Consider the following 68111-nt stretch of genomic DNA (forward strand, 5'->3'; position numbering starts at 1 on the left):
TTGGTAACTGTTAAGTACAACCTAAGAGGTATTCCCGGAAGTGGTGGTGCTAATACGGGAGGATTTGCGAGATAGGCTTTGATCTTTTCAAAGGCTTTTTGACACTTGTCATCCCATATTACTGGTACATTTTTCTTAAGCTTTTTAAATATTGGTTCACATATCGTCGTCAATTTTGATATGAACCTAATTATGTATTGCAACCGGCCAATAAATCCTCGAATTTGCTTCTCGGTTTTGGGCGGTGGAATTGACATGATTGCTTTGATTTTGGTTAGGTCTATCTCTATTCATCTAGAGCTTATGACATAACCCAAAAGCTTGCCTGAAGTGACTCCAAAAGCACACTTAGATTGGTTCAACCTCATATTATATTTTCTTAGCCTTTCAAAAAATTTTCTTAAGGCTACTTGATGGCTTGGGCGGTCTTTTGATTTTACAATCATGTCGTCCACATATACTTCGACTTCTTTATGCATCATGTCATGAAGTAAGGCAGTCGCCGCACGTTGGTAAGTGGCACCCGCGTTTTTCAACCCGAATGGCATTACCGTGTAGCAGTAAGTGCCCCATGGTGTTATGAAGGTTGTTTTCTCCATGTCTTCTTCTGCCATGAGAATCTGATTATAACCTGCGTATCCATCCATGAACGAGAGAAGTGCGTGATTTGCTGTGTTATCCACCAGAATATCGATGTGTGGTAAAGGGAAGTCGTCTTTTGGACTTGCCTTATTTAGATCTCGATAGTCGACACACATTCTTACCCTTCCATCTTTTTTCGGAACTGGGACGACGTTGGCGACCCATTCGGGGTATTTAAATAACTTGATGAAACCTGCAGTTATTTGTTTTTGAACTTCTTCTTTTATTTTAAGAGCTACGACGGGTTTCATTCGACGTAAATTTTGTTTTACAGGTTGCATTCCCGGAATTAGTGGTATAGTGTGTTGAGCTATTTCTCTATTAATGCCTGGCATATCTACGTATGACTAAGCAAATACATCAATGAATTCTTTAAGTAAGTTAATTAAATCGGTTCTTTCTTGTTCATTAAGTGTTAGTCCGATTTTAACTTCTCTTTTATTGGTTGAATCATTTGAGATATCTACCGTCTCAGTTTCTTCAATTATCGGTGTTTTCTTTTCAAGTGTTTCCATTGCTTTAATAAGTTCTTTATCTTTTTCATTGTTAGTTAAGCAATGCTCGTCATCTTGGGTCAAAGAAGAACACAAGATGTAAGGAGAAGAAATTATATTATTATACTCTGAGATCATTACATCAAAGAGTGATATGTTCTCAGGGACTTGATCACTAACTATTCTAGGAGAAGAGATAGAAGGGGAAGGTGCTACTACTAAAGACCTAGATGACTCTATAGGGAGAGACTCTGACTCAGACGACTCTTCGAATATCGGTCCTTGCCCTGTCGTGATGGATATCTTTCTTCCACTTGGAGTAGTCACCTTGACGGTCTTGCGCCACCCTTGTAGCGATCCTTCTGCTTGAGTGATAAGCTTCGAAGGATCAAAGTTTTCACTTCGTAGGACTGTTTGAATGAGCGAGGAGTCATCCTCTTTGTATGTAGGCTCATCCTTTTCTCGCCCAAATAATAATCCCATGACGTTAAAGTCAAAGAATGGGGGTGCTTTCTCCTTATGGACAGGAGTTGGGATTTCATCTGTGAAATAACAATCTAAGAAAATTTCAAATCCCGGTTGCCTTATGCTGTTTACGACAAATGTTTCGGGAAATTCGTAGCATGGATAGTCCTCTCCTTCTTTTATGAATTGACCATTGAGTGTGAGAGGGTACTAATCCATTGGGATTGCTTTCTTTGGAATGCGAGCGTCCCTACGTGCCTTCGATTTTTCCTGGGCTCGCTTAAGATCTTTCTGAGTCGGTTCGAAACCAAGTCCGAAAGTATCTAATTTAGGGAGGCCCGGTGACTCCAACAGTTTTGCTATTCCCTTTTTCTTTCCTAGGGTCATCCAAGGAAAATATCCTTGTTTCTTTAGAATAGCATTCACGATCATGTTAGAATGGGGGTCGTGGCCGAGAGGGGTCCTTTCATCCTCCTGGATTAAGGAGACCTCTTCGTTAAAGCCCCATAAATCTTCATCATCCTTATCGTGCTCCACGTTAATTATTGGGTTTTCTATAGACTTGATTCTCATAGGTGAAGCATCGATGGTGATAGGAATTCCCCCAACTATGGCTTTTACTTGTTGGTAGAGAGATGAGGAGACGACCTTTAGGTCATGAAGCCAAGGGCGTCCCAACAATTAATTGAATGAAGCTTTGATATCTACTACTTAGAAAGTAGTAGCATGTTCTATCGCTCCCGCCGTTACATTCATGGTAATTTTACCAAGAGCTTGACGACGAGTGTTATCGTAGGCTCTTATTCCTTGCGTTGACGGAGTTAAGTTTTCATCCCTTATGCCCAGCATCCTCGCAGTTCTAAGTGGACAGACGTTAATGGCTGATCCATTGTCTACAAGAGTCATAGGGACGTTCATTCTCTTGCAAACTACTGTGAGGTTTAATGCCTTATAGTGTTTGTCACCTTCTGGGGGTAAATCCTTGTCAGAAAAGGTGATCAAATTGATGGGACTAGGTAGATCACTCGTGAGGAAGTTAGCCAACCCCTCAGGAGTGGTGTCAGAATCTATCCCTATTTTGTCTAAGGCATTCATTACAACCAACCTATGTTCTTGGGATGTCGCCAGAAGTTTCCATACGTTCATTTCAACTTTTGTCTTCTTGAACTGTTTGACGATATCATTATCTTCAATGATAGGCATGGGAACTTGCTGTGTGGTTGGCATGGGTTGTGTTGAAACAGGAGGTTGCATTCTCCCGGATCTCGTGAGGACGTCTATTGATGAATCCTCTTCAACCCAAAAGTCATCCATGGCATATGACACCGAAGGTGGAGGTCCTACTATGTCTTTTAAGTAGACGTCTTCTTCATCACTGTCCCAAACTCCATTAATACTTGCATCCTCTTCTTGTTGAACTTGGACTAGTTTCTTTTCATCAATCATTTTCTGAATTAAATCCTTGAATTTAAAACAGTTTTCGATAGTGTGACCTCCTAATTGATGATACTGACAGTAATATCTATCTGTCCTTTTCAATGATTCGAATGGTCTCGGTTCGAGAGGTTTGATCTCGCCACTCTCGGAGAGCATTTCGAACATTTATATATATGGGATCCCAATTGGAGTGTAGAGTCTATTACTCCTCTTGGGTTTTTTGGTGACTTGTAAAGGAAAACGTTTTGCCTCGTAAGTCGTTCCCGTGGGTGTGAACTCTCTCTTAGGTTCATTTTTCGGGAGTGGAACCTCGTCATATTTCTTCTGAAGTTCCTTTATAGCCTTGAGAGTTTCACGTAGCAAGTGCGATCCTTCCATCATAGACAGTGTGAGTGATTGTATGTCCTCTTTACTTGCTAGTTCTGGAAGGTTATCCATGGCGTCAAAAAAGATCTCCTCCTCTTCTTCGATGGCATGGATTTCTTTAACAGGTTTGATGAGAGACGAGGAGTCAACCTCGTTTTCCTAATCAGAGATAGTCAAGGAATGAGCGAGAGGCGCATTATCAATACATGGCTTCTTACTGGCAGGGGGCAATGGCATCTTGTTGTTGTCGATTAAGTCTTGGATAGCTTCTTTAAGCTTCCAACAGTTCTCGGTAAGATGGACCCTTGGTGATACTTGCAATGTGCATTGGGGTTCCAGTTAGCCGACCTCTTTTCGACTAGTGGGTTCCCAAATGGTCCTATAGGAGTTATAAGACCTTTTGCATTTAGTCGGTCAAATGCGGTGTCACAACTCATGCCAATAGGAGTAAACTTCCTCCTAAATGGTTTCTTTTGTCCTTGATTATTCATAGCAAGGACTTCAACTAGGTTAAAAGTGCTAACATTGTTTGAGTAGGGGGTTTTGGAAGAAGAAGGATTGTCGTTCTTCTTGCCTTTCCAGCCACTGTTAGAGTTATTGTTGGCAGCTTTCAACTTAGACAGGTCGTCTTCAATATTGATTCCAATGTCATAGACGGCCTTGAAGGTATGGAGATTATTTTGATACTTAAGATGCTTGGAGTATTTTTCTTGAAGGTTTTTGATGAATAACCTTACAGACTCTTTTTCACTCGGCACCTCAATCATCTTAGCTGAGGTTTCTCTCCATTTGTTAAAGAAGGAGGTGAAGCCTTCGTTCTCCTTCTGCTTGAGGATTTCAAGTTCCCTATGGCCAGTCTCAACTTGAATGTTGCATTTCTATCTATCAACGAAAGCGTTTTCTATGGACTCCCATGTGGAGGTTTTTTCATTTTCGAGAGAAAAGAACCATTGCTGGCTAACGGTCTCGAGAGATAGTGAGAACAGAGAGGGGAACACCTTCTTGTCGATACCCTTAATACTCATTATTGTTTCGAAGGCTCTTAAATGAAAATAAGGGTTATCGGTTTCTTTGAATTTCGGGATGTCGTTGGCATTGAACTTCTGCGGAAGAAGATCTTTGTCCACCAAGACCCCTTGTGAACTAATCCCTTTAAACTTGTAGTCGCTAGATAGCTTGCTTAGACTCTCTTGCATGAGGTCCATCTGTTGTTGGTTCACGGGATCATCGATCTTAAGGGTTAGGGTCTTCAGTGCTTCAATCACGGTAACCAGTTGGTTCCTAAGCTCATTGACTTCTTCTTGTGTTGCCATTACTGTCCTAGCTTTCCTCTTACGAGCAATGGGTTTGTCGACAAGTTGGACTTGTACGAAAAGATTGTCTTTGATTAACCGCCCTTCCTTTCTTGACCACTCGCTGTAATTTAAACCATTTTTGTTTTAATTATTTGACTCAAATCGACCTTGACTTTACGGTTTTAAAGAGGAAAGATAAAAAAATAGGTGCATATTTTGGAAAAAATAATGTATATATTTTTTAAGAACCAAGTATGGTATTTAAATTGGAGGATTAATATCCGACTTACCCCCCTAAATGACGGAAAAAACGCGCATACAAGACTTTTTTAGACATGGTCAAAGTATGTGTATTGGTGTGTGCGTTGAGTGTAAGTGACATGCTTGGACTTTTGTGTAAGACCATGGGAATTGGTGCCTAGACTTAATTAATGACTTAAGAAGGTAGTATTAACAGTAAAATTTAACCGAATTGATTAGCAAACTGGTTAATTAGACATAAAGTGATGACTCGATCAATAATCCGAACTGTCGTCAAAACGACAGGACTGGCGCCTCTCTTTGCAGTGTAGCGCCAGATGACATCATTGTCTCTAGGCGCCACACTCCAAAGAGTGGCGCTACAGTTCAAACTTTGGCGCCATTGCTAGAGCTTCGATCTGAGACTGTTTCCGGTATTATTAATCAACAGGGGTATGCCTAAAGTCGTACTAGGTCAATTCTGGTTAAAATATTAGACTTTATTTACTCAAATTAACTACTTAATTAATTAGGCAAAGTTCTTTTAGTCATTAATTTATTTAATCTTAGCACAAGTCAAACAAACGGTTAAGAAAAAACACATAGAGTATGCACAACAATAATGCACAATTAGTGAAGTAGGCACAATATGATGCAATGTGTTTCAACCTAACCATGGCTCTAGTTCTCTAAAGTTTGGGATATGGGTTAGTCAATAGAGGGTCCATGGTTAATTGTCCGGATGCACCGCGCGGAAGCCTAACCGTGAAGGGTTGGCGCGAGTGGATGGGACACCGCGAGTTTTAGAAAAAACTCGCTTCCATGGTTTGGTGAATTCAACATTCTTGGATGTACCCTTTATTGCTCAGAGCGTTCAATCAGGTAGATGGAGCATGAATTCCCAGGGGGTTATGTCCATATGTAGAACACATATGGGTTTCAAAAAAGTGAGAAAAACTCAATCAGGAAGTAAGATCGAGCGAACAATGCTAAAAACTGGTCGAAATTAGAACGCATATTTCTGGCTCGGTATTGGAAGAATTTGGCGCCAGCAAACAGAGGTTGGCGCCAGCTTTTGGCGACAGAGATGTCGTCTGGCGCTACAGTAAAAATTCTGTCGCTAACTTCTGTTCGCTGACGCTAATTCCTACATGCCTCGGCAGCTTTCTGTGCTCGATAAAATTTTCCAGTTTCGCGCAATGTTATTTCGGTCCTAGTTGTGAAAGATATTCCTCAAATTTCCTACGTGTAAAAATCCTATGTTTTAACTCATTACGGATGGTCATTCCAATGAGATCTTTTTTTTATGCATATGACAATAAAGTTAATCAAAATTACGCACATGAAATACTTAGAACTTTTCGTGTCTCATCCACTCATTCTAAATCATTGCCGAAATAAATTTCATGAATTAAAATAGAAATCCTCCCTAGTGGAGTCGCCAAAAACTGTAGGGAATATTTCAAGCATTATCCCTAGCGTGAACCCCACTGTGATCATACACTAAAGTACGGTGGCGTCCAAAGGGAAAGAAGATAGAGCAAAAGAGTCGCCAACAAGTTTTTTTAGGAACTTGTAAACCGTTCACGAGGTGAAGGTTACACCCCTTAACGATCCAAGAGATCGTATTCATGTGCGCTTTCTGACTAACATGCAATCAATAGGAATACCCTAAACCTGTTTATCTATGTTGGTTGAATATTAATGCACAAATAAAACTATTATTGACGATCACTTGGATTATAATCATAATTAACCCTTAACAAGATAATTAATTATCTTATTAAGCGTGATTACAAATTCCAATTCCCTTCAAACATGCATAAAAGGTGTGATCAAGCAATAACAATAATAATCAAATATAATAATAATAATTATAAATATTAATAATAATCAAAACAATTATAAAAATAATCATGAATCATGTTAAACAATAATTATATTAAGATCCTAGGCATGATACTAACAAGATTAATAACAAACCCTAGCATGTCACTAAACAATAAAAATCAAAGCTTTAACCCTAACATGATACTAACAATCATAAATATTAGGAAGAACATAGGAAGCATCATACCTTTAATCATACTTAGTATTAAAGTTACCCTAGACATGATACTAGGAATCAAAATAACAATCTAAGCATGATTTCTATATCATAACATCAATAAAAACCATTAAAGTACTTACTTGGATGCCTCGTACCTCTTTCTAATAACAAAATACACACGTTAGTAACTTCAAGGAAAATAATAATCAAAACAATTAAATTAAATAATTGAAAGAGAGATTTGGGACCAAACCCTCAGAAATTAAACCTTTCACGTCTAGGGCGAAGGCAACTTCGAATATGGCTAGGTATATCTAAGTCTTGCGAATGCGGAATTTTGTATTTGAGAAAAGACTAGTTTAGAAAAGAGAGAGAGAGAGAGTAATCAAGAGAATCTTGATGAGAGTTGGTGAATGAAAACGGATTTTTTGGGAGGCTATTTATAGAGAAAATCAGCCAAAAAGATAGAAAATCAAAACAGAGTTCTGACGCGTAAAACGAGGATAGCGCCAGACGCTGACATTAGCGCCAAGCGCTAACGCTAGCGCCAGGCGCCCAGCTTAGCGTTAGGCGCTAATGCTGGCGTTTGACGGTAACTAGAATATTGACGTGTTTTCTAAAATCAGATAGAAATTGCCTTATAGGAGGATAAAATCGTATTTTCCTCAAAAACATTCTTTTATTATGATAAAAACCTCTAAAAAGTCAACAAAAGTCAATTTATCAATGCTAATTGAATTAGGAATGAAAATAACCTTCTAGAAGAATCTAGAAGACTAAAACCATTACTAATTGCATTAGGAATGATAGATTCATATTAGGCCCTCCTCTAGATCATTGGGCCGCATATAAGGCTTAAATCGGGCCCAATTCGGTAATTTGGCCATAACTTCCTCAATATTCATCGGAATTGGGCTTATAATATATCGTTGGAAAGATCATTTCAAGCCCTATCCAACTACACCACTATTGGAACCATGTCATGGACCAATCAAACTGGATTGGCTGTTTTCTTAAAATAGGTTTTCAAAAACAGAGAGAAGAGAAAAGAAATTAAAACTATCCGCAACACTAAACTTTCCACTATTTCACTTCATTCGATTATGATTCGACGTGAAAGGTATTCATCACTGGGTTTGGTTTTGGGGAGACACAAATGGGTGTCTACAATAATGTATAAACCTGTTTTATTAATTTGGTTTAATATCATATTTATAGGGTAGTAGATTTAACAATTCTTTATTTTGAGATTTAATTTGATATCAGTTCCATTAATATGATGGTTGATATGCCCCTTTTATTTAGTATTTTACCTCTAACCCTTAGTCATAATTAGTAGTGTTTTTGGCTTTTTTGAGCCACTTTTATTACTAATTGGTGTTTTCTAGTGTTTTCGTAGTTTTGGTTGACTTTTGTAGGGATTTGCACTCTTGGAGCATTTTTCAGAGATATTATGGAGTGACTACGAGCATTGGAGGAGCACGACCAGTTCTTATAGCCCAGGGCCGCTTAGAGTCATCGAACCGGTGATTAAGGGCTTATCATTTGAGATTCCGAGGCATTTGAACCGAATATTCAAGACCCGAAGAAGAAATTCAGATTTGGCCGAAGAATCGTAGCCCAATCGAAGTCCATAGCTTTCCAAGTGTCCGGGCCCGGCCAATTAGGCTCCTGCCCAAAGGCGCGCCCCGCCGAGCGGGGAAGAGTAGTTTGCGCCTGAGCTCGCGCCCGGCCGGGCGCGAGAGAAGCTCATATTGAAGAAAAGGCGGGCCCAATCGGGCGGCCCTTTGCCCGATCGGGCGCGAGATTTTTAGAGTGCTGATTCGGCGATTCATCTTAGTTTTAATTAGGAGCAATTATTTTTAGTATAAATTCCATTTTAATGCTTTAGATTAGTACTTCTTATTTTAGACTTTCTCTCTCTACTTAGTTTTAGATTAGTTTCTTTCTCTACAACTTTGTTCTTAATTCAACTCCTTAATTCTGATTACTTTGGTAATGATTTCTTCTACTTCAATCTCAATTAACTACTTTATTTCTTTCATCATGTTTCCTTTAATTGCTTTGTTTAATGAAGTCTGAGTAGTTTCCTTTCTAGGGTTTGTGGGGATCCATAAATAATATGAAGGGGTAATTTATTGTTGTTGATTGTCAATTCCGGATTATTTTCCTATTGATTGATTTAATGCTCTGTGACTAGATTAGGCATAATCTTTTATGCATGAGTTTGACAATATTGATTCGAGATTCGAGAGATGAGAATTGATGTTTAGGTCTAGTTTTAATAGGTAGGTTAATTTATAAATGGTTAAGTCGAGATTCAAGAGATGAGATTTAATACCGGTAAATTAACTCTGTGATTGTAATACGTAGCGAAAGCTCTTTATTATCTGATTAATTGATACATTGATGATTGACTGTTATGTTTTACCTTGGAATATTGTTTATTGGTGAACCTATGCCCTAAGCTTTTATTTCATTGATTTTCCTCCTACTTTTATTCCTTCTCACTTTTACTCTTAGTAGTTTAGTTCTCCTTTATAATAACAAATTAGTAACCTAATAATTTAGATTGTTTTAATTAATTAGGAATAGGAAGACCAGTTTCCCTGTGGATTCGACCCTACTTCCCTATCTGCATTAATTTGAGGATTTAGGAATTACTTTTGATTAGGTGATACGACTTTAACCTGTCAAAATTTGGCGCCGTTGCCTGGGAAACGGTTTTATTTTTATTTCTGATTGTTTTCTGTAGTCTAGGTTATTTCTTCTTGTCTCAGAGAACGTTAGTTCTTTGAGGCAAGTCTCATATTTTCTTTTTAGTTCCTTTTTTATGCCCCAGGTGTTCCAGATCAGGTTATATCCCATTTGATCCTGAGATCAAACGATCTTTCCATAGACAAAAGAATCTTTACAGGCAAATCCTGGCGGATTCTGGTGATACCAATAATCGCCGAGACCCTCCAACTGATTCTAGTGATTAAGAGGTACTTCAGATCAAGAATCAGAGATGTTAATATCTAAGAAGCTCAGTGATTATTCGCACCCAACGCTTATAGATTTTCCACACCTTACTCCCATTCCGGCTCCTGATGGGGTACAATTCGAGATTAAACCCTAATTTATCATGATGATAGAAAGGAAGCAATTCAGTGTATCTAAGGGCAAAGACCCAAATCTTCATATTGCAGACTACTGTCAATATTGTAATACCATCAGGCAAGCTGGGATCACACAGGACCAAATTAGGGAGATTCTCTTTCCTTTCTCTTTTTGTGGAAAAGCAAAATTATGGTATAATGGATTAAATAGAACTGCACTTGGTATAACTAACTGGGAGACTCTTGTTCTAAATTTCTATAACAAATATTACCCTGTAGAGAGCACAACTTTACTAAGAAGTGCAATTCAAAACTTTGCCCAAGAGCCTGATGAGACTTTGTATGAGTCTTGGGAAAGATTCAAGGATTTGCAGAGGGAGTGTCCCCACCATAATTTAGCACAGTGGCAGATAATCCAAGTCTTTTACAATGGGATTGGAAATTCATCTAGAACAATACTGGATTCTGTAGCTAGTGGGAGGTTTATTAACCTTATTGTTGATGATGCAGGTCAAGTTATTGAAGATATGGCAATTCATAATTCCCAATATGGGAATCCCAGAGGCGTTGCTAACAAAGGGAAACATAGTGTCGACTCTGTATCCTTTTTACAAGCTTAATTAACCTCTATTTGCAAAAAATTAGATAATCTTAGTACTGCAAATATAGCTAATGTTTTTACAATTAATAATAATGCTAATGAGGCTTTCTGTAAAAATTGTGGAATTGTAGGTCATTGGGAGCAAGATTGCAGGAGTTCCGTGGAGCAAGTCAATGCTTTTCAAGCTTATAGGCAGAATGACCCATACTCCAACACCTATAATCCTGGGTTTCAGAACCATCCATATCTTTCTTATCGGAGCACCAATGTTCAAAATCCGCCAACTCCACAACAATCACAGGCGCCATAACAAACACATCAGAAATATTACCACCCCAATGCTGGCTAGAAGAACCAACCACAATAACCCTCCTCATCTTCCGACCCTGCTTTAGTAGAAATTAGAGCTATGCTGGCTAGTATACAAAAGCACATGGAGAGTAGAGATGCTCAAATTGATTCGATTATAGCACATAATAAAATTGTAGATAATCAAATTGCGCATATTTATTCTACTCTACAAGCCCGTCAGCAGGGAGCCCTGCCAGCAAAGCCAACCAGGCCTATGGATCAAGCTTTTGCAATTACTCGAAGGAGTGGTTCACACTATGAAGGGCCCCCTATGCCCAGAGATGATGAACCTATTTTAATGAATAATGCTAATCTTGATTCCATTAAACAAGACAATGTTGCTAATAGCCCTGCAGGGCTAAAGAGTAGTACTAATATTTCAGATAATACATTGCAGGGTACAACTCCAGGGAAGGTAGCAGCTTTAGATAAGAGCAGTAATGCTCCAAATCCAATTATCAAACATCCTTTTCCCAACCGTCACTTAAAAACAAATTTGGATAAGCAGTTTGGTAAGTTTCTGGAGATGGTTAAAGATTTGCAGGTAATAGTTCCCTTCACACAATTAATCACACAAATTCCTGCATATGTGTAGACACCCATTTGTGTCTCCCCAAAACCAAACCCAGTGATGAGTATCTTTCACATTGAATCATAATCGAATGAAGTGAAAGTGTGGAAAGTCTAGTGTTGCGGATAGTTTTAATTTCTTTTCTCTTCTCTCTGTTTTTGAAAACTTATTTTAAGAAAACAACCAATCCAGTTTGGTTGGTCCATGATATGGGTCCAATAGTAGTATAGTAGGATGGGGCTTGACAAGAGCTTTCCAACGATATATTATAAGCCCAATTCTGATTAATATTGAGGAAGTTACGGCCAATTTACTAAACTGGGCCCGTTTTGAGCCTTATATGCGGCCCAATGATCTAGGGGAGGGCCTAATATGGATTTATCATTCCTAATGCAATTAGGAATGGTTTTATTCTTCTAGATTCTTCTAGAAGGTTCTTTTCATTCCTAATTCAATTAGCATTGATAAATTGACTTTTGTTGACTTTTTAGAGTTTTAATTAAAATCAAAGAACATTTTTTGAGTGAAATACGATTTTATCCTCCTGTACGGCAATTTTTATCTGATTTTAAGAAAACGCGTGAATTTCCAGATCAGCGCCAAACGCCAGCTGTAGCGTCTGGCGCTAGCATTGGCGCCTGACGCCAATAGCCAGCGTTGGCGCTGATCAGGTTTTATCCGCGCCAGAACTCTGTTTTGATATTTTATCTTTTGGGCTGATTTTCTTTATAAATAACGTCGTAAAAACTCCATTTTGGATCATCAATTTTCATAAGTTTTCATCAATTCTAACCAGTTTTCACCTACAATCTATCAATTCTCATCTACAATCATCAATTCTCTCTCATTCTCTTCAATAATCATTTACCAATTCTCTCTCTCTCTCTCTCTCTCTTTATTTTCTAAACTAGCCTTTTACATACAAAATTCCGCATTTATTAGATCTACATACACCTAGCCATATTCGAAGTTGCCTTCGCCCTAGACGTGAAAGGTTTAATTTCTGAGGGTTTGGTCCCAAATCTCTCTTTCAATTATTTAATTTAATTGTTGATTATTATTTTCCTTGAAGTTACTAACGTGTGTATTTTGTTATTAGAAAGAGGTACGAGGCATCAAAGTAAGTATTTTAATGGTTTTAATTGATGTTATGGTGTAGAAATCATGTTTAGGTTGTTATTATAAATTCCTAGTATCATGTTTAGGGTAACTTTAATGCACAGTTTGATTAAAAGTATGATGCCTTTTATGTTCTTCCTAATATTTATGGTTGTTAGTATCATGTTAGGGCTATACATATGATTTTTATAGCTTAGTGACATGCTAGGGTTTGTTATTAATCTTGTTAGTATCATGCCTAGGATCTTGCTATTATTATTATGCTTTAATATGATTCATGATTATAATTATGATTAATTTGATTATTATTATGTTGCTTGATTTTATATTGTTATTGCTTGATCACGCCTTTTATGCATGTTTAAAGGAAATTTGTACTTGTAATCATGCTTATATAAGATAATTAATAATCTTGTTTAGGATTAATTTGATTATAAATTCAAGTGATCGCTAATAATAGTTTTATTTGTGCATTAATATTCAACCAACATAGATAAATAGGTTTAGGGTTTAACCAATTGTTTGCATGTTATTCAGAAAGCGCACATGAATACGATCAGAATAAAGTAAAGGCCTATTATTAGGGCAGGTTCAATCTCTTTTAGGTTGGATTTGTACCTTCATCCCCGAACCCTATTTGGTTCAAGACCTTATGGAGTTGACGATCTCTTGGATCGTTAAGGGGTGTAACCTTCACCTCGTGAACGGTTTACAAGTTCCTAAAACTCGTTGGCGACTCTTTTGCTCTATCTTCTTCCCTTTTGGATGTCACTGTACTTTAGTGTATGATCACAGTGGGGTTCAATCTAGGGGGTTTTTTTTATCAATTAAATTAAATTAAATCAAATTAAATTAAATCAATTAAATTAAATCAAATAACTTCATAACACTTACACTTGCACCCAAATCACATAAAGCTTTATCAATCATCAGATTACCAATATGACATGGAATAGAAAAACTACCCGGATCTTTTAGTTTAGGTGGAGATTTATTCTGTAATATAGCACTACTTTCTGCAGTAAAAGCAACTGTCTCTACCTCACTAATAGATCTTTTTCTAGTTAAAATTTCTTTCATAAATTTAGAATATGCAGGAACTTGAGTAATTAATTCTGTAAAAGGAACTATTACCTGCAAATTTTTCACAATCTCCAGAAACTTACCAAATTGCTTATCCAACTTACTCTTTAAATGTCTATTAGGGAATGGAAGTTTGATAGCTGGACCCTGCACATCTCCACTCTTATACTGGGGTTTACCCTACAAAGAATTATCAGAGTTATTAGTACTTCCCTGTAGCCCTGCAGGGCTAGTAACAACATCATTTGGTATAACAAAATCAGGATTAGCAATTTTTGTTATAACAGGTTCATCATCTTTGCGCATAGGAGGCCCATCATAGTGTGAACCACTCCTCAGGGTAATTGCATTCGCATATTATGTAGGTTGTACTGGCTGTGATGGTAGTGCTCCTTGCTGGCGAGTTTGCAGAGTAGAGGAAAGTTGCGCAATCTGAGTATCTATCATTCTATTATGTGTTATCAATGAGTCAATTTGCGCATCTCTACTCTGCATCTGCTTCTGCATAGTAGCTAACATCGTTTTGATTTCTGATAGGTCAGAATCAAATGTAGGAGTAGCAACCTGTTGTGTCTCTGATGTGGAGGTTGGTAGTACCTCTGCTGTGGTTGTTGTACCTGTGGTGGGGGGTTAGGCACATTCGTACTATTGTACGACATATTTTGGTTATTTTTCAACCCTGCATTCTAGGTGTTAGAGTATGGACTAATTTGCTTATATGCCTGAAAAGCATTAACCTTTTCAAGTGAACTCCTACAATTCTGCGCCCAATGACCTACAAGACCACAATTTTCACAAAATATTACAGGGTTAATACCAATAGCAGAAACATTAGCAACGAAAGATGAATTAGAATTATTAATATTGTCTAATTTCTGGCTAATAGATTGCAATTGTGCTTGCAAAAAGGATATAGAATCGACTTGATGTTTTCCCTTATTTGCAAATCCTCTGGGATTCCCATACTGGGAATTATGAATAGCCATCTCTTCGACAACATTGCTCGATATATTCACGTCCAAATTCATAAATCTTTCGTTAGCTGCAGAGTCCAAAATCATTCTTGAATTATATCCAAGCCCATTGTAGAAAGCTTGGATTATCTGCCACTGTTCTAGTTTATGATGGGGACATTCTCTCTGCAAATCCTTAAATCTTTCCCAAGCTTCATATAAAGATTCATCCGCTTCTTGGGAAAAATTTAGGATTGAACTCCTTAACAAAGCTGTCCTCTCTGCAGGGTAATATTTATTATAGAAATTCAAAACAAGAGTATCCCAATCAGTAATACCAAGTGCAGTTCTATTCAATCCATTATACCATAATTTAGTTTTACCACACAAAGAAAAAGGAAAAAGAATCTCCCTGATTTGGTTTTGTGTGACCCCAGCTTGCCTAATGGTGTTACAATATTGACAGAAATCTGCAATATGAAGATTTGGGTCTTCACCCTTAGCTCCGCTAAATTGCTTTCTTTCAATCATAGTAATAAATTGGGGTTTGATCTCGAATTGTACTCCCTCGAGATTTGGTGTAGGAGAAAGATGTGGAAAATCTGTCAGGGACGGCTGCGAATAATCGCTAAGCTTGCGAGGTGGAGGTGGTGGCGGTGGATTCATGCTTGATTCCTGATCTGTACTAAACAAACAAATATGAGAAACTATCTCAACGAACTTGCGTGCTCTGAGACGAGAGAAAAAAAAATAAAAATAAAAATAATAATCTAGACTACAAAAATAATCAGAAATAAAAATAAAACCGTTTCCCCGGCAACGGCGCCAAATTTTGACAGGCTAAAGTCGTAGTCACCTAATCAAAAGTAATTACCTAAGTCCTCTAACTAAAGTAGATAGGGAAGTAGGGTCGAATCCACAGGGAAACAAGTCTTTCGATTCCTAATTAATTATCATAATCTAAATTATTAAAGTAACCAAGAGTTGTTGTGATTAAAGATTATACTACGAAGAATATTAGTAAGGAAAATAAAGTAGGGAGAAAACAAATATTAAAAGGCCTAGGGCATAGGATCACCAATAAATAATATTTCAGGGTAAAACATAATAATCAATCATTAATGTATCAATTAATCAGATCATAAAGGGCTTTCGCTACGTATTATAATCACAGAGTTAATTTACCGGTATTAAATCTCATCTCTCGAATCTCGACTTAACCATTTATAAATTACCCTGCCTATTGAAACTAGGCCTAAATATCAATTCTCATCTCTCGAATCTCGAATCAATATTGCTAAACTCATACAAGTAAACCAGCGCTAATCTAGTTGCAGAGCATTAAATCAATCAATAGGAAATTAATCTAGCATTGACAATTAACAATAATAAATTACCCCTTCATATTATTTATGGATCCCCACAAACCCTAGAAAGAAAACTACTCGGACATAATTAAATCTAAAATAAATAAAGCGATTAAAGGATACATAATAATAATAACAAGAATGAAATAAACTCGTATTGAAAATAAATAACAAAATTAGAGTAAAGCGATAATAAATAAATAAATTAAAGTAGAACTATACTGTAGTAATGAAAATCTCACGGAAGTTGGAAGCAACATAAAGTAAAGTCAACTATCTCTAATATTCTAAGCTACTCCAATAAAAGCTGCGGAAGAAGTTCTAAAATATAAGCTAATGATTATCAAAACTAAAGAAAGCTGACAAAGTCTAAAAACTAATCTAAGAATTATATCCCCCCAAAAAATCTTAGAGCATTCCCATTAGTGAGGAGAATTTTGCTCATGAGCAAAATTCATGAGGAAAATTGCATAATTTGCTTTCCCACCAATGAGCATTACAAAATATGCTCATGAGCATATTGAAATTTGCTCATCCTATGAGCAAAACTGATAGTGAACAGTGATATAGTGGGGCCCACAGCAAGCACTAACGTCAATTTTTTTTTTTACTTTTCGCACCCTCAAAACGACGAGTTTTGGGGTTTGGTCTGAACAACCATCCTCCAAAACGCGTCGTTTTGAAGGCAGCAAAGCAAAAAAAAAATTGCAATTAACGGCTGACAGGGCGCGTCAGTCCAGCCAATAGGAAGCTGACACGCGTCCCTGTCAGCCTTGTCCTCCAATCAAAAAATTCAACTGTTTAGCAACGGTAATAAAATGAAAACGGTAATTTGACCGTTTTATAATTATTAAAAAAAAAATAAATTTGTCGTAAGATTACAATTTAATAGAGTATTAATCGTACGTTTAAAATCTAGGTTCGTTATTGGTTTGTAGTATTAAATGTATTCGTACGCTAATTAAATTTTATGTTGTATTACATTTATAATTAATTAGCGATTAAATTTCAATATTTTGAATGAATATTTAATAATTGTATTAAATTAAATAAAAGTATAATTGTAATTAGTACCCATAAATATTAATTTAACCAAAACATATTAAATATTAATAGGGTGATGTGTAAGAGAGAGAGATATTGGTGGGGTATGTGAAAAAGTAGGAGAGAGATTGATGAGCATTTTTTTTTTGCTCACTAGTGGGATAGATTTTGCTCACTAAAAATGCTCATGAGCAAATTTAGTTGGGAAGAGAGAGAAAGTGGGTAGAGAGAGAATGAGGAGAATTTTTTTTGCTCACTAGTGAGAATGCTCTAATATAGCCCAACAAACCGACATAGCAACATTCCAGCTTACTCGCCCGATCGGGCATTGGGTCGCCCGATCGGGCCCGCTTCCTTCACGCCCAGTAATTCTGATAGTGGGCCTTTTCTCCCTTGGGCTTATAACTGAACTTATATTGTATTGTGATTTGTTGGCCTCATAACTTAGCCCGCATACTAGCTTGGTTTGTAATAATAGCTTGTAAAACTTGGACACTTCTTTACCAATCAAGCCTTTAATTACCGAACTAAATTTATTTAGTACGGCCCTTAGCTCTAAATACTCGATCATAAAATACGATCATATTTCAATATCTTTGTAGTGGCTCAAAAATCTCGGGAATTGTCATAATTTTGCAAATTCCTACAAAATAATATCAACTCTACAAAACACTAGAAATCGTATATTAGTAATAAAAATAGCTCCGCAGAGCTCAAATAAGCACAAATATGACCGTGGGACGGGGAATAAAAATATATATAAAATAGACTTATCACCAACCTATTAAATCATACAAAATTTCTATGGAGGATTGAGCCCCCAAGGGAAGTCGTGTCTTGATGTCGGAGCCGGAGGCCCGATTATGAACAAGAACGAAGAAGAGGTTGTATATATAACTGAGGATGTAGTTCGTCACTACAGGATTGGCAAAAGGGAGAGAGAGAGTCCGTAAGCATGAGTGGCTCAACGGTTTATTCGGTTGATCAGCTTAATGCAATCAATAACTTTTTTTCCCAAATCTCAAACTTGGGAAAGGAGATGACATTAATTAAAGCCAAGCTAGAGAGTGCCTCTTCGATTGCACCAAGTCTTCCCTCCCACATAAAAGAGAAAGGTACACCTTCTAACTCTACTCCTCCTTCTACTTCGAGTAATATGCCAAGTGGTTGTGTCTTTTGTGATATTTGTAGGTCTTATGACAATGATTCTTCAAATTGTCTAAATGCTTTTGAGAAATGTGATGATGTTGAAAACAATGATTGTGAGCAAGTGAATTTTGTTTCTAATAATAACAATGGACAAAGATTTGATGGTCCAAGGAATTTTGGGAATAGGAATTCTCACCAACAAGGTAGTTTTGATAAGTACAACAATGGTGGTTATAGGAACCTAGGAAATAAAGGTTTTCAAGGTAGCTATAATAACCAAGGTTATAGTAATCAAAACCAAAGCCAAGGGTATGTAAATCAAGGCCAATCTCATGGCTTTGGTGGTCAACACAAAAATTTTGGTAACAATCAAAGCCGAGGTAATTGGAACAATCAAAATAGGCGAAATTTTAAAAACAACAACCAAAGGGGACCCCCACCCGGATTTGCTCTAAGACCTCAAGGAAATGGTGATAATTCTTATGCTCAACCTCCATCTTCCAAGACTACCTTAGAGGAGATCATTGAGAACCAAACCAAGATTTTGAACACCTACATGTCGGTGAGTGAAAAGAAGTTCAATGAGATGATGACACACAACAAGATGCTTGAAACCCAAATCACTCAACTAGCTAACACTTTGAAAGATTGTGCTAGCCCTTCTTCACTACCCTCTCAAGGAGTTGATACTAAGGAACCCGTTTATTCTATCACCACAAGGAGTGGAAAAGTGCTTGAAGAGAGAGTTTCTAGGAATAGTGAGGAGGATGAGAGGAACAATTATTGTGACTCAAGTGAGGAAAAAGAGAAAGATGTGTCAAAGAGTGTGACAAAAGGAGGAAGTTCGTGAGAAAAAGAAGAGTGTTGAGAGAGTGCAAGAGGAAGTGAGAAAACCCGACCTTCCATATCCCCAAAAGTTTATGAGGAACAAGTTAATTAGATGAACAATTCTGGAGATTTCTTGACATTTTGAAGGAGGTCCATATTTCTATCCCTCTCACCGAAGTTATAACCCAAATGCCTAGATATTCTAAATTCCTTAAAGATATTTTGAGTGGCAAGAGAGAGTGCAATGAGGTAGATTCGGTAGAGCTTAGTGAGTGTTGTAGTAGACATTGGTTTGAGCTTTGTCCTCAAGACCAAGGACGAAGAGGTAATAGACATTCCACATTGGTTTGAGCTTTGTCCTCAAGAGGAGGAGGATGGTTTCAAAGAAGTGGATGGTGTTAACCCGTCTACAAGAAGGAAGAAGGCTAAGAAAAAGGCAAGGGCTTCTAGGAAGAAGCGGATGAGATTGAAGTTGAAGAATGAAAAAGTTGTTTTTGAAGTTCAAGCAAACGAGGTTTCATCAAGAAACAATGAGGAGTTGCTACAAATTGAAGAGAAGTTTTTACCTTCCGCCAGAGTAAGGTGGTGTCCTTTGACCCTCCATGATTTGGAGGAAGGGTCGAGCTTAGGACCTTAAGCAAGCGCTTCCCGGGAGGCAACCCGAAGATTTCTAACCTTTCCTTTTGTTTTCTATTTTCTTAATTTTCTTTCTTTAATTTTCTTTTCTTTCACTTATTTTCTTTTGGAATTATAGGGTAATTTATGGATATGGATTAATTCAAATGAGCACGAGCATTGGATAGGAGTTTTTGCGGTTTTCGTTGTGATGTATGTTCAATTTTATCGAATTTTTGAGGCAACAAGGGTAAGAAATATTAGTGAGGTAAGATAGGGAAATTATGCTAAAGTTTGAAGAAAATTTGAACTTGGTGAGTTCATTGTGGTGCTACCATTATTTTAGGGGTGTTGAACCCACATTCTTCATGTTTATAAAATGATCATTACAATGGGTTCAAAAATCCCAGGATGATATTAAACGATAAGCCCACAGATGAACGCACCAAAGAAGCTAAAGACCAGGCTAGCTGATTGGCGCGGGGGCTCCAAGGGAGGGCGCGGGCGCGCAGCCTAGCCGCACGGGCGCGCACCCCTACAGGCCGAGACTTACTTTTTCTTCTTTTCCTCATTTCTTCTTCTTCCCTATCTCATTCAAACGCACACTCCTTTCGTATTACTCTTGAAACCGCTCAAACCCTTACCCTATTCATCTAATTTCATCAAAAATTAACAAATTTTCAATCAAAAATCATCAAATATTTCTACATGTTTATCCTTTCAAACAAAAACTACACTATTTTCATTTATTTCAAGCTTCAATATCTCTCATCCGTTGTTGAAGAAATTTGGGCTTTTTCGTTTGTGAGGGAATTGGTGGCCAAAGCTTGTTCAATCTTGCATCTTGTATGGTATAAACATCCTCTTTTACTCTTAAATGCATAATTATATCATATAATTGCAAGTATTGGATTGTTGATAGTTGTGAATAGTAGTAGTATGAATTTTGGTAATTTTGATGATTGATGTTGAATTTTGGTTGATTATATGTGTTGTTGTTGATTGTTATTGCCTCACATTGTGTTGTTTGATGTTTGTGTAGCTAAATTGATCATAATTGTTGAGAATTGTTGAGGTCGGATTTTTGGTAGTGCTAAATTGATATTATTGTGCATTGGTTCTTGGTTCCTTTGTGATTGGTGTATGGTTGGAATGCATTTGTTGACTTGAATTGGTGGTGATTGTATAACTTTGGGATTGTTTGATTTTGGTAGTGAGTTGTTGCTTGACGGTATTGGTTAAGGAGTTTGATTGAGGCATTCTAAATTGTTGGTTGGAGTTTCTTATGGTGATTGTGGTGTATTGTGATTGGATTGTTGAGTTACTATCTTGAGAATTCACCATGTCTAAACACATTAAAAACCTCCTAAAGAACCGAAAAACCAATGTAACCATTGAAGAACCCGCTCCTTCCCCCTCTACCTCACAACCTCGTCAACCTACCCTTATCCCCGAGCTACGCATCAATGACCCCATTCAAAAGGCTAGATACACCAAGCTTACAGAAAACCGTTCCCTTAAACCTTCCCGAAACTATTTCAACCCGGACATGATTAAGTTGGGCATTGATGAAGATTTAAGGGAATTGCTCAACAATCTCCGTTTGGGATCATTTGTGAGTCGGAGCTTCCGTACCTAAGTTCAACCAACTTTGGAATTCTTGGCCACGGTTGATCTTGTGGTGGCCGAGGGAGGTTACTGCCGTGTTCGGTTTCGGCTCTTCAACATTCAATTTGATCTATCTCTTGAAGAGTTCAATGCGGCTCTAGACTTCCATCCAAACTCAGATATTTTGGATCATGAGCTCTTTTTCAATGATGAATATGATCAAAATTCATGGTGGAACGACATTTCTGGGTGTGGTGACTTTGTGACCCGGTATGCCAAGATTAGTAAGGTTTACCTGCCATGTCTCCGGGTTATCCATCGGCTTTTGGGGTATTTGGTATTTCTGAAGCAAGAGTTGGGAAAAATGAGTCAGTTAGAACTTTGGATTCTTTGGGTGGCTACTCGTGAGGAGTACCGAGGTTGCCTAAATTTGGGATAAACTTTTGTCAAGTATTGCCAAGGACTGCAAGATAGGGATTCCGGCGAGATCCTTTGTTGGAGCATGGTCACAAGGCTAGTGACCAACCTTGAGCTCGGGCATTATTTGCCGTCTTGCACTCCGGTGGGGGATGTTGATTCTCTCTACCTCGATGTCCGGAAATTGAAGCAAATACAGTTCTTAGCAAAGAATGAGGACAACGAGGTGTTTGATTGGCTAAAGGGATAACGTGCATTGGTGCTATCTCCCTAACCCCTCCTTGACTTCTCTCCACCGCGAGAATGTGGAAAACATTTGGCATGTCTCCAAAAGCCACCGCCCTCCCTACTATGATGATGATGAGGATATGGATAAAGAAAAGGAAGAAGAGTCGCAACAACATCAACATCAACAACATCAACAACAACAACATCAACAACAACAACAACATCATCATCAACAACAACAACAACAACAAGAGCAACATCACCAATTTGCTAACTCCGACTTGAATGCCTTTACTGCTCAAATGAAGGGCATGCAAATCCGGTTGGAGGGCATGTATGATCAAGACTTTGAGGCCCTCTATTCTCATGTAAGAGGGATTTCGGAGATGTAGTAAGGTGTGTTTCTCCAACGTTAACATTTATATGATGCGGGTGTTAACCGGGGAGACATCACTCCCCCGGTTAACTACCCTTACTTTCCACCCCAATATGGTCCTGTACCATCTTTTGGGGGTGATGGGGTACCCACTTACCCATATTGTCAAGGACCCCCGGGGTCCAACACCGAGACTCGCTCATTCCCCGATGAGCACGGTAACTATGATTATTGTGTTCCCAGTGGGAGTGACTTTAGGGGTGATCCTAACTACCCCTATGTACACCCCGAGCACCCTCTACCGCTCGCCTAGCCCGAGAAATTCACTCCCCTTGTCCCTTGGCAACAAGATAACTGTAGGGGCATTATAGTTGGCCACCTTGTTACACCGGGGGATAGGATCCTTATGGTCCCCTATCTGGGTTTTCCTATGATGGGGATAACAATGATGGCCCCGGACCGAGTGGTAGTGGTAGCTAGTTCCCTCATTTTTGTGTCATTTGCCTCCATCCCTTGTCTTATATGTGCTTGCTTTGTTTGATGGGATGTTGAGATGTATCTATGATTAGCTTGGGGGAACTTTTCCTTTCCTTAGGGTTTTATCTCGGTAGTCAATTTATTGTTGTAGCTCACCTTGTTTCTTTCGCCTCTTTGTATGATGGTCTCTTTCTTGATTTCTCTTTGATGGTGTTTTCTCATTATTGGTCTTGTTGTTGTTGTGATGATGATGCTTGAGTTGCTCCCTAGAATCAAAACCCCTAATATCAAAATCCCATGAATCCAAACACTTGAATCCAAATTTTGTAGCTTAGTACTTTGTTGATTAGTTAGATGTTTAGTTGGTTCTTTAGTTCTTATTTTCTTATTTTTACTTTCTTGATAGTTTAGTTCCGCTTCTTTTTGCTTTTTATTTTCTTTCCTTTCGTTTTATTTTCTTTTCTTTTCTTTTGAAGTTACAAACCGTTTTCTTTGTCTATAGTTCTCTTTTCCATTTTTGTTCTCATACGGCTTTGATGATGATGCTTTGTTTCTTGGAGTTCATGAAGTGGTTGATTCTTCACCTTACTATTTTAGCATTGCTCGGAAGCCGGTGAGATCTTTCTTATTTTTCTTTATCTCTTTTATTTTCTTGGATGCATAGTTTAGGATTAGTTTTAGAAAAAGTTGAATGGTTCGAGGATGGATGCTTTTAACACCTAGAGTGTTTGGGATCATTGGCGATGTTGTCATTTGATTACTTGTTTATTGATTGGGAATTACATGCATGTTAGACTTGCATATTCGTTTTATTCTTTATTTTCCTTCTTTTCCTTTATCTATGTTTTTCTTTTTCTCCTTTCTTATCTTTTATTTTTCTTTCTTCTTGTTTTTGGTTTTTGGTATGTTTTAAGGCTTTATTTGTCACTTTTTGTTTTTCCTTTGAATTGGACTATATACAACCGATTTTTGCTTTTGAATGAATATCTTCCTAAATAGTATGGGTATGCACGGTTTGAGAATATGCTTGGTTGACTCTAGGATAGGTGTATGCTAAGGTAGCATGTTTTAGAACTAGGGGGATCATGAAACCGGATTCTACTTGTTTGTGGCATATGGGAAGTTGCTTCCTATGGTCGATTTGACACCTATAGTGAGTTTTTGCTACATCCATGTGAGGTTCATCATTTTTCAAGCCTTCTACATATTTTGCATGAACGGCATGGATCCTTGACTATTGCGGACCTAATCTTGAATCTTGACTCATAATTCTAAAACACGAGACCGAACCATCTAGGGATGACAAAGGCATCTTTTCGGGGTGGTAATTTTTCTTTTCTAGGTTAACTTTCTTCTTTTTAGTCCATTGGGTTTACATTTGCCTTCTTGCTAACCATTTGAGTCTTTTCCCATCTTTTCAAGCCACATCTGTATAACATTGAGCCTTTTGTTTCTTTTTGTTCCATTTTTGGTTTTTGTGAAGCAAATGGCCATGTTTTTGGAGTTTGTGGTATATAAGTATGGATTTTGGTTCCTTTTGTAAGCAAGCTTGTGTTTTGTATATTTCGTGAATAATGGCAAATGATTGGTGGAAAAAGCCGTCCTAAGTATAAAAATGGCAAGGACTTAATAAATGCAGAATTATAAAAGCCGTCCTAAGTTTAAGAGGCATGGACAATTGCTTTGAAAGAAATAAAAAAAAAAAGAATTGGAAATAAGAAAAATCAAAAATATTTTGATGTGATTCTTTTCCCATTTTCAAGCATTAAGGACAATGCTTCCTTTAAGCTTGTGGGAGAAGTGTTTATGCTCTTTGTATATATGATTGTGGTTATAGCTTTGAATAAGCTTGGGGGAGTTAGTTTGTTTTTGTTTGGCGATTGCTTGATTATGAGGAGAAGGTTTGATCACCCTTTGCTTTACTAATTAGGAATACTGCCAAATTCTAAAATTTTAAGCCTACCCTCACCCTTTTTGCCGTTACATTACAACCATTGGGAAAGACCTTTTGACCTAGAGGTTGAGTCAAATTTCGAGGGCATTATGAGTTAAAGCCTAAAGAAAGGGGATGCATAGTCAAGACGTCGTGTAGCTCAAAAATGTGTTCTTTTCCGGCTCCTTCGAGGAGCTATTGAGATGCTCATTAAAGGGAGATTTGAGACTACAGGGAGAACGCGGTAAGATTGAACGGGATGAAGGTGAATTGTTATAACTAGTTCTCTATGCTTAGCATACTCTATGTTTCAATCAACCTCAGATATCTTAAAACGTGCTTACCCCTATTTGCTTAAGAAATATGTTTATTCATTTCAAATGTGGTCATTTTGTAAAGTCCAATTCGTAAAGGTTTCAATTTTGTTTTTCTTTCTTTTAGTTTCCTTTTTGTGGTTTGCCTCACGTATGTTGGTGGAGAGTTATAGGTTAAGCTCTTAGGAAACCTTTACGAGACCTCACTCGTCCTCATAGGTGACTTTTAGGTTTAAAGGGCTTGTTGTAGCTAAAAATAACCGTGATTCCTACGTTAGTGAGTCTTAGTCGATATTCCCGTCTTATGTCTTTATTTTTCTTTTTGAATAAGTCTTTAATCCTTATTCTTTCTTGCTTTGTTTTGCTCGAGGACGAGCAAAAGTTTAGATTGGGGGAATTTGATGAGTGTCATTTATGGCACTCATATGGTTCTTTTTAGGGTGAATTTCATGCTATTCTATAGCTCTTTTACTTAGCTTTTCCTAATTTTACTCTTTATTTCTTTTAGTTTGCATTTTGTTAGTTGGATTTCTTTCTTTATGCATTTCTTGGTATATTTTGTTATTTTCTCTTTTATTTGTTTGTAATCCTTTATTTTTCAAGTTAAGGTCGTTATCCAAGCTTCCCGAGGCCTCTTCCCAAGTTTGGCATTGATTAGGATGTCTAATGTTCTCTATTTGAAGCTTAAGCATGGAGAAGTGCAAGTTCCTAAAGTCCTTAAGCCGTGCATTCAAGCCGTTGGGGCATGATTTCTCGTGTTGAACCCACAAACATGGAGTTTAGAAACTGCAAGGTCCCGTGTTTATTAAGAGCATTAAGTGGAACGCACGAGGAGCATCAGCAAGATAGTAAAGAGGGTTGCCCTGTTCCAAAGCGCGGGCGTGCGCGACTATAGCGTGGCTGTGCGACCTGGTGGTGCGGGCGCGCCTCTCTCGGGTGCGGGCGCGCCTGTCTGGGTCTCTATTCCGTACCCTGATTTGCGCAGCCGCGCTCTCCCTTATAGTTGGCCGCGCCTGTACGGGTTTATTTGGGGACGATCTAACTAATTTCTCTTAGTTAGTTTTACTATATATAGATTTTCTTTTTATTTTTAGAGAGAGTGGATTTTTTCAGTTTTTAGAGAAGAATTAGAATTAGAATTTTAGAAAGAGAAACTCTAGATTGTAGAGAGAGAAGTTCTTGATTGATGATTGAAGATTGGTAATTCTAGCATTTTCTCCATTGAATTGAAGCAAGTTTGTAAGGATTTCTTTTACTTTAATGCAATCTTTAGCTTATCATCTCAATTGTTTTGTTGATTGTTCATGTTTGAATTTAATTTGTGATTGAATTATTTTTATTGATATGATGATGATGAAAGTGTTGATTAGCTTAGTTTTGGTTTTGATTTCAATGGATTGCGAGTAGTTTTTTTTCTAGGGGAATGGTGAAGCATATATGAGTAATGGATTGATGCTAATTGGGGGAAATTGATGGAGTTGTTGTTGTGATTAAATTGGTTGATTGATTAAGTGCATGTGTGTGATTAATTGAAGAGTAGCTAACTTTGATTGTTACACTAGAATGCATTGTAAGCTCGCATTGATACGGAAAATTGATTTGTGGCTTGCTTTTGTCGATTGAGTAGGTTTGCAAGGTTCCTAGTTAGAGTCTCTCGTAGTTGACGCTAGCTTGACCTCTACGAGATTGGCCTACCTTACTCTCTTGATTGCTTAATTGATTTTCCCTTGCAACACTCGACTTAGTCATCTCCAATACCGATTAGCTATATCCATTCCGCGTATATGCGGATCCTAACCCTAGTTCTTGATAAATTTGATTTTGTTTTGATTGTTTGATTGTTTAGAATATACACACTTCACTTCATTGCTTCGAAATAGCTTAGCTTTAACATTAGCATTCACCTCCCGTTCCTAGTGGTTCGACCCTCGACTTTCCCTGTGCTAGGTATAAGGGTGTGTTGAGAGATTACAAATTTTGTTTTAACCGAGGGTAGATTAGTTTTCAACGACCTAGTCTCCACCTTAGATCAACATATCGAGGGACTTTAGACCAGTGATGACAAGATTGAGAGGACATCATCCCCTTTATTATTTTTAAACCGATCTCTTTTCATGACTTGACATCACCTAGAACACCTTTACTTGTAAAAGCGTTCTATAATTGCGAAGGATCAATCTAGATTCTTTAGCGTGTTAAGACTAAAAAATAACTTTTTTTATACCTTTATAGCTACTTGTTTCAAACACTTAGCGAATCAAGGATCACTTCGACATCCTTAACATTTCTAAAAGATTCTCTATTCTTTGAGAACTTTGAAGAATAAGCCTCGGATTTTCCTTGACTACTTTGATCCTCGTCTATTCTAGACTCGATCAAAGTGGGGGGGCTAACCTGTAGACATCTACTTTTGGCCTCCTGTCCTGACAGGAAGTGCAATGACGATAAATAAAACCATCTTCGTGTTGGATCAACGTGAAGAATAATTGTGAATAATTGATTTAATCACAAAAAACACAAAATGACTAGCCTCACCCAAAAAAAAATGCAATAAGGTCCAATTAACTAAGCCTGATCATTATTAGGCTTAAGCCCGAGCTTAAAACCTAAAAATGACGGATTTAGAGGCGCCTAGGTTAAAAATTAATGCTACCGCAGAAAATCCGCGCGCTTCTCAATGAGTTGCGCTGGTCTGGTGCGAGCAACTAATTTAGTTACGCGCGACACCCAGCGCAACTGCTAGTTATGGGCTTGCGGAAGATTCATAATTTCATGAAAATATAAAATCGAATCTTACCATAATACCGCGCGCAAGACATTTAGTTGTGCTTCCCATAGCAGCACAACAAATCACTTACTCTGGGATGCCACACGAAACTCATTCAGATGCACGCAACACCTGCTGTGGCAGAATGTTCAAAACCCTAAATGCACCCATTCCATATAAATAGAGGCTCAAACAGACAAAAATTAACCTAAAACTCTGGCAGAAACTTTGTGAACTTGTGTGCTACAAAACCCTTTTGTCCTAAATACTCACCCCCCCCCCCTCATACTTATTACTACGGTGGAGGTTCCCGAACAACAAAGAGTTTATAAGTGTTCTAAACGAAGATCTAGAAAAGAGAAGTGGTAAAATCCCGAGCACATAGATCAATCACCTTTATTTTATTGTTTAAAATAACTTTAATTAATTAATTAGAGTTGTTTGATCACTTTAAACGGACTTTTAATTAATCAATTCCACATATTTTCTTGCGTTAAATAAGAATAGAATTGAATAATTAATTGTTGATTGATCACTTAAGCCAAGGTGAATCGTGTTTATTTTTTTTCTATTCACGAATAATATTGATTAAATAAAGAATAACGACTTTGCAATGTAATTCCCACGTGATTGATCCGTGTAAATAAAATCAACTTAGTTTTAGGTATCACATTGCATATATTGTGTTGGTGATGAAGTTGTGAAAAGGAAAAGCTAGTAGAGGCACTACTAGGGCTAGGATAGCGATTCCCCTCTAAAGGGAACATTATCTTAGTACCCTCGCTCCCGAAATCATTTCTTGTTTATGTAGACCAATTTGGGCATGGGTAAACTTACGATTCGTGCTAATTGTCCCATGAACTCTACTAATTGGGAGAAAGTCATGAACGAGGTTTATAAGTTGTCCTAAAACTCATTGGCGACTCCTACTTGTTTCTTACAAAAATACGTGATGATAGGATCAATTCTAATTCAAGGTCCCCCAAACAGTCAGGAATTCAAATCCTAATACACCTTAGTATGTGTAAAGTCCTAGGCTTTTAAAGGGCCACGGGCATTTAAGGAGAAGGGTCCCCTACGATGGGGACACCCTCCTTACAGAAAGTATAGGTAAGCTATATTATGGTCATAAGTAAGCAGTCAAATACTAATTTACAAATATGTTTCACATTGTAAGGCATATCAACAACCATACATATTAAGATATGACAGTAAAAAAAGATTTAACACAACATACTAATAAATGCAAATAAGCAATAAGTCAAAAACTTTATAATATGAGAATACAACCATTAATGCACTTACCTTAGTAGTTGGATATCAGAGAGAATGATCAGCAAAGAATCTTAACTCTAAAATAGAATTCAAGTGTACGTTTTATATGAGGAAAGTAATCTTGAATAGAACAAGGGAAACATCAAAACTAGCTTATCTCTATAGCTGAAGCATTTTCATTAGCTAGAAAAGTAAAGCTGTGCAATGTTCACCGGATATAGTTCAAGTTTCTTATAGTTCAGGTTGTATAATGATACAAGTAACCCAGCTGTACGCTACTTTGTTGAGACATATGACTAATTTGACTTCTATATTGACATATTAAAATACAAAAGATTAAAAAAAATAAAAATAAATAAATAAAATAACAATTTTTTTAAAAAAATTATTGCTATTTTTTATTTTTTTTACAAAATTACGTGCATTACTTATTCAACTTCATTAGTTATTATAATGTACTATTTGTATTTTAATGTTATGAAGACACAGTAGTATATTAAAATAAGATGACTAAATATAATATTAATCTTTCAATTTAAATTCATCTATAATGAGCAAATACACAAAATATATACACATCATCTTAAGATGTGGCTTATCTAAATAGCCTGGCTACTCTGGCCATTGTAGAGATTTCTAAAATGTGTTACATTTCTCCAAAAGAACATCAAGCATCACAAGTTTAACCTCTGAAAGCCAATGTCCTAACAAAACACGACGCATTTACAAGTCAACCTTCAAAGTGGCTGCAAAATAATGATGAGTGTCATTTATGGCACTCAAAGGGTAATCTTTTAGGGTTATTTCTTTCCCTTTTTCATGCTTTCTTCTCTTATTTTTGTTCCTTTTTCTTTAGGTTTCTCTTTCTCCTCTTTACTTTATGGTTCTTGTGTTTTCCTCGTCGTGTTTTCCTTTTATTTGGCTCTTTTTCCTTTTATTTCCTTTCTTTGTTTGCTTGTGTAGGTATTTGGAGAATCACCTTTGCAAAGGAATCGAGTTGGGGACTTAATGATCAAGTAAGGAAGAAGCATTTGGCTAGAGAGGGCTTAGAGAGGCCTTAGAGAGGCCTCGGAGAGGTCTCCAAGGTATTTCCAGCAGGCCGCGGGCGCGGGTCAGTGGAGCCGCGGGCGCGGGCTTAAGAAGAGCAAATTGCAAGATTTTGGCAGGAGCTTCCCGCGGTTGCCCCGCGGTCTTTCCGCGAGCGCGGGAGGTTCTGGAGAGGCCTCGGAAGAGTTGGAGAGGGCCCGGCCCTCATATCAAGCATAATTGAATTTCTTTCCAGGGACTTCCCGCGGTTGCCCCGCGGTCTCTCCGCGGGCGCGGGAAATCTGGAGAGGGCGCTCCATCTCAGAGAGACCGCGGCCCCCTGATTGAGTTTTGGGAGCAAGGGATTAGCCGCGGGCGCGACATCTTTAGCCGCGGGCGCGGGTCTATCTTGCCGCGGGAGCGGGTGCTGCCCAGAAAGCCCGCGGAGGGTTCCGTACCCATTTCTCCGCGGCCGCGGATTCATCGAGAGAGACCACGGGATTTGCCGGTTTCTTCTTTACCTATAAATAGAATTGTAATTCCTTTTTGAGACCAACTTTTATTCTATTTTTTTCTGAAATAGTTTAGAGCTTAGTTTTCTCTCTCTTAGGTTGAGAGCTTCTCTCTCTAGATTAGGCTAGATTAGGAGTAGTTTTAGAGAGAGAAAGTGAGGAATTTCAATGGTGATTGAGAGATTGAAGATGCAAGTGTGACAATTGTGTTCAAGATCTTCTCTATTATCAATGAGCATTCCTAACTCTATCTCACCTTATTTCTTTGTTTAATTTCATATTTGTTTGGTTTAATTTTGATGTTTGATGCTTGATTAGTGTAATTGTTCTTGGTATTTTGTTGATTCTTGATTTCCATAGCTGTTAGTTGATAGATGATGATTCTTGAATAGTTGTTTGGCTAGGAATTGGGTGAAACTTGTATGATTGATTAATTGTGATTAATTTGGGGATTGTGTTGATTGATTGTTGAGATTAAAGTGATAAGTGAAGGTTTGCATGTGTGTAATTCAATTTGGCCTTGAGAATTATGTTAGATTGCATTGTAATTGCTAATGACATGAACAATTGATTTAGGAATTGCAATTATCAATTGGTTTTGATTGTGATTCTCTTAGTTTGTTATTCATAGTGAACCCTAGCTTAACAATTAGGAGATAGCTCTTTGATTCCTATTGATTGCTCTTATCATTTAGTCCTCACAACCTTTGATTGGCATGCTCTTCCCAAGTTGTTGCATTTGACATGATTACTTGTTGATCCCCGTTCCTAGTGTTTTATTTCCTTGGTTACTTGTTTTGTTAGTTGTTAGTATTCTCTCTTACCTTCGTCTTCGACCTAGCTTAGGCGCATAATTGAAAGTGCTTGAACATTACCGTTCCTTTGGGTTCGACCCTTGACTTGCCTCTATACTCGTATTTAGGTTTGTTAAGTGTTTATAAATTTAGTTTGACCGAGGGAAGATTAGATAACGACCTAGTTTTCCACTCGTCAAATAACAAAGTAAGATTAAGTCAATATAACACACAATATAGTAATAAACAAAGGATGCTGCTTCAATTTATACGTCTGAAAGCAGTGATGATAAACTTTAGTTTAACTAGAAGATGACATTTGAAATGATATTAGCTAGTCCCAACACATTATATGATACAATATTCTTTACACTTGATTCAGGAGCAGTAGTTGGTAGTCAAGGTGTATAGACTGTAACCGTATCAGATCTCTTGGAACGTTAAAGAGAAACATATAGTTGCCCATGATAGAAGAATGGGTGTGGAAGATATACTAATACTCAATTTAGTGTCTAACCTTGAGACTTTTTTACTATCACATCAAAGCTTAATTTCAGTGGGAATTGCTTACGTTTAAACTGAAAAGGATACTTAGAAGAAGCTGAAGGCATTAAGTTCACTCGAGGTACAAAGTATAATGTGCTTTTATAATGGCTTGATGATATCTCAGATATAATAGAATTAGGAAGGAATCGCCTACAAATAAGGCGAGTTCCATTGCACATGCCTTTAGAAGGTGCTAAATTGCGTAATATCTTCAACTCAAGTTTATGAGAACTCATTTCCCCCGGTGGTGTAATCAGTTTCGTGGGGTGAGGTAGATTGAACTGATGTATGCTATTCTTATATAAAATGTGTGAGTTTAAAGGTCTAACTGTTGCTTAGAAACCATGATAGAAGGCCTTTATATATGATGTATTTCATGTATTTAATTTGTACTATGACTACTGATTAAAATAAGTGAATTTTTGGCTTAAAATGTCGTATTTAAATATGAACTTTTATGTAAGCTTCTGGTTGGACTTAGTTTAGGGTATATAACCATGTTTAAAACCTTGTTTTGGCTCATATTATACTATATAATACTTGTGTCAAAGTGACGGTCAATGTGTGCAAGTCTGGTAAGTTTTAGAACAATATTCCAAAAATTGTGATTTTTAGAAGTATGTATTTATAATTTTTAAAAATTGGACAGCATGTATGTATGTTTATAGTGTGCATATTTCTGATTAAAAGACTTCTCATGGTGTTGGTAACATACTATTTAACCTATGCATATTGCGGTGTTTGATTTGATAATTCTTGAGTATAAGACCGTATATATCTGGCATCTCTGCTAATCATTGATAATTTTTGACTTAAAATTATATTATTTTATCGATTCTTATATTGATTGTAAGTTAGGAGCCATTGGGTTGTGGGATTCTAATGGTTAGAACATGTTAACTACTTGGCCGCGGGATTCAAGTAGTATAACATGGTTAATTTTTGTCGTCCGGGAGGTTTAGAGGTGTAAGACCATATTTGACTGGAGGTTCACCTAACAAATTTTAGGAAGTGGAATGTGGGCTTCCACTAGCGTTTGATCCTACTTTAGTCAAATTATTTTTTCTATGATATAAATATTAGGTTTTTTGTAGAAAATAACACCACAAATATCAAACTTTTATTATAACACCACATAACAACACAAAAACTTGATTTCACTACCAGTTAACGGATTCTTGGATGGAATCCGTTAGTGGGGCTCTCTTTGGAGACGTGTCAGTGCTATATTGGTTAAAAAAAACCTAAATCCTAACACAGCCATACTCCTCCACCGCCGGCAGCCCTGCCCTCCACCACCGGCAGCTCAACTCCCTCTACCGCTGCCGAAACCTACTACTTCACCGGTAGAACCACCCTAGCCAACTCTCCCTTTCTTCAAATTAACAAACCTGATCCTGCCTCTTTTCCCCCTCCCTGAAAACCACCACAGCAGCCACCTTCACCCCTAAAACAATTGAAATCGACAAACCCTAAAACCATAATTGCCAATAATTGAACCCAAACTACTCTCTTGAGTGCGCGAGGTGGTTATGTAGGTCGGTGCGGTGTGCGAGGTTGTTATATGGGACAGTGTGGTGCGGAGGTGATAGTGTGGGTCGATGCATTGCGCGAGGCAATTGCGGGGGCTGCTTTGCTTTGGTGGGTTGATGTTGTGCTTGAGGTGGTTATGGGGGCTAAGGTGGTTTACGGGGAGGGCGAAGGGGCTGAGTCGCCGGTTTTGGTGGGGTCAAGGGGTGCCGGCGGCTAGGGCAGGTGGTGCTGGTAGTGGGGCTTAGTTGGGTTAGGGTTTAAGTTTTTGTAAAAAAATTTAAATTTTTGTTTTAAATTTTTTATCTTAAACCAATAGATTATTGACATGTGTTGTTTGAGGGTCCTACTAACGGTTTTCATCCAAAAAACCGTTAAATTATTTTATCTTAAACCAATAGATTAATTTTTTTTTTTTTTTTTTTTTTTTTAGTGTTATAATCCATTTTTTGAAAAATTTTGGTGTTATTTTCTAAAATAACCTAAATATTATTACTAAATTGTTTAATCTGTTTTGCTTGTTTGAATTATTATATGAACTTTCACAATTATTTTCAGCTGTTTTTAAGTTTTAATTTACTAAGTAACCCTATTTTTCATTGAATAGTTTCTTTCTAATATCTTTAATTTCTTCTAGTTCATGTCATGTGACTTTGTTTTCATATGTCTTTTTCTTTGTTCTTACCTTGTCTTGATTCTTGCTATGTGATCTCCTTGTCTTTGGGTTGGGATGGCAACGGGGCGGGTTGGATGCGGAGGATGGCACCTCCTCACCCGTACCCACCTAAAAATTTTGTACCTATCCCCGCACCACCACCAATGGCGGGTCCAATACCCACAATCCATGCCCGTCCCGCCGGGTACATTGTAGGATCCATCCCCTCCCCACCACCTGCTTGGATATCCATACCCACCCCATACCCGCCCCAAACCTGCTGTCATAAATGATACAAATTTCACAAAAATGGCAATTATATCAAACTAACAAAAATATTAACAGATTTAACATTACAAAGTCCACCAAAAAATTACAAACTCATTAATTATACAGTTTCATACTTAGAAAAATTCACAAATCCAAGTCCATAAAATTATACAAAGTTATAAATTCCAAACGCATGTAAAATTAATCGGTCACTCCGGTTACTTCGGTATCACTTCCATCTTCTAGTTCCTCCAATAACCATTGATTCTGCACTTCCTTCAACTCACCTACAAAATATATATAACTCATATTAGTAATTTTCATCATCTAATGCAATCGGAGTACAACTTGCACACGTTGATGGCTTAGAGATATCAGGGATACCATTTCCACCGTTTGATGTCATTACTCCTTGAAACAATGGAATATATATATATGAGTAAAATAAATAATCCTTAACTTAGACTAATTATATGCGAACATCTACCGTAACCACCACCCATAAGCACTACAAAACAATGGAATATCCTTAACTTAGACTAATTCATGCTTTCATTATTATTTATTCCACCAAATAATCACATGAATTTATTATAACAATTTATTATAACTAACCTACTGATTTTTCACAAGGTAAAAATCTACTGTGTTTACTAACTTTGTACAAATCTTGTTTTTTAATTATTCTTAATTAGGTTCCTCATTCTAGTTGGTAAATTTATTTTAGAATTTCTCAAATTAATACATTCCTATAAATTGTCTAATATAATCATAATAATCATCACATCTTAACCTCTTAGATTAAAAAAAAAAAATGCAACATCAATATAAAATCGACAATTAAATTACAAAGTGTTGATTCTTTAATATAGGATCAATTTGTTCCATAATAAATTAGAATTCAAAGTCAATCAGAAAATCAAAATAAATACGATAATAATCAAGAATCTAGATAAATACCTTGGGGAAGAAGATGTCAAGATGAACTGGACAACAATGGTGATAGAGGCAAGGTCATGACTCCAAGGAAGAAGATGAATGAGTGAGGTAGGGAGCTGTGAGGTCTTGAGGATTCGAAAGAGAGTGAAGATAGACAAATAGCGGCTGTAAGGTCTGTAGAGGAAATACAAAAATTAGGTTAATGATTTGGGTATTTGGGCATTTGGGTGTTGGGCCTTTCATAAGTATATTCTAGATTCTTCTTAGGGTGGGTATTAGGCGGGTAAGGGACGGGTCTAAGCAGGGCGAGGTGGGTCTAGGTGGGACGGGTTTGGAGGGGGTCTGCTATAACATCCATACCCTCCCCACCACCCGTGGTTGGTATAATTTTTATACCCATCCCCGCACCGTCACCCGCCAAACCTCCCTCCATAGCCGCCCCATTGGGGCGGGGATGGGGCGGGTCTTCCATTTGACCCGAACCACTACCATCCCTATATTTGGGAGAACTGCTAGTTACTCCCCACTGATTGTGGAACCTAAATGTTATTTTCCGGTGAAAAGTAGCTTCTGTTGAGTCTAGGCTGAGAGAAGAGTGTTTAGTTTGTTTTATTAATAGTTTTATTGACTTCCCTATATAATCTTTAGACCATATCTTTTTAGAAAATTGGATTTAAGGTTGTTCTACCTCATTTGAAATTTTCTATTTTCATTGAGTTTTCTTTCACTTAAATATTTTTATATCGATTATTCATTTATTTCCTTTATTTTTCAGTAACCTTTAGAGTGACATTACCATCTCGACGTTATTTCCGCTAATGTCTCGCCTTCTATTTTAGATGGGGTGTTACAGGCACGCCCCTATTTTTAGATTTCTTAGTGACAACCCTCCATCCCACATCTGCACCAGGCCAGATTGGGTCACAGGTTGAGTTTGATGTTCGGGAGTTGCAACAGGAATAGAAGGAGGTTTCTGAACTTGCTGCTGCTTTTAGGAACCCAACTCTATTTAACAGCTTGCTTAGCAACAGGTTTCTAGACCTTAGTAATCTTCGAGCAATCATGCCCTGTCATATTACACTTAGAACAATAGGAAGGCTTCCAATCATAAACTACCTATTGCTTGAATTAAGCACCTAACTCATCCTCTATCCATACATGATCAGGATGAGTCTTAGTGACATCCATTTCCACAAGAATACGAGCAAATGACACTCTCTACTATTTAGTATTACAATCATCCGCAAATAGAGGAACACCTAATGTACTTTAGAATCAGCACTCGAAAAATTAAGAGGGAGATTAGGAAGCTTAACCAATAGAGGAATAACTTTCAGAATCTCTTCATAGAAATTAAAATTAGCAAACCATGGTTTGATAATCACAGGCTTATTAAGAAAGGTGTAAGGGCCACCATCTAAAATCAAATATTTATGCTCAACAGATTGAAATTGCATCAAGAAATATACATCATCATGTAGAAAAATATTAGGCAATTGAACCTGATCTTAGACAGATGAGACATACCTCTTAATAACAGTAAGAGTAGAGGTATCACCAACAACATACATGATAATAGAGGCCAGCCACTTCTTACTCATAGCAGCAACTTCTAATTTCTACATTGGAGCAATCGTTTTCCCATCTATTACAATCTGAGCCACAAATTGAAACGCCACCCATTTACTGGTCAGAAGAGACCGTTGCAAAAAGCTAGACCAAGCAGGTGCTTGCCCGTTAAAGTCAAGTCGCCTCTGATCTGACTTTCCTCTTCCAGCATTTTCAGCTACTTAAATAGGCTTTTGAACCTTTTCAATTTCTCCCATATCATCAAGCTTATGAGTTTCATCAGCAAGGACAGGTACTTCTGCTGTAATCGTATGATTTACAACTCTATTAGTTATCTCAAGATTACACAAAGTTCGATTAGTCGCAAGCATATTTTCATGGTCCTCCCGCGTCACCACATCTTAAACCCATCGATTTTGCCGCCATGGTCTTCCTATTACCTTGAGAAGAAGCTTATGAGTTCTTAATGCTTGCCAATATGCTATCCGTATTAACAATAGAAGAATTATTAGAAAATTTCTTCTTCTTTGCCATTAAAGATTAGCTCATGATAGTAATCGCCCGATACACTAGCTAAACCAGAAAGATTCTCATAAGCATCAACACCAGTTAAAGCAGTAGCAAGAAGAGTATCAACCCAGGGTACTTCTCAAGGATGATTTTCTGTAAATGCTACAGTAAGTACACCGAAAAGAATGGCAGTCGAGAACAAAAATTCTCGGAATTTCCTCCTCCGTTCCCCCTCTGCCTTCGGTAGGTTGTTGTCGCACTCTTCTCCGCAACGACGGTAATATTGGACAAGGATTAACTTACACCCATATCTCAATGCTCAATTAGTAGGTTTGCAAGTTTTTATAGATTTGTATCCATATAGTGTTCTTTTTCATAAATATGTTAAGGGTTACATATCGTGTTAATATTCATTTACCTAAACACTAACTATTGTGTGTATAAAATGTGTTTACAAATTTGATGTATAATTTGTCAATACAATATTTACGTCACGCGAAATGATATATATTAAAATATTTTATACATTAACAAATAATATAAAAAAAATGCATGTATATTATATTACACATTATATGTTTTTAATATTTCCTTTAATTTATTATAATATAACACAAACTAGTTAAGTGGGCTTACAAATGTATCTTCTCTATTTACTTGCTTGTTTTATAATGTAAGTTACTTTGTAAAAAAGAATCTGAACATAGTAGTAAAACTATATTCTTGATTAGTTTTATCATGTAAATTAAATTGATTTTACAAGATTTTATTTAATTGATTTTAATTAATCTTAATTATTTAGGAATGATTTCATTTATGCTAGCTATTTTAACAAGATTGGATTAATGTGAGTGTGACAAATGTTGCTCTATGATGTATTTATATTACAATATTATACCTTTTCTGCTAAGACTAAGAAGATAGAAAGTAGTTTCATTAAATTATTTTTAGGTATCGCTGTTGTGTTGTATATATATGTATGTATGATTGCAAATCTTTAATATGACAATAATATGATCATATTAATTTAATTGTACATATTTGCTCTGTTGTAACATGATTGTATACAAAATAATCCTGTATGCTCAAAACTTATCTTTTCTTATCACCATTCACCACATAAAAGTACTTCCTCCGTTCTTTATTACTTGACCCGCTTTGACTTTTACACTATTCACCACCCCTCCTTTGTTCATCTTTTGTGAATAATATGTAAGGAAAAATATATTCATGTATGATATTTTTGGATTCGTCTCAATAAGTACTATCATAATATATAACTTTTATAATTTTTATTTATAGAGAATTTAAGAAATTAATCGTTAAAGTTTTGCATTGGAAAGCGTGATAAAAGAAACAGGTCAAGTAAAAAAGAACAGAGGAAGTAATTGTTTTCAGTTGATTTCTATACGTGAAGCTAGGTACCATTATACAAATATTCTAATATCATAAGAAAATCATAGCTATCATCTTGTTGATTTTCTTATAAGCAGTACATATTACAGTTAGATCACTAATAACATGATACTACAGATGTCACATTATGTATCAACAAAGTGTAACGTGTCACTCATATGACTACCAATTTTCCCATATGTACTCAACTAGTTGCTAGTAAAAAAAATAATTAAAAATTTACAATCAAGTTTACTATTCAATAGAGGCAAAGTCGTTTTCCCTGGTTTCCTAAGCTTCATAATTTCGATGACTATAAATCTATAGTAGTGTATCAAGTCATTACGTAACTATTGCTACAAGTATACACATCAAACTTGTAATAGTTGCATTGTTCAAGGATTATTCTAAGAAGCATAAGCTGAATTCAAAGATAAAGCATGATACTACTATTAGTCTTTCTTGCATTTTCCTCTGTTATCTTTGTTTTCTAAAAGTTAAGATAATGAACCATGGAATCCCCCTCATGGACCTAGCTAAAGGGAATCCTCTTATCGAAAACTCATACCAATTTGACCTCTCAAAAACTCACGTGTACTTTGCTGAGTAAGCTAAAATCTATGATACAGTCTTGTCTTTGAGATTAGAAAGTGTACCTGTTGAGGTAATTCAATTTGCCAAGACGACAAAAGAGGTCCTATACACATAAGATCTAAACTTCTGTCATAGACAACCAAAGTTAGGCTCGCAAAAGCTGAGTTATAATGGGTTAGACTTAGCTTTTGCTTACAACCATGGTTATCTTGGAGAAATTAAGAAGGTACGTATGACGTGTTTCTCATGTATTTAGTCCAAGAAATTGGAGGCTTATTCAACACGAATAAGCATTGAGCATGATGAGTAAGGTATCTACCTTGTCTTTATTCTGCTTCAGATTGAGAATCCGCTAACTTGAGCAAGGTTGTAATGAGTTTCTCAAGCTCTAATATATGCTGATTCGCTTTTTGGCAAAGGTAACACACATATTACTTCTCATGACCTTATGTTTGACAATTTACATATAATAATAATATTAGTAATTATGTAAGGTAATGCATATACACAAAGTAAAAACATTGAAATTCCTCCTATCACAAGTTATAAACTTGTTATGTAAACTTATCCGAGGGAAAACTTTAAAATACTTTGTTGTCTCTATATATATGATCCTTGATCAATAACTAGCTTAGTCTTGAAGATAACGAAGAAAATGGAGTTACTAGTTTGAGATCAAGAGAGTAACAAGTTTTAATAATCGATAGCATGTCACAGGTACAACGATGATGATGAAGAGTTTAAAAGGATTATATTTCACAGCCTTGTAAATGATATAATTCTTTGCCCATTATTTCCCTGCCATAGGCTGGCTAGCTACCAGGACAATATTCAAGGCTTAAGAAGACATTCAAGGTTTTAGATACATTTTATGAAGAAATCATTAATGATAATCTTATAAACTAATTCAACAAATCTAAGCATATGTTTAGCAACTCATAATTTAATTTCATGTCTAATTGAACATCTTCCTTTATTTTGCCTAGGCCTGCAACACATTGCCCCTAAGCATGTAAGCTTTTTTTTAGTAATTAACCTTTTTAAATTGCTTGTACTTGTGCACTACTGCACCAAGTCAATTAGGTGTCTACAATTTCCTACCTTATAAAAAGTATAAATATACTCGAATGAACAGTGTGAAGACAATAATATCCCTAAAAATGTGTATTTACATACCTATCCTGATTTAAAATTTTGATACATTTTGACCCTTCCTTTCTTTATCGTCTGTGGATGTTGTTTCATCATCTCCACTCAAGCGTAAGTAATGTTTCTTCGTTTCTCTATTCTCTAATACCAACATCCTCTCATCTTTCATTATATTCTCCATCTCTTTGCTCATATTCTAGCCTATATTTTCGAATTTATTTAATTGTTAATTTTAATTTTTTGATTTAAGGTATTCTAGAAAATTATTTGAATAGTGATTTTTTTTTTGTGTCCAAATCATTTGAGAGAGTCTATGGCTCTATTTCAGTAGCTAATTTTTAGGCGACAATTGCATACTTCAATTAAGCTAAAACCCATATGGGGTCGCATTTACAGTTGTATTACCTCCTTCTCCTCCTCTTCTTCTTCTTCTTCTTCTTCTTCTTCTTCTTCTTCTTCTTCTTCTTCTTCTTCTTATTTTCTGTCATTTTTATATAGTGTCGTGCATCTAGGTTCCTAATTTTAAGTTTTCAATTGTTCGATATTTTACCAATTGCATGATCTGCATTAATACTTAAAATAATTTGCCTTTCCTATTCAGGTGTTTGTGCAACAACCTATCTTATTGTTTAGTTTTGAGTATCGATGCAATTGGTTCAATTAGATTTGAAGAAATACAATTGAAACAATTTGATTTTTTTTTCCAGCATCATCGTAAAATGTTCATTAAGAGTTTTTTAATAGAATATGGATTTGAGTTAAATACGAAAGAATCAACAAGGCAGTGAGTTAGATTTGAATAAATACCTTGAGCATATTAGCAAATTAATTATCAACCAACTTGTAAGAAATGTTAAACCAAAGGAGGGCTTGTTCAAGCACTTCAGTGAGCTTGTTTAAATTACCTAAGCAAACTCTTTAGGAAAAATCCCAATCTCATTTCAATATAAAGCCAAGTACAGAGTATTTATTTGTTCAGATTGAGATTAAAATTGGTGTTACCATGCCATGACTGTCTCGGAGAATCATGTAATATTAATATATCATAATGTGGTTCACATACGTTAAGTAGCAAGAGTGTATAAGTTAGGTTGGAAGTTCATGTGTAATTTAAGTTTTTGATTGAAAGTTGTATACAATTTTCGGCATTTATAAAGGGTTATACCACAACTTTTTCTAACTTCTCGAAATGCAGAAATTCTAATAACCTCTTTATATTATGATCCAATTTCTTAGGAAAATGCTCCTGAATTAGATTGATTATAGGTTATTGTCCTTTATTTATAGTAATTTTTGCTTAACTCTCTTTTTCTTACTTAAGGAAGTTCATGGTTGCCCTATTGATTGGGTAAACATATGTTTTAGCATGCTACCTTAGGAACACAGAATTAGCGACAAATGGAACAATTAGTTGGTCCTCTATAGAACCCTTCCTTGTATTGAATAATTTGCAGTTGTATCTTCATAGTTCATGAACCATTTGGATTGTTGCGATGTCGTTATCATATGTTTTATACTAATCAATTATTATATGTTAGTGATGTTACTGCTATCACTATTTTTACGTTATAACTTTTTTGAAATAGTAGTGTCTTGTTCCTCATAATGTGTAAAGTTGCTTTTCTTGGTACTTTAATGTAGTCTCACATTGCAACATGTCACAATACATTTTAATACTACTTTATACTACTCATCATTTTTCTTTTTTCCCTTTTTGTAGTGTTTGAGATCAACTAAACACAATTAGCAATAATGTTTTAGTTTGAACATAGAAGTTTTAAAGAAAATAATCTTTTTAGAGGCTATTATGGACTTAACATCACCTAGTTATTCTTTCTTTCTAATAGTTATTACTATTGATATATAATTCTTGCTAGATTCATAGAAGCCGTTCATGAAGCTTATGTCAAGTTATGCCCACAAAACTCACAAAAAATATCCAACTTGACTCATGTTAATGGCCATTAACTGTAAATTACAAATAGACTCAGAATAATTTGACATGAATACGATTATCTAAGGATAATTGTAAAATTACAAATAGACTCTACAAAATTTGACTCGAATGCGATTATCCTAGAGCATGTAAGCTATTCATGGGGTTAATGAATATTGAGATAGTCTACAAGCTCAGTGACTCTTAGCTAGGTTCAAGCAAAAATGTGCAAGTTTTTACTAATTATATCAAGCTAAAGGCATGCTTGGTTGATTGGCCTTGGGACTTTATTGACAAACACAATCATTCTACATCTATTTTCTTTTTTCTTTTTTTTTCGTCCTTAGGACCTTATTTCTCCACTGAATTTAGTCTCCTAGATTATTAATTTGAATGAACTCAATATTTTTTACAACTCCCTCACTAATTTAAAAGTAGATTGCTAACTCTTTAAGCCTTGTAAAGATACACAAACATTTAACACATTAATCGTCAATACAAAATTATTTATAATTAAACATCATGTAAATAGGCATAAGGCACTAGGACTAACTGCAATAACTCTTCCCAAAAGTCTAAAACTATAGCTATATCGCGCGCTTGGGCACCCTTAGTAACTAAAAGGATGCTCTCAGTTGACATATCGTTCGAGTTGTTTCCACCCTCAGAAATTACAAACCGCCCAGCTATCTAGATTTTATTCATTCTCATTCACTCAAGCTGAAAGGAATGGTGTCTTTTGAACAAGTGTATGCTTTCTATAGAGGGTTTGGAATTAACTAGGGTAGCTAATTATTTAGTGAAGTCAAGTAATAGAAATATCATTGCTTGTTCTTGACTAAACCCAACGGGTCACCCAATCGCATAACCGAACTAAGGCTACGAATTAATCTGAAGGGTTATATACGTGTAACCAAAATTGTTGCATAAACCAAGATTAGTGCATAAACCAAAATTATTATTTAAAATGATTTTAGGCTAAGTTGATGCAATAAAAAATCAAGGGCTTGTCTCATGATTAATTTATCCTAAGATTAAAATTAATTATGAGTTTGACAAAACAAGTTGAATAAATTAATTCAACCATCCAATGAAAAGTAATTAATCAAACAAATACTCATGTATATTTGAATGTTTCAACCTTCCAATGAAAAACAATATTCAAGCATAAATATGAGGAAAAATTAACAAAAATTATTTCAATTTTTCCCGATTCAGCCAAAATAATCCTAACTATGGTTTATTTTTAAATAATCCCAACTTTATACCCCAATCTTTTTTTTTTTTGGTCCCAACAAGTTAATGCACCTATTATAGCCGGTTTGTAGCTGGCGTGGCACCCAACAGTTATAAGAAGTTGAATTTAGATTAATTTCCCTTTAATTAAACGTTAGTTGGGAAAAACAACCCCCCCTATTTGTTTTATTTGCTCTGACTCTCTTTTCGCTCCAACCTTTCGCATTTTTGCTTGTTCTCCTTTTCTTTTTCTTTTTCTTTGTTTTTAATTTGTTTTTCTTTCCTTAATGAATTATAAAGGGTAGTAGGAGGCATTTAGGTTCTAGGCTCTTCTTCCTTAACAATTGTTGTGGGGTTTTCACCAAATTTGAACTGCAATTGTGGGCATGACGCTGTTCTAAAATGTTGTAAATATTAGAATGAAGTTCTATGGTTGTCCTAAATGGCCGATAAGTGTGTTTTTGTTCTTAATTATAGTTCAATTAATTTAATTAACTATTTATTTGACCATAAAAAATTGAATTGGGTTGAAACTAAGGTTTATGTTTGCAATTAATTAGGGACTTTTAATGTGTAGGAGACTAATTGTGAATTTTTTCAGTGGAATACTACTTACCTAAAGAAGTAATTTCAACTTAAAAGTTGACAACTTTTGCCTCCCGGACCACCATAATGAAGTAGTTAGACCTTATGCTGTATGAGGAAGTACAATTATGGTTGAAACAAATTATGGCTGCCAATTTTATTTTTTTAATTTTTTTTATGGCTAAACATGAGAAATTTTGGTGAGGTGATCTTAGAGGGGGTAGTTGGGACTTGGGAGGGAGAAAGAAATGATATGGCGTTAATAAGGAGAGAAATTAAAGTCCAACAGTCAACAAATGAAGACTTCACTATTTTAGCAGGTTTAAGTCACTCAGGACCGTTAAAAAAGATCGAGGTATAAAGTTGGGATTATTTATAAATAATTTATAGTTGGGATTATTTTGAGTAAATCGGGCAAAGTTGGGATTATTCCTGTCAATTTTTCCTAAATATGAACATTATTCATGATTTTAATCAATTTACATACTGATTAAAACTCAAAGTGCGTTCATTTTGGATTTCATAGCAAGTCAAGATTCAACCAATCAACCATTAAAGATTCCATCTTTGACTATTTCAAGGGTTCAAAAATCACGTTTGAACATTAACTCATTCATTTCAAACAATCTAATTGCAAAGATGAACAATTTCCAAGTTTATGCAAATTTTAAAGCAATCCAAATTAAGCAACCAAATCATTTCAAGACATACTTACTATGGAATATAAATGCAGTAGATTAATGTCATAATCAATCGCATAATCCATTAATTATATGGAATAAGTAATCAAGGTTTATGGATTTAAGATTTTCTCGTTCTAAACAAAAAACCCTTAAAAAGACACATTTTGGGTAGATTTTGGCTTCAAAAAGCCCATTTATTAACACTTTGTTGGTAAAGGTTGATTTAGAACATCTATTTCACCTAAAAAAAATACTATTTTTAAGTCAATATCAAGGTTCGTAATCACAAATCATCAATAATAGGATTTTATCTAATAAAACCGAGATCCTAATCTAATTAGGTTGCTAATGCTGATTTTTAAATATATTTTAAAGGAAAAATACACTTAAATTTCCCAAATACTGTTGTTTACTTCTAATAATCTCAACTAAGGTTTTTTTTTTTAACAATCCTAACTATTGGGTCAGTTTGCCTCTAAGAGTCCCAAAAAATCGGTTACCTATTGAAAGGTATTTTTTTTTTAACGCCACGTCTCAACACTTGAATGGTTCAAAATTAAGAATTAAAAATAAAATAAAAAGTTCAAAAGAAAATTAAAAAAATTCAGCCACCCTTTCCCAACCCCCTAACTTCGCTGGAGCCCTAACTCCACCCCCTAATCTAGCCAGAGATCAGTAGGCCAACCCCCTGAACCACTAAAAAACGGCCGATCGTTCTTCTCCTTAACACACTCTTTCATTTCCCACCTAATTAATTGCTTGATTATATCTCTTCTTCAATCTCTCGATCTCTTTATCTAACCAAATCACCAAACCCAAGTCACCGGCGACATCAACGAAGGAACGGTGGTGGACGAAGGAACAGTGGTGGACGAAGGATCGGTGGCAGCCACCCACTGAAATAGATCGGGCCACAAGCTAGGATGTCCAAAATAAATGCGGTTGCAAATCCTTCACGGCGGCGGCGACGAAGGGAGGAGAGCTGGCAGGACTTTCCCGGCGAGAGAGGAGTCCTAGCCGGCAAAGTTAGGGGGTCGGGGTGCATTGCCACAAATATAGGCCACGACGAAGGCTATCCAATCATTATTTTGGGGTCGCGGTGGGTTAGGTTAGTGGTTTTTCTTGTCCAGGTGAGCTGGGTAGTGGTTTCGGAGATCGGGGCCGGGTAGGTTAAATGGGTGGTAGAGGACCGGTAGTCCGATTTTGGTGGTTAGAGGGGATGCATGTCAGTTTTGGTGGGGGTTAGGTGGTTAACTGGGCTGCTGGTATTTTGGGGTTTTTTTTTATGTTTTTATGTTTTTATTTTTTTAAAATACCAATCACGTGTTAACACGTGTCATGGTCATCTATTATAACAAGTCATTGACCCGTCGTTGACCGGTTGGGACCATTGGAGGCAAACTGACCCAATAGTTAGGATTATTACAAAAACCTTAGTTGGGATTATTAGAGGTAAATCGACAATAGGTGGGATTATTAAAGTGTATTATTTTTCCTATTTTTAAATCACTTAAATTAATTTTTATTAGCAAAAATTAAATGCACTAGACTCGTGATACGACGTTAGGTTTTACGATGTGTGAACACCGTGCGGAACCAAAACTCGCCGAAGGACCACATGCACAAATTAAAGCGATTGAGCAAAACATGCATATAATTAATAAAGCAATAAACATATAAAGGGGAGGGAGAGAGAGAGAGAGAGAGAGAAAGAGAAGGGAAAAGACGTTCATACCTTTGAAACCTGTTTCCACTTAGCACAAACACGAATTCATGAATGGAGCCAGAGCCTCAAACGCAACTCCTCCAGGTAATCAACCCAAGCACCCAAACTTTGTTAATATTATCGGCTAGGGTAATATTAACACTACTAACAAGATGATATCTTTTTTAGGTTTTCTCAATGCAAATGCCTTTATAGAGTTCAACTCTTCCCTTTTGATATTACATCAATGTCGGACTTTTCAAAGTTAAGAAATAAATGCTAAATATCTAATTCAAAAATAAATTTAAAGTAAATAAAAAATAATCAAATAAAAAAAGGCACTCACAGGGAAAGGTTAGGTAAGGACCATAAGGGAGGACCACTCGGCCCTCCTTGTTCCCCAAGAAAGACCAGACCTAATACTCGTGCGCCAAGTGGAAGACCATTTACCAGCATCAAGGCAGCCTCGAAGGGCTTGCCAGACCTCGCAAGTTGGAGCTTATTGCGGGCTTACTAGTGCGCGTTGTTAGCAGGCCTGCTGCGAGCTGCCAGCATGTGGGCTTGCTTGGTGCGCCATGCTGCTGCTCGCTACTGCTACCCTCATAAGCCCGTACGCTTGTAGGTTGTTGGTGCTTGCTAGTCACAGCACATGCTAGCAAGGCCTGGCTAGCTATTGACGTGGGGTTGAGACTAGGTCGTTATCTAATCCTCCCTAAAGCTAAACAAAATTTATAATCACTTAACAAACCTAATTATGAGTATAGAGGTAAGTCAAGAGTCGAACAACTAGGAATGAGGGATGTTTACTACGGTCAAAGTCAAGCTACTTCAAAGTGTAAAAGGTAATGTAGCTAATCTACATTCAACTAACACTAGTAGAAAAATACAAATAGGCACCCCCCTAATGGCACCGGTTTAGGCCAAACCGGTGCCAAAAACCGGCCTAAAAATGAGCAAGTTTTTGAACAAAGAGAAATGGCACCGGTTCAGCTCAAACCGGTGCCAAAAATAAAAAGGGCACCGGTTTAAACCGGTGCCTAACCAAACCGGTGCCTAACTGAACCAGTTTTTAATTATTAAAAAAAAAAACCCGCCCATTTATATACCCCAAACCCTAAATAATGACCCTATTCTCTCTCTCCTCTCCTCTCCTCTCCTCCGCCTCTTTCTCTCTCCTCTCCTCCTCTCCTCCTCTTTCCTTCTTGCTCAGGCCAATTCACCATTTCTATGTATTTCTGAAACTCCTCTTCCTTTCTATCACTTGAAGACGAAAAAGAAATGGAAGATAACAACAAATCGAAGACCAAAAACCGCGGTTTGATGTTGTTTTCGACTTTGATGTTTTTCGATTTCAATTTCAATTTAGATTTTGATTTTGTTTTTCAAGTTGCATGCGGTTTTGGGGTTTTGATTTCGTGATTTTCAGGTTTTTTTTTTCGATTTTCAAGTAATTTCAATGTTTTATTTTCGTTTTTCGATTTTTTTTTTCAATTTCTGGGTTTTGTTTTTCAATTTCTGGATTTTTTTTTTTCAATTTCTGGGTTTTGTTTTTCGTGATTTTCTGGGTTTTGTTTTTCAATTTCAAATTTGATTGTGTTGTTTTCGATTTTGATTTTGTTTTTCGATTTCAATTTCAATTTCGATTTTGATTTTGTTTTTCAAGTTGTATGCGGTTTTGGGGTTTTATTTTCGTGATTTTAAGGTTTTTTCGATTTTCATTTTTTTTTCAATCTCTGGGTTTATTTTATTTTTGTTTTCAAGTTTGTTTTAATCAAATTTTTAATCAATTTTGATTTTGATTTTTTTTTTCAGATTTTGATTTTTTTTTTTCGAATACAATTTTTTTTTTGTTTTCTGGGTTTTTGTTCGATTTTAATTTTTTTTGTCGATTTCTAATTTTTTTTTCTGGGTTTATTCGAATGTTGTTAGATTTATTTTTTGGGTTTTTTTTAATCGAATTTAATTATATTTATTTTCTGGGTTTTTTTATATCGAATTTAATTTTATTTATTTTGTGGGTTTAATTCTTTTTTTAACTGTTCTGGGTTTTTTTTATTTTTTTCGCAGCTTGTTCATTTTAATCAATTTATTGTTGATGTTTTAATTTGCGCAGGTATACATAATCCAAGAATCAAGAATCAAGAATATGGGGATTTTTAGATTTTGATGTTGTAATATTTTTTTTTTGATTTATATTGTAGTTTTTTTTTATTTATATGTTGTAAATTTTTTTGATTTATAAGTAATTTTTTTTATTGATCTATGCTGTAAAATTTTATTGATTATATGTTAAACAGAATCGTTTATATTGATTGTGATGTTTGATTTATATTTTGTGTTTTTATTTAATTTAGTGTATTTAATTTTTAAGCAAAAAAAACAAAAAAAAAAAAAAAATTGATTTTTGGGGGTTTTTTGGCACCGGTTAACCGGTGCCAAAAACTTTGAAAAAAAATTTAGTGGGCCTTTTTGGCACCGGTTAACCGGTGCCTATTCCACCCTATGGCACCGGTTTTGAACCGGTGCCAAAAACTTGGTTTTTGGCACCCCTCACATAGGCAGCGGTTCAAACCGGTGCCTTAGACCGGGTTTGAACCGCTGCCAAATGCATTTTTTCACCTAGTGTAAAGAAACAAAGTAATTCAATATATCAAAACACTAGGGATTAGGATCCACATGGCTTGCAATGGCCACACACTAATTGGGTTGGAGATTGATTTAATTCAAGTATCGCAAGGGAAGATAGACAGTGCAATCAAAAGAGCTCGACAAGCTATCTCCTAGAGGTCTAGCTAACGGTCACTACGAAAGACACTAACAAGGAACGAAACCAAGCTAAATCAATTGTCCGTATCAAAGTAGACTCACAATGCAATCTAGTATGTCAATCAAAATTAGCTACTCTTCAATTAATCACACACATGAACAAAATTAATCAACCAATTTAATCACAATGCTAAATCAATCAAAATTCCCCAATTAGCATTGATCCATCACTCATACATGCTTCACCACATACCTAGTAAGAAAACTACTCACAATCCATGAAAGAAATCAAGAACAAAACTACACTAATCATCAAATTCATCATCATAATATCAATCAAACAAATTCAATCAACTAATTAATAAACTTGAACAATCAACAAAACTATTCAAATTAAAAACTAAAGATTGCATAAAAGTAAAGAAAATGCTTACAGGCTTTGATCAAATCAAAGGAAATGTTCTTGAAATCAAACCTAATGTAGTTATCATCAACCATAAATCTTCATGTTTCTCTCTCTAAAAATCTAAGAACTAGAGTTTCTCCCTCTAAGAAAATCAAACCTAATTCTAATTCTCAACTTCTTTAATCTATTTGTCTCTTTAAAAATAGAAGAAAAATCTATATATAGTAAAACTAACAAAGAGAAGTTAGTTAGATCATCCAAAATAGACCCGTACAGGCGCAGCCTTCTCCAAGAAAATGTGCAGCCGCGCAAACGAGGGTACGAAACAGGGATCACCAGAGGCTCGCCCGCGTCAGAGCCCCGCGTGCCCGCTCCATAAGGCTGCCGCCTGCGCCATTAGGCTGCGCGGCCGCGCCTACGTCGCGCCCATGCTTGGGAGCAGGACAACCTTCTTCCCCTTCAACTTGACACTCCTCTTGCGCTCCACTTTGATGCTTTTGATGAACACAGGAGATCTAAGAGACTTCTATGGTGGGTTCAACACCACAATTGGTGCCTCCACGGCTTAAATGTACAGCGTAAGAAAGAATAAACCTTGCACAACACTAGACTTGGGCTTCAAAATGAGAACACTAAGCATCCAAAGCAGTGCAACACTTGGAAAGAGACCTTGGGAAACCCTGGACAACGATCTTCACCTGAAAATAAATGAAAACAAACAAATAAAAGGGAAAAAGGCAAAATAAACCAAGAAATACAAGAAAATGGAAAACAGACTAAGAAAAATGCAAATTAAAGAAATAAAGATTAAAACTAAGGAAAAAGGAATAAAAAGAGCTACAAAAGCAATCTAAAATCACCCTAAAAGAGAACAAATGAGTGTCATAGATGACACTCATCAAATTCCCCTAAGATAGACTTTTGCTTGTCCTCGAGCAAAACAAAGAAAGCAAGAAAAGGTTGAAAGACTTATTCAAAAAGGAAAAAGAAAGACAAGAGATGAGAATGTACACTAAGACTCACTAACGTAGGAATCACGGTTATTTTTAGCTACAACAAACCCTTTAAACCCCAAAGTCGTCTATGAGGATGAGTAAGGTCTCGTAAAGGTTTCCTAAGAGCTTAACCCATAACTCTCAACAAACAAACATGAGGCAAATTACAAAAGTAAAAGAAAACAAAAGAGAAGTAAAATCAAAACCTTTACGAATTGGACTTTTACAAATGACTACATTTCAAATGAATAAACAAGTTTCTTAAGAAAATAAGGGTATGCACGTTCCAAGATATCCAAGGTTGATTGAAACATAGAATATGCTAAGCCTATAGAACTATTAATCACAATCCACCTTCATCTCATTAAAGCTTACCACGTTTTCCCTACTAGTCTCAAATCTTCCCCTCGTGAGTATCTCAATAGTTCCTCGAAGGAACCGAAAAAGAAGATAATTTTGGGCTACTCGACGTCTTGACTATGTATTCCCTCTCTATAGGCTATTACTTATATTTCCCTCCCCCAATTTGTGACCCAGCCTCTAGGTTAAAAGGACTTTCTTAGGTTGTAATGTAAGGGAGGAAAGGGTGAAGGTAGGCTAAATTTAAAATTTGGTGGTATACCTAAATTGTAAAGCAAATATTGGCAAAATCTTAACACCAAAACCAAGTAATCACCAAACAAAAACACCAACACCCCCAAGCTTATCCAAAGTTATAATCACAATCATATATACAAAAAGCGTAAACGCTTCTCCCCCAAGCTTAAATGAATTATTGTCCTCAATGCTTAAAAGGGAGAAAGACATTCACATCAAAATATTTTTTGCATTTTTCATTTTTTCACTTTTTTTTTCATTTTCATAAAACATTGTCCTCGTCTCGTTTAACTTTGGACTGCTTTTTCAACTATGCACTTGAATTTCCTTGCCTTTTTTTTAACTTTGGACGGCTTTTTCATTTATTCACTTGCTATTATTCACAAAATATTCACAACACAAGCTTGCTAAACACCTTCACCTTTGATCATGTTATTTATTCCAAACTCATCCACCCCAATCTCCAACAATAATGATCAATTGCTTCACAAAAACCAACAATGGAAAAAAATGAAACAAAAGGCTCAAGATATAAAGATGTGGCTTGAAAAGAAGGATTATGGCTCAAATGATTAGCAAGTAGGCAAATGTAAACCCAAAAACAAAAGATGAAGAAAACTACCCTGAAAAGAAAAATTACCACCCCGAAAAGTTGCCTTTTGTGCTCCCTAGATGGTCCGGCCTCGGTCTTGAGAACCATAAGTCAAGATTCTAGATTAGGTCCGTAATAGTCAAGGATCCACGCCGTTCATGCAAGTAAATGTTCATGGCTTAAAAAAGAATGAACCTCACATGGATGTAGCAAAAAATCACTATTGGTGTCAAATCGACTTAGGAAGCAACTACCAATCATTCCACAAACAAGTAGAATCAGGTTTCATGATCCCCCTAGTTCTAGACAACTACCTTAGCATACGCCATCCTAGAATCAACCAAGCATACTCTCAAATCGTGCATACCATTACCACATAGGAAGTTGTTCATTCGAAAGCAGAAGTCTGTTGGTATCTAGTCCAATTCACAACAGAAACAAGTAAATGAAAAATAAAGCCTCAAAAACTTTATACAAACCAAAAACAAAAAGAAAAAAAAAAAAAAAAAGAAAAGAAAAGAGGAAAAGCAAAGATAAAGGAGAAATAGGAAAAGAAAGAAAGGATAAAAAATGCAAGTATAACACATAATTCCCAATCCTCAAACAAGTGATCAATTGACAACATCGCCAACGATACCAAACACTCTAAGGTGTTACAAGCATACATCTTTGAACCGTTCAAATTCTCCTAAAACTAATCCTACTCTATGCATCCAAGAAAAAGTAATGGAATAAAAGAAGGAAAATAAGAAGGATCTCACCAGGCTTCCAAGCAATGCTAATAAAAATAGGTGAAAGAACAACCACCATCATAAAGCTCCAAGAATCAATAGCATCAACATTAAAGCCAAGTGAGAGAAAAAATAGAAAAAGAACTAAAAGAAAATGGTTAGTAACTTCAAAACAAAATAAAAGAAAGCAAAAACAAAATAAAAAGAAACTACAAAGTAAAAATCAAGTTATGCCGCCAAAAATTAAGAATAAGGCAAAGAAAAGCTAAAGGAACTATACACTAAACTAGCTACTAGTCACTAAACTACAAGATTTGGATTCAAGGGATATGGATTCAAGGGTTTTGGATTCATAGGAGCAAACAACATGCATCATCATCATCAAGGAATCATCACAACAACAACATAATCAAGAGAAAAAGAATAATAATGGAAAGCTCATAGAAACAACGAACAAACACCATCAAAAGTAGACCAAGACATGCAAGAATCAAACATCAAGGCAAAAAGGAAACAAGGCAATGCTCAAACAACAATATTGACCACCGAGACAAAACCCTAAGCAAATAAAGTTCCCCCAAGCTAATCATGAATACATTTCAAAATCCCATCAATACAAAGCAAGCAACACATAAAATAAGGGATGGAGGAAAAAGGCACAAAGCAAGGGAACTAGCTACCACTCGTCTTGGCACTATCATTGTTGTCCCTATCATAGGAGAACCCAGATGGGGGACCATAATGATCCCATCCCCCGAATGGCCAACCATAGTGCCCCTTGAAGTTGTTTGGTTTCCAAGGGACTAGGGAAATATATTGCTCGGGAAAAGCGAGCGGTAGAGGATGATCAGGGTGGACATAGGGGTAGTTAGGATCACCCATATACTCGCTCCCACCGAGAACACGGTAATCGTAGTTACCGTGCTCATCGGGGAATGAGCAAGTCTCGGTGTTGGACCCCGGGGGTTCTTGCCAATATGGGTACGTGGGTACCCCATCACCCCCTCTCAATGGTTTCGGACCATGTTGGGGTGGAAAGTAAGTATAGTTAACCCCGGGAAAGACCTCCCCATGATTAATACTAGCATCATATAATTGTTGTTGTTGTAAGAACGTACCTTGTTGCATCTCCGAGATGCCTCTCATTTGATGATAAATTGCCTCAAAGTATTGGTCGTACATGCCTTCTAATCTAATTTGCATCCTCTTCATTTGTGCACTTAGAGCATCTATATCGGGGTTAGCAAATTGGTGTTGTTTTTGTTCTTGATGTTGTTGTTGTGGTTGTTATCGTTGTTGTTGTGGTTGTTGATGTTGATGTGGTTGTTGTTGTTGTTGTTCTTCTTCTTCTTCTTCATATCTCATCTCCTTATCATCATCATCAAAGGGGAAGCGGTTACTCAAGGGTACATGCCACACATTAGGCACATCCTCCAGATGGATAGAAGTCAAGGAGGGGTTAGGGAGATAATATCAATGTTTGTTCTTTCTAAGCCAATCAAACACCTCATCATCTTCAATTTTGGCCAAAAATTGCTTTTGCTTTAATTATGCAATGTCGAGGTAGAGGGTTCGCGAACTACCCACCGGGGTACAGGAGGATAAGAAGTGGACAAGATGGAGGTTGGTAGCAAGCCTCGTGACCATATATACTACCACAAGGGATCTATGGACTCCCTACTTTGCAACCCCTTGTAATATCTCAAAAACATGTACCCCAAATTCAATCAATCCCGGTACTCCTCCCTAGTAGCCAACCAAAGTATTCGAAGCTCCAATAGACTCATCTTTCCCAATTCTTGCTTTGGGATTATCAAATATCTTAAAAGTCTATGAAGAACCCTTATACACGATTGGAACACCTTGCTTATGGAGGCATAACGAGTAATGAAATCACTTTCCCCCGAGATGTTATCCCACTAAGTATTTTGGTCATACTCATTGAAGAAGAACTCGGGGTTCAAGACATCCGCTCTCGGATTGAGATCAAGTGCCGCATTGAACTCGGCGAGTGAAAGATCATGATGAATGTTGAAAAGTTGAAAATAGAACCGATAGTTATCCTCCTCTATCGCCTTACATGAAACTGTAGCAAAAAATTCCAAAGTTAGCTCAAGGTAGGTACATTGGCACATGTTCATAAAAGTGCTCATGCGGAGGTTGCTAAACAATTCCCTCAAATCCTCATCTATACCCAATTTGATCATGTCTTGTTGAAAATAGTGTCGAGAGGGTTTAAGGGTCAGTTCTTTTTTAGCTTAGCATAACGATCTTTGTGGATTGGGTCATTGTTTTTAATTTGGGCAAAGGAGTTGGTTGTCGTGTTTGGGAAGTGGAGAGGTTGCAAGAAGGTTCTTCGATTGTGATGTTGGTCTTTCACTTCTTAGAGGGAAAAGCTCGAACAAGCTTAAACATGATGTTTTCTCCAAATGTATCAACCCAAAATATTCAATCAATCAACACCACAAAACACTTCCAATCACCAATATCACAACTCCTTAACCAATATCACCAATCACACAAATACCACCTTACTACAAAAATTCAAGATTTTCAACTTCTCACAATCACCACCAATCAAACCAAATTAGCTTCACAAACATACAACAACACAATGTGAGCCAAAATCAATTAACAACAACACAAATAATCAACCAAATTTTACATTCAATCAACAAATTCATCAAAATACATACTACTACTATTCACAATCATAAACAATCAAAATCTTGCAACAATATTATATAAAAATGTGAAAAAGAGTTAAAGAAGATGATTATACCACACTAGAAGCAAGATTGATCAAGAATTAGCCACCAATTCCCACTAAATCAAAAAGCCCCAAATTGGTCTTCAATGGAGGAGAGAGTTGGAGATTGAAAAATAGAGGAAAGTAGTATAATTTTTGTTGTAGAAGATGAATTTGTAAAAGGAAATTTATGTTTTTGTTGATTGTTTTGATGAATTGAGGATGAAACTTGATGAACAAGGGGTTAGGGTTTCGGTTTTTGCTTAGAGTGATAAAGAGGTGCGGTCGAGTGTGAGTATGAGGGTGATAATGAGGGAAAGAAAGAAGAAAAGGAAATAAATAAGAAGCATGGCCTAGGTGCGCGACCGTGCAACCTGGCTGCGCCCCCACGCCCGAGTCTCACGCGGTTGTGCCCCTGCCAGTTCTAACTTACTTCAAATTTTTAGCACAACTTTCCCTAACTTACCTCCTTAAAAATCCTTACCCTTTCAACTCGAAATTCGATAAAATCAAACACATTCTCATCAAAAACCACGAAACATCTTTCCATTGCTCATGCTCGCTTGAAATAATCCAATTCCCATGAATTCAACCTATCAATCAAAATAGAAAACAAGTGAAAGAAAGGAAAAAAAGAAAGAAAATTAAGAAAAATTGAAATAAAAAAAAAAGTTAGAAAACCGGGTTGCCTCCCGGGAAGAACTTGATTAAGGTCCTTAGCTTGACCCTTCCTCCAAATCATGGAGGGTCAAAGAACACCACCTTATTCAAAGTGGTGGATTGAACCAACTCTTCTTCAATTTTTAGCAACTTCACATTGTTGCTAGATGAAACTATACATGATGAAACCTCAAAAGCAACCCTCTCTGGCTTCAACTCCATTCTCTTCTTCCTAGAAGATCTCGCCTTCTTCTTTACCTTGTTCCTTCTAGTAGACGGTTTCTCACCATCCACACTATTGGAATCATCATTCTGTTCTTGAGGGTAAAGCTCTAACCAATGAGGAATGTCAATCACCTCCTCGTTTATAGACTTAGAAAATTCCTTTTTATCTTCACTAACCATCCTCTTTGGAGCTTTGAGATCCACATGTCCACCACTTGAAGAACTATTTTCTTCATCCTTCAAAGAAAGCTCAAACCAAGAAGACATTTCAAACTCATTCTCAAGCCTTGAGGAGTCCTTGTCTTCTTCACTAACAACCTTGAACATCATCACAAGCTACAAGTATATCGTTAGTAGAAGACATAAACATGGAATTATTGGAATTCGAAGGCAATAAATTTATGCATATAGGATAGAGACTCATACATATATTTGAGCTTAAAACTTGCCTTATCATTACCAACACACAAAGTAATCATGCCTCCTTTCACATCTATTAAAGCATCCAAAGTTTCTAAGAATGGTCTCCTTAGAATGATAGAAATGTTGTCATCTTCCGCAATCTCTAGCACAATGAAGTCAACGGGGATAGTAAACTCTCCTATCTTGAGGGGGAAATCCTCAAATTTACCCTTTGGGAACTTAATAGAACGATCGGTCAATTAAAGGGTCATGTTGGTTGGAAGGAGCTCACCTAACTTAAGTTTCTTGAAGACGAAATAAGGCATGATGCTAACACTAGCACCAATATCACAAAGGGGATTTTAAAACAATTAACCATTAATATTGCAAGGGATGGAGAAATTCACCAGGTCTTTCAACTTTTGGGGTAAGTCATTATGGATAAGGGAACTACAACATTCCCCTAAACTCACTGGTTCAACCACATTGAAATCTCTCTTACCGCTCAAAATTTCCTTAAGAAACTTATAATAGTTTGGCATTTGTTCAAAAACATCAGTGAAAGGAATATAAAGATGAATTTTCTTAAACATCTCGATAAATTTCCCAAATTGTTCATCCAATTTGTGCCTATTGAACTTTTGGAGGTAAGGAAGTTTAGGTTTGAATACCTCATCTTGCTTCCTCTCTTTATCCTTAGTCTCATCATTAGAACTCTCACTCATCTTGCTGGACTCATCATGCTTATTCCCCTCGCTCGAATCGCTCTCCTTTTCACCCTCCTTACTCATCCTAAAAACACTTTCTTCAAGGACCTTACCACCACTAGTGGTGATAGAATGGACCGGTTCCTTAAGATTAATCCCTTGTGAGGGTAAAGAAAAGGGGCTAGCATGCTCTATCAAAACATTGGCCAATCGAGAAATTTGGTTCTCTAACATCTTACTATGAGTCATCATGTCATTTAACTTCACATTACTAATGGACATATGAGTGATCAAAACTTTGGTTTGGTTCTCAATGACATCCTCTAAACAACTTCTAGAAGAAGATGGTTGAGCATAGAAACTATCACTTTAGCCTTGGGTCTTTGGAGTAAATCCGAGTGGGGTACCTCTTTGAGAATTGTTTTTAAAATTTTCCCTACTTTGATTACTTAAATTACTCCTACCTTTAATTTTGCCATAATTTTGATTATTGTTACCGTAACCTTGGTTATGATTCCCATATCCTTGGTCGTGACTTTGACCACTATAACCTTGGTTGTTATAGTTACCACGGGAACCTTGGTTTCCTTGGTTCTTATAACCACTATTTTAGTTATAATTATAATAGTTCCCTTGGTTGTGATAATTCCCACTCCCAACATTCCCTTCAACGTCAAATCTAGGTCCAAAATCATTATAGCAACATAATTCACATGCTCACTCTCATTTCCATCATATTCATCACATCTATCACAAGAAACATTTGGGCAAATAGAAGCATCATGTTCATTCATTCCACATGAATCACAAAACCATCATTTTCTAATCATGCAACAAGAAGAGGGAAGAGTGTTAGAGTAAGGAGGTGTACCTCACCCCTTAATTTGGGAGGGAAGAATTGGTGCTTGTAAAGTTACACTCTTGAGCTTAGCCTTGATAGAAACCACCTCTTTCCCTAAGTCCAAAATTTGCGTGGACAAATTGTTGATTTCATTGAGTTGATCAACCGAGCCACTTTTGCTTGTTGACTCTTTCTCACCCTTTTTCCAATTCATGTAATGCCTCACTACATCGTCTATCATGTCCACAACTTCTTCCTCCGTCTTGTTCATGATTGGGCCTCCGGCTCCGGCATTAGGACTTGACCTTCCTTCAGGACTCAAACCACCATAAAATATTTGAATGATTTGGTAAGTCGAAATTCCATGGTGAGGACACTCTCTGTGATATTCCTTGTACCTCTCTCATGCTTCATAGAGACGTTCACTAGGACTTTGCTTGAAACTTTGAATCAAAGCTGTAGTCTCCGTCGTTTTCTTTTGACGGAAGAAACGGGAAAGAAATTCTTTAGTAACTTCGTCCCAAGTTCTCAAGGAATTAGGCTTGACTTCCTTGTCTAGCCACTCTTGAGCTCTTTCGATTAGAGAGAAGGGAAATAGCTTATGCCTTATGAATTCTTGTGCGACCCCGCTCACCTTAATCGTGTTGCAACATTTCTCGAATTCCATAAGATGATTGAGGGGACTTTCATTTGTTTCACCACTATATTGTCGCCTTTCAATCAAGGTTATCATTGCCGGCTTGATTTAAAAGTCACTTTCCGGAATTATAGGTGGAGCAATCCCGCTTTCATACTTATATGCACCCGGAGTGCCCAATTCCTTCAATGTTACTCTTGGTACTTCTCCCCATGCTTGCTCGTTCTTGTTCTTGTGATTCTTCTTCACTTGAAGAGCTAAAACTCAAAGAACGTCTAGCAACTCTTATCCTTGCGATTGTCCTCTTAATATCTAGATCAAAAGGTACTAAAGTCCTTCCTCTTATCCTATGCATACAATCTCAATGAAATAATTAGTAGCACGACTACAAGTGTATCCTAAAAGAGAAAAATCTTTTTGTATTTTTGAAATAAGATGAAATAGAATCAACAACAATAGCAAACAACTACGCCATTCCTCCGGTAACGGCGCCCTTTTAACGTAGGGCGTGGAGACTAGGTTGTTATCTAATCCTCCCTAGAGCCAAACAAAATTTATAATCACTTAACAAACCTAAATACGAGTAAAGAGGTAAGTCAAGGGTCGAACCACTAGGAATGGGGGAAGGTTGCTACGGTCAAAATCAAGCTACTTCAAAGTGTAAAATGCCAGGTAGTGTAGGTAATCTAAATTCAACTAAACAAACAAAGTAATTCAATATATCAAAACACTAGGGATTAGGATCCATATGTACTTGCAATGAACACACACTAATAGGGTTGGAGATTGATTAATTCAAGTATCGCGAGGGAAGATAGACAATGCAATCAAAAGAGCTCAACAAGCTATCTCCTAGAGGTCTAGCTGGCGGTTACTGCGAATGACACTAACAAGGATCGTCACTAACCAAGCTTAATCGACAATTGCGAACTACAAATCAATTGTCCGTATCAAAGTTGACTCACAAATCAATCTAGTTTGTCAATCAAAGTTAGCTACTCTTTAATTAATCACACACATGCACAAAATCAATCAACCAATTTAGTCACAATGCTAAATCAATCAAAATTCCCCAATTAGCATTGATCCATCACTCATACATGCTTCACCACATCCCTAGAAAGCAAACTACTCACAATCTATGAAAGAAATCAAGAACAAAACTACACTAATCATCAAATTCATCATCATCATATCAATCAAACAAATTCAATCAACTAATCTATAAACTTGAACAATCAACAAAACTATTGAAATAAAAAACTAAAGATTGCATTAAAGTAAAAAAAAAAAAAAAAAATCCTTACAAACTTTGATCAAATCAAAGGAAATTTGCTTGAAATCAAACCAAATGTAGCTATCATCAACCATCATCAATCTTCAAGTTTCTTTCTCTAAAACTCTAAGGACTAGTGTTTCTCTCTCTAAGAAAATCAAACCTAATTCTAATTCTCAGCTTCTTTAATATACTTCTCTCTCTAAAAATAAAAGAAAAATCTATATATAGTAAAACTGACAAAGAGAAGTTAGTTAGATCGTCCAAAAAAGACCCGTACAGGCGCGGCCTTCTCCAAGAAGATGTGCGGCTGCGCAAACAAGGGTACGGAACAGGGATCACCAGAGGCGCGCCCGCGCCTGGGAGCAGGGAAGCCCTCTTCCCTTCTACTTGACACTCCTCGAGCGCTCCACATTGATGCTCTTTATGAACACGGGAGTTGGCAGATCCAAGAGGCTTCTATGGTGGGTTCAACACCACAATTAGTGCCCCCACGGCTTGAATGTAAGGCCTAAGAAATAATGAACCTTGCACAACACTAGAATTGGGCTTTAAAGGGAGAACACTAAGCATCCAAAGCAATGCAAAACCCGAGAAGAGACCTCGGGAAACCTTGGACAACGATCTTCACCTGAAAATAAAAGAAAACAAAAAAATAAAAGGGAAAAAGGCAAAATAAACCAAGAAATACAAGAAAATGGAAAACCAACTAAGGAAAATGCAAACTAAATAAATAAAGAGTAAAACTGGAAAAAGGAATAAAAAGAGTTATAAAAGCAATCTAAATCACGCTAAAAGAGAACAAATGAGTGTCATAAATGACACTCATCAGCTATGATAGCTTCTGGCCCTTGCTAGCGATGCCTACACACCATGCACTCGGGCAACATGACCCAACTCGCGCACGCATGTGGCTTTTTGGGCTTGCGGCTAGTGCTAGCCTAGCCCTCGCAAGGCTATGCCAATGCAAGGCTAGAGCTATGCACTTCACTTTCTTATTATTGTTTGACTTATTTGTATGTCTCGTTAATTCCTAGAATTCAACTCGACATTTGAAGTTCGGCTTTGACGCTCTAACCTCGGAATCTGATGTCGGTGTGCGTACCCTCTTGTTTGACGTATTAAGACCTACAACTTAATTTGTCGATTTGTTTTGTTACACGCTTGGGTGTGACTCGTTGGGTTCAGTCAAAGGAAAGTAATGACTTATAAGATAAATGTAATTAATCTCACTAATTGGAGATGACCTCTAGCCCGATTTTTCGATCATTTAACTTCATTGAATATTTAACTCCGTAATTAATTCTGAACCCTCTATTAAAATAATACATTTGTTCAAAGGACACCATTCCTTTCATGATAAAGGTTTGAAATTTCTATGTTTTGGATTACTAAGAAATGAGGAAGATAATGTAATGTTATGGAATCTTGCTATTACTTTAGAATTAAATCTTGCAGTTTGTGCCTTGAAGGTCCATGATTATGGACAAACTAAGGAACTTTTTACCTTAGTCATCGAGCTTGATGGTAGCAATGCTATAGGCCTAAAGCTCTTTATAGAAGGGCTTTAGCATAGATCAAGCTTAACCATGCAACTAGAAGAGACTTATGAGGACCTTGGCAAGGGAGTGAAGTCAAAGCCTAATAAACAAGATATCCCTCGTCAAAGCCTAAACTCATTGGTAAGAAGGCTGTGAAAATTTTGTTATGACTAATTAAAACTCCAACAAAAAAGGGGAGAAAAAATCAGTGAATCACCTGTTAGCCTAGTGCAATACCTAGTTTCTATAGCAATGACTAGAGCGATGACTAGAGCGATATTACTATCTTGCCCTCTATTGGCCACGCTACACTACTACAAAAATGGCCTAAGAGACCGGGTAACATATGCCTAAGAAACCGGAAAAAATCTGGTGCCAAGGTAGTAGGTCGCTTAGCTTAAGAGACTGGATATTTTGTCTGGTTTCTTAGAGTAAGCAAAGAGACCAGTTATTTCTTACACCAGGTCTCTTAGATTCTTCTGAGAGTATAAAACCACCAAGGCAAAGGCATCGGATATTTTTGTATCACCGGTTTCCTAGGTATTGTATAAGAACTGGTTCAATGAGATAACCGGTCTCTTTGATTGTTTTTTGAAAAACAAAATAATGATTTGAGGTTGTTGCTTTGGCCCACAATTAATGCTCCACACATATATCAACATTTATTATAAATTAATCTAATAAAAAAGATACGTAATATGAATTAGTCAAGCCCAATTACAAATCTTTATTATTAAAACTTTAATACTTCGTACATCAAAGAAAAAAACATTCATTAATCTAATAAGTAAGCCTCTAATTTTGACAATCCGAAGTAATAACACTGTCGACTATAACATTGATCTTCAGTTCTTGACCATATTTGAAGCTGCTTCACCTCAGCTCCTTTTCAATTGCATATATACATTGTGACTTAATCAGATTCAGTTTATATACTGAAAAAACATAACTATATATGTAAATTAATTGAATTTCAAAAAACAGTGTAAATCAAGTACTTCAAAATGTGCAATTTAATTGAATTTAAAGAATAAAAAATCCATAAGAAGAAAACGAATTTTTGTGTGTATAAAACTTTATGGCAGCAATTCTCATACCTTAGTTATATGGGTTTTTGCTATGGATCTAGGAATACATGCAAAAAAAAAAAAAAAAAAAAAAAAAAAAAAAAAAAAAGTTTCGAGGATCAATCTATTGCCTTTTTTTACGATATTATTTTTCATTCTAGATTACTACTTTTAAATTAAGAGAAAATGATAAGATTAAAAAAAAACTAAGATAGACGAAATTAATTTGGAAAAAAAGGATTACCAAGTATTGAAATTGAAACCGGCTTACTTGGAATTCGAAGGAGGTTAATGTCAATCTTGTTGAAAATACGATGATGTTGAAGCATAGCAAGTTCTTAGATTTTGTTAATCTGTTAAGGTTTTTTTATTATGAATGAAAGAGTTAACGAATAAGAATTATTAAAGAACAGTAGATAAGAATTATTGAGGAACAATAAAGAATTTAGGAAATGAGTAAAGGAGAATACAAATATTACTTAGAGTTAGAGGGTTTTTCTTTTTTCTTTTAATAAAGGTGGGTGGTTTTTTTTAGTGGAGAATAAGGGGAGTGGTAAGGTAGTTTTTATGGGAATGGTTTTAGGTTTTTATTATTTATTAAATATTAAAACATTAAATGAATCTCAGAGACCGGATTTAGTGATATATGGTTTCTTATCTTTACCTAGCTAAGAAACCGGATATCTCTAATATAAGGTTTCTTTGACTAAGAAACCGTATTACTAATTTTTATGGTGTCTTTGTAGTAGTTCCTTAGGCCTTTTTTGTAGTAGTGCTAGTGAGATGGAGGTAGAGAGTCCTATCCATACCCACAATGTGTATTCTCCTTTGGAAAATGAGAAAGATGATTCAACCTGCCCCCTAAACGATCAGGAATCAAGACATGTCATAAAACCTGAAAAAATCTATTGCTTCCCTAATGGAATGAAAAGAAACAAGTCCCTCAAGTCCCTTAAGATTTCCTCCTTGTCCTATTCTAATCAAGCAAGGGAGGACTTTGAGATTCCTTAACCAATATGTCGGTTCGTGGATGTATGTATGAATAAAGGAAAAGACTACTCAAGATAGGATTTTAGAAATTTGCAAGGATACATATTCCAAATGTCCAAATCCCTTTTCAATGCCTATTAAGAAGATGAGTTCGGGATAGAGGAAACGCAACAAGATGTCCAAAAAGAAAAATGTCATGATGCCCCTCCTAGTCCAAAAGTGGTCAATCATGTTGTTATGTCCGGAAAAGCCTACACTACTGCTGTTGAGAAGTTAGTGAGCCTATGTCATCATGTCTAACTAATAACAGATATGAAGGTTCAAGCATCGAGAATGGATGTGAAGGTTCAGTGAGAGAGAATCCTACCACTAAACTTATAGAAGTGGAATCCATTGGATCTAATGAAGATGACCCCCTTGCATTATGAAGCCAACAAGGTATAGTTCATCCCTACATCCACTTGTAGGGAATTATAGGTACTACGCAGTGGAAATAAACATGAATCATATTCATATAGCACCTAACCAAGGATCTCATGCATAACACATAAAGAGTAAGAATTATACCTTTGAAGCGTGATTCCACTAGTAATCGAGCAAGAACAAGGGAGACAAAGAACCTCAAACGTGATTCCTCTACTTGGTCCACAGGCACGGATTAAGACCTCCCCTAATGCTAGTTAGTCGTGATTGAACTCTTCAATCGACTTTCTACGGAGAAGTATGAACAACGAACTAGTCACGAACCACCACAAACCACCGCGAGCACCCCCAGGGTTGGACGGCCGCAAGTCCTAGGGGGAGGATAGGGGTGCCGTGAGAGAGAGAGAGAGAGTAGTTAGGGTTTTTGGGATTTGGTTGCCTTGATTCACAATTCACTGTAAGTTAATTGTGACTTCTATATTCAACCCTAGGCATGGATCTTATTTATAGATCACATCTCTAAATAAAAGTCCATGACCAAGCCCAATTCCTAACCCCAATCAAACTACACTACCCCAATCCTATTCATGATTAGTTAAATGCTTATAAGGCCCAATAATGGGCCTCTTACTTGCTTAACCCATTACCTTTGTGTGTGACCTCATTGGATCCATTCTAGCGGGCTTTGGACTATTTTACTAGCCTAAAGATCATCTCTCATAGTCTAGCAACAGATGATGACGCCCCAAGAGAATGAACTTATTATCTCCATATTAGTGATCCTTGATATATCTAGTAATTGCACTTATCGAAGACATAACTCCTTCAATCTCCCACTTGTCTGAGACAAGTGCGCAGTATTCAAATTCCTTAAGTTAATGTGTGTCGATTTGATAATATGATTGCATCTCATGTCGTGATCATATTAGTCTACAAATCTTTTCTTGAAAAACTGAGTGAGATTCAAAGAACAAATGAATATTATGTAATGCATTTGAGCACGGCCATGCATTTTTCTGAATTCCCTCTTCAAGGGGCCAAAACACATTCCTATTTAATAGGTAGACTCAATCCAATATTGTGGCAACCAAAGCTCCCACTCAACTTCTGAAATAACCGGGAAACACCCTTTATAATCTCCAGTTACGGGCAGACGTTTGAGTGTACCACAGCCATAACATCCATTGACTGAAATTAATGTTCCACTCATGTCAAAGGAATCCACTAATATACCCGGAAGCTCTATACTTGAACTTCAAAGTAGGTCTATAGTTCGATCATGCATCATTCATGCATATCCATGTGATTGGCCTAGCCTCACTATGCTCCTATAGCCCATGAAACTGCGCTATCCAATCAATCTTACATGCTAGTCCATTATTAGAAATCATTTATGTCCAGTTTAATGATTCTAAACTAGGAACTTAAATAATATATGAATTTAGTTCACTTGTGGGGTTTCATTCATCAGGTCATCAACCTGATGAGCCATCAATTCATAATTATTTTGGACATTTTATTTAGGAAAATTTGTTAGGAATATTATGACCTTTACCCGGTCTTCCATAAATATTATGACCTTCTGTTTATCCCGGAATAAAATGACCTTTAACAAGGATCTTCTCTAAATAGGACATTTTACATGGTAACCGGGTTTTGCAGGTTAATGGCTGACGTGTAAATGACCGTTGGGAATTTTTGCCATGTAAAAGATTCCCATTCTTATTCATTTAGCCCCTTTGTTTCTCTCTCCCCTGTTCATAAAATTTTTTTTAAAAAAGGCTTTAAGAAGGCAATCTTCTGCTAATTCTCTCTTCCCTGTTCAATAATGTACTTTGTTATTATAATACCAAAAAATTAGCTATGTTAGGAAGTTGTATTGTGTTAAAGGTTTGACTTTGTATCACCACTTAAGTTGAATAAAATGGTTTCAGTTTCTACTAATTAAGTATTGATTTTGCGAGCATAACATAACAGCATAAAGTGTACATTGCATTGCAAAACAACTTCAGTTTAGTTCATCCACCAGTACTTTGTGAAACAAAATGATAATTGTTCATGCAAAATAAGCATAGTGGTTAGTACTTCATTACAGACAAAATGCTGGCAAGGCATTAAACTAAATAAAGGTCTTAGATTTTGTTCACAAAGTTCATAAACAAAAGGCACAAGTGAAGGTCAGATTGCAGTTATTGGGTGGACTGTGATCCTCTTCCACGACCTCTTCCCTTTCTTCTACCCCCTCCTCTAGTGTTAGCCCCCTGCAAAACACAAAAAAAGTTAAAACCTGTGTGATATGCAAAGAATGAAAATATGTGAAGCAATCACATAATTAAACTTGTGAAAGTGGTGTCCCATCTGAACTAAACAACACTCCAACTCCTATTGGGACCTGTGTAGAACAAAACAACATTGTTAGGGTCACACTCATTAATAGCAAGATGCATGGTTAAAAATAAGTAGGATTTATACCTTAGTCCTGCCTCTACCAGTGCCTCGTCCAGGTCCTCTCCTTCTTGTTCTCTGTGTTCCTTGACTTGATGCAGTAGGTTGGCTAAGAAACACACCTTTTCTAGCAGCTGCTTGGGTTACACCTCTTGCACCTTGGCCTCCTAAGATCACCCTCCCACCCCTACTAAGTTGAGTAGGTTGTGCTGTAGTTGTATGGTGTTGTGATGTAGCCTGTTGAGCTGAAACGGGTGCAGTGGTAGTTGTTGCAGCATGAATTGATGATGAAGCTACTTGTGAAGGGACTAGTGGTTGGGTTGAAGAAACATCATTCCTAGGCCTTCCTCTTGGCCTTTTAGGAGCAAGTTCAGGTTCTACATAGGTCCCTTTATCTGGACAACTCCTTTTGTTATGTCCCTTACTCTTACAGATGCTACATGTCATCTCATTCCCACTCCTTAATAAAGAACCAGGCTTCTTTGGGTTTTCAAGGGGATGCTTGATCCTATTCTTCCTTGGTCTACCTGGACCAATCTTTATTGGAGGTGGGTCCAAGTTACAGGGAACCTTTGGCCAGTACCTCTCTCCCTCACAAGGTGGGATTGAACCATTATAAGCCATAAAATAGGTTTCAAGCATGAAACACTCATCAACATAAGCCTCTGCATCTTTGTTCAAGAAAAAGATGCAGGCTATGGCATGGCAACAAGGAACACCAACCATGTTCCATTTTCTACAACTACATGTCTTTGCAACTAAATCAACATTAACTTGGTCTAAGGAATATCTGACATTAAACAATCTGTCAGAAGAGGGGAGGACATCACAGTAAGCTGCTTTTTCTTTTTCTTTCTCAAGTCTGGCTCGTATCCTAGGGCACAAAATACTTGTGCATTTCTGCATTTCCTTTTTCTTATTCACTAACCTTTGCATAAGAGCAACCCTAATATCCTCTAGCATGTAAATGAGGTGTTTTGTCCTAGCATTAATTATGTATGCGTTGAAGGTTTCGGCCATATTGTTTGTTATGGAATCAGTCTTGAAAGATGTATCTAGGAATGCTCTACAGAAACAGTTAGGATTGTACCTCTGAAAAGCAAGAGTTGCCTCAGGATCCATTTTTTTTAGCTGCTCTAAAGCCTCATTATAATCTGCCTCATTGTAGGATTTGGCTATCTTCCAAAACTGGAGCTTCATTTCATCTCCTTTGTATGTTCTATGCCAGTGTGAGAAAATGTGCCGAGCATAGTGTCTGTGC

The 68111-nt window shown here is 36.6% G+C and overlaps 2 long non-coding RNA genes and 3 other non-coding genes across 5 annotated transcripts in view; 2 read left to right on the top strand and 3 right to left on the bottom strand.

Annotated features, from left to right (window-relative positions):
* Positions 1 to 10380: 10380 nt before the first annotated feature.
* On the bottom strand, positions 10381 to 10487 carry LOC145561146 (small nucleolar RNA R71). Its single transcript, XR_014093723.1, has one exon. It is a non-coding gene; the product is annotated as a small nucleolar RNA R71 (small nucleolar RNA).
* Positions 10488 to 14931: 4444 nt separating this feature from the next.
* On the top strand, positions 14932 to 15038 carry LOC145560983 (small nucleolar RNA R71). Its single transcript, XR_014093570.1, has one exon. It is a non-coding gene; the product is annotated as a small nucleolar RNA R71 (small nucleolar RNA).
* A 19520-nt stretch (positions 15039 to 34558) lies between these two features.
* Positions 34559 to 35740, bottom strand: LOC145559644 (uncharacterized). The gene is made up of 2 exons (XR_014092825.1): positions 35460 to 35740; positions 34559 to 34786 (listed from the first exon to the last, which is right to left on the bottom strand). It is a non-coding gene; the product is annotated as an uncharacterized LOC145559644 (long non-coding RNA).
* Positions 35741 to 58830: 23090 nt separating this feature from the next.
* LOC145560942 (small nucleolar RNA R71) lies at positions 58831 to 58936 on the top strand. Its single transcript, XR_014093533.1, has one exon. It is a non-coding gene; the product is annotated as a small nucleolar RNA R71 (small nucleolar RNA).
* A 7658-nt stretch (positions 58937 to 66594) lies between these two features.
* The window catches only part of LOC145559645 (uncharacterized), a 4408-nt gene continuing 2891 nt past the window's right edge, over positions 66595 to 68111 (bottom strand). Inside the window, exons 2-4 of the long non-coding RNA XR_014092826.1 lie at positions 66878 to 67037; positions 66744 to 66797; positions 66595 to 66666 (exon numbers count right to left, since the gene is read on the bottom strand). This is a non-coding gene — a long non-coding RNA (uncharacterized LOC145559645). The remainder of the gene's footprint in view (positions 66667 to 66743; positions 66798 to 66877; positions 67038 to 68111) is intronic.

This window comes from Chenopodium album, chromosome 9, assembly GCF_948465745.1.
Source record: "Chenopodium album chromosome 9, dcCheAlbu1.1, whole genome shotgun sequence".
In the NCBI taxonomy this organism is placed as follows: domain Eukaryota; kingdom Viridiplantae; phylum Streptophyta; class Magnoliopsida; order Caryophyllales; family Amaranthaceae; genus Chenopodium; species Chenopodium album.